The sequence below is a fragment of the Anastrepha ludens genome, chromosome 5 (assembly GCF_028408465.1).
Source record: "Anastrepha ludens isolate Willacy chromosome 5, idAnaLude1.1, whole genome shotgun sequence".
NCBI classification, from domain to species: domain Eukaryota; kingdom Metazoa; phylum Arthropoda; class Insecta; order Diptera; family Tephritidae; genus Anastrepha; species Anastrepha ludens.
In genome coordinates, this window is record NC_071501.1 from 62,468,825 (window position 1) to 62,540,304 (window position 71,480).

Consider the following 71,480-nt stretch of genomic DNA (forward strand, 5'->3'; position numbering starts at 1 on the left):
TCTAAAACTGGAGGATATTTACAAATTTGTCAAAGAATCTGGAAAATTCTCACAGGACTAACTATCTCTATCTCTGTCTCTATTCTTTCCTATCTCTTTCTATGATACTTTTCTCCCTCCCTCCTTGACTATCTACCCCCTTTCCAGAGCTTTAAATACAATGGGCTTTTTTAGCCTGAGTGTTTTAGGAGCCACCAAATCTCCTGGTGCTCCTTGGCTCGACCTTTTCAAATTCAATTCAATTCAATTCAACCATTGTGGCTTTCCACCATACGACAGAGGCGTATGCAATAATGGGTCTAATAAGGGTGATGTACAACCAGTGTACTATCACCGGTCGTAGAGCCCATGCCTTGCCAAAGGTTCTCTTATACTACCAGAAAACTTTTAGTGCTCGAGAGACCTTCTGCTCGACGTGCTTCTTCCAGGTAAGTTTACTATCTAGAATTACTCCTAAGTATTTAACCTGGGAAGACAGTTGCAGTGTTACCCCTTTCAGTGTGGGTAGTAACAGGCTTTCCATATTGCGTTTCCTAATGAAAAGCACTAAGGTACTTTTTGTAGGATTCACCTAAAGACCATGCAATTCGCACCAATACTCAATCTTATTTAGAGCTACCTGCATTTTATTGCATATAACTTCAAGTGATCGTCCTGAGATTAGTACGCAAATATCGTCTGCGTAGGCTTGGATGTGTCTAGTTTTCGATCATTAAGAAGAGAGTCCTCCACGAAGCACCAAGTTAGAAGAGAGAGTACACCGCTTTGTGGGCAACCCTTCTTAACCTCAAACCTGACTCCTTTATCGCTTTGTCTATTTGTGGTAAGCATTTTTTTGGATAGCATAGAGTGGATCCATCTGACATTTATTTCTTCCACTCCATGGCTTCTGATAGAAGAGCACACAGAGTCAAAGGTAGCATTGTCGAAAGTTCTTTCAATGCCGAGCAGAGCCGATTCGCAAGATTTCCCACTTTGATAAGCATATTGTCTGACGTTGAGAAGGTTTCGACTTAGAACCCTCGTCCTAATGTGCTTCTCCACCATACGTTCCAGACCCTTAAGCATAAACGATGTCAGGCTTATAGGTCTGAAACTTTTTGGTAAAGCGTAGCGGGACAAATACAAACTTCACCAAACGCCACTATTGTGGAACATAAGCGTGCGCAAGACATGCCGTAAAGATTCTTTTCAAAGCCTTTATTAGTTGTTCTCCGCCTCGCTTGAGCATGATTGGGTAAATGCCATCGGGTCCTGGGGACTTAAAGTTTTGGAATGACGAGAAGGTGAACCTTATCGTTTCCTCTTTAACTATCCTGGATGAAATAAACCAATCACGTCTGTGGTAATTATATTGACATGATCAGATTGATTGATAGAGCTTTGACCAACAACATTCCTGGAGCCAGAGAAATGTATTAAAAAGAGAACATCGTACACTTCTGATTTTGAGTCCGTATAAGTACCATCTGGTGTGAGCAGTGAGTCTAGCCTAGCCGTCCAGTCTCTTTGGTGGGTTTTGCATAACCTCGCTGAATTCCTCCGTTCCTCCAGTTCACTGCAGAAATTGCCTCCCGCATCAGACGCATTCTTTGTAGCCGTTAGTGCAATGGTACTTTTCGGATGTACCGTCCAATAGGTGTCCATCCTCAACCAGTAGCTTGCTTCCTCCAGGGCCTTGATTTTCAGCCCTGGTCGTCTTGGTGGTGAATGAGTTTTGGACCTGCACATCCGACGCCCAAGCCGCTGGAGAACCAGCGGGAGGATTGCCACAAGGGTGGGTACCCCGTGCAGAGTTGTCCTGGTTTGAACTCATTTCCGTTTGGTGGCCCTATTAATACTCTTCAAGGAAGCCACTGTTGAAGTGGAACCCGTTATCGACAGTTCAAGTCTAGATCCGTAGTGTTTTGTTTTAACTCAGTAATCACTCTATTTCAACCGACAGCAACCGACTCTTACTGAGTTAAGTAGCAGGGTTACCTCGCGCACGATGTGATTCTTCATCACGCACTAACGGTCTTGGCTTAGTAGAGGCTATGGGGTTGGAGTAACCCTCTGTATTGCGCATATCTACGCCCTGTGCCGTCCTCATTGTAGTCATTGTCAGTCCTAAGAAAGACTCATACAGTGAGAACAAACACTTAACCCTTCGAGATACCCAACAAAAATATTGATATTTGTGAAAAAATGTTATAAAAGTGATAAATATCATTCTAAAAATAAATTACCTACTATGAACTTTTACACTCGACTGTTTTATTTCAAATACAATTCATTGGCCTGTTTCAAATTGGTTTACGACAAAATTTGCGAATAACCCTAAATTCGTAACAGTAGATCTACCCTTAACAAAGTCGTGTGCACTATTTATTATTTACATACGCTTTAAGTTTGTTTCTACACACATATGTACTATTGTTTATGGCTTTATAATACTTTTCTCCGAGAGTCGAAGATACGTTCAAATATTTTCGCGGATTAACTTTTCGAACGTACCGAACTGTATTCGGGTATTTTGTTTTGGTACCATGTTACTTTTTCATTTGGGTATTGCAAGTGTAATCCGAATAAGTCATAAGTCATTTTGAAGCAGTTATCTTTGCATCTTTCTTTACAAGCCCTATAATACATACTGCGCTTTTCTTTTTCTGTTAATTTATAAGTACGCCTTGCTCTTGGCCTTGAAGCTAAAGTTCCGATATTTTCGTAGTTTTGAATTACTACACCGTCTGTTGTTCTTCCTATTTTTGGCTTTCTTTCCACAATTTTTTCTATGATTTTCCTCTCGGCAATGTCATTTTGCTTCCATTGTAAGGCTCCGCACAATATTTTAGTGAAAACCGATACTCTACTAAAGGGTGGGCCGTATAGCGTTTGCTTTTTGAACCACCTATTTTTTTGAGATTGGTAACACAAATGACATGTCAAAAGTGTTCATAATTTACTTAAAGAATTGACATTTACGAAATGGGACGCTATATGCTTGAACAAAATTGGGAAATATTGAAAACCTATAGATGAGCATTTTTACCGAAAAATCATCTTTTCTAATTAAGCTCATTTTCACAACGGTGGCTACGTCAATAAACAAAATTGTCGGATTTGGGGCTCAGAAAATCCACACGTTACTGTAGAGAAGCAAATGCATCCACAACGAATCACTGTTTGGTGCGGTTTTTGGTCTGGCGGAGCCCAACAATCGAAAAAAATTTAAAATTGGGTTGATCGAATGGCCTACTGTAAAGTCAGTCGTGGCAGTCATTTGAACGATATTATTTTTCATTCATAAATCACAATGTTCAATTTTCAAAATAAAACAAAAAGTTTGAAAAAATATTGATAAGTTTTTTTTTTATAGCTTTTTTAAGCAAAAAGCAAATTTTACATGGCCCACCCTATAGTAATAGTAAATAATGAAGATGATGAATTTGTAGGCAGAGTTAGAGTTTAATTGACAGATAGATTTAGAAATAAGTGGAGCGTAGAATTGTTTGAGTTTTATTTATATCTTGCAGATACAAATACAGGAATTTATGAGAGGCACAGCAATGATAAATAATTCAAACATTATAATTTTCACGTTGTGAAATTTGTAAGGTAAATCCTGATACATATATGGTATTGTTGGCAGACAAGAATGATAAAAGAAGATTGCGCCCATCAGAGAGTGCATGACGTCACGTTTTTCCGAGTTGTGCAGTATTGCCAACCATTTGCTCTTCGCAATAAATGTAGTGCTTTTTTATACCGAAAATGCGAAAATTTTGAAGTTTGTCTCTTTTTCTTAATTTAAAGCTACCGAAACTTTAAGTTAAAAAAAAACTGTATTATTATACAAAAGAAGGTTAAAAAAGGCCACTCTGAGAAGATTTTAGTGCTAATGAAAATTAGTTGGTTCTTATAAAATTTGATATTTTGGAAGTATGAATTTAATTTTTTGCTCCTTTTAAGGTTATGCAAGAATATTAATTGTCCCTCTCTCAACTCTTCTTAAGATTGAAAACCTTTTTACACATTTTAAAAGGCGTTTGAATTTCCTGATTGCGGATTAAAAACATAGAGGTGTAATCGTTTCTTCCGGCCGTCAATTCTTAGTGTGACATAGGGCATCATCATAAGCAACAAAATACCAGAAAGTACTGAAAAAACCATAACGACATTTTTACAAAAAGAGTACCTTATTTTGTTATTTACATAACCTGAAATATAGCAAATAAATCGTTCCCTTAACAAAAGAGTTTCGCTTAACAAAAAAAAAACTCATAAATTAAATTGTACATAAGCATAACACATTTATTAAAAAAAAAACACACATTCTAAAGACAATTTGTCACGCATACAAAGTTCTTTAAGTGATTCAATAAAAATTTGGTGTTTTATTTTCCTTAAATGGGCATTTTAGTGCGTTTTTATATCCGAAGCTAGGCAACACTGCAGTAGCGAGAGAGAGATTTGACTGCCGAAAGCAGAAGACCACCAACAACACGTGCAATCGCGGGCAATGCCACCAGATGTTAAAAAAAAGTAAAGCTAAATAAAACTGAGTGAATTATTTAACTAATAATTAAAAAATTTATATTTTACAAAATTATAAACATTACATTTCAATTAGAACAGGCTAGAAAAATGTCATGAAGAAAAAACTAAAACTCCGAGACTAAATAACAAAAAAAAAAAGGTAAATCAAGTTACGAAAATGGTAATCAGACCATACTGGAGCTAAAATCACGTAACTCGTTCTCAAATTCGTTGAGACCAACGTAACGGGACCACGATAGGCGCCATTTCATTATTCTTTCCATCATGGTTGGCAGAAATGTGTAGTATATGTATATGTATATATATAATATATTATAAAATTGGCGCTTACACCTTTTTGTGGGTGTTTGGCCGAGCTCCTCCTATTATTTGTGGTGCGCGTCTTGATGTTGTTCTACAAATGGAGGGATCTATAAGTTTAAGCCGACTTCAAATGGCAGATATTTTTATGAGGAGCTTTTTCCTGGCAGAAATACACTCGGAGGGGCGCCCCACCTGTCAAGGGGCGAGCGCTATTAGAAAAACTTGTTCTATCATTTTGGTGTTTCATGCATGGAGATTCGAACCTACGCACTTCCGAATGGCAGTCATCCACCCACCATTCGGCTACGGCGGAATTAGTATATGTACAGGGTACGTCATCTTTTATGTCGGTATGAAAACATTGAATAACTTTGATAAAAAACAACTGATTTGAATAAGTGAGGTATTTTTATTTGGTTTGGTTATTTACAATTTATTAAAACTATTTTTTGAATACAATATCAATCAAGTGGCCACCTTTATTAGCAATCACAAACTGCGATCTTTTTTCTGCGTTTGTCTACCTTGTCAAGCATTTCGGGTTTTATTTCGGTTGTTTCGGTGTAAAGCGATCCATGGTTGAAATTGTACTGAATTGACGTATCGAAAACATGTATGTTGAAGTCGATCGGTTGGTAAATGACAAAGTCATTCAGCGTTTACACACCGACATAAAATATTGCGCACCCAGTATATGTAGTAAAAGTAGGTGCGTTGGTATAAAAGTGTTAAAGGACGGGACACCGGCATTGTTGATACCAGGCGTGATAGTGTAAGTGAACACTTTTGTTAGTTTATATTTGGTCGCCACGGTATAAAGGGTTGTTCAAATGGAAATATTAAATATAATATTGAAGTATATAAAGCAAAGAATAAAAATTAAATAGATTTTAATTTGCACATTTAATTTCAAAGCAGTGAAATTATTAATTTTTTTACTATACGAGTATACTTATATGCATATACTATACAATATATAGATATAATTGTATAGAGCATCCAAAAACATGAATGCAGTAAATAAGAGAATTAAGAGAGTGCCCGTATATGTAAATATATTAAATAATTAATATTTATGGAACAACATCAAGATGCACGCTACAAATAAGAGGAGCTTGGCCAAAGACCCAAAAAGGGTGTACTAGCAGTGTTCTAGCACTGATTTTTGTCAAAAGAGTTAGTGAATTTCCTTGGTTATGATATCACATATGGCGTTTGCACCCTTTATTGAGTATTAGTCCGAGCTCCCCCTTCTATTGTGGTGTGCGCCTTGATGTTCTTCCACAAATGGAGGGACCTACAGTTGTATACCACCTCCGAATGGCAGATGGATTTTTATTATGAATTTTTTCATTGTAGAAATATGTACACTCGGAGGTTTGCTAATGCCCACCAAGGGGTGGACGCTATTAGAAAGCCCCTTCTCCATCATTTGATGTTTTATACACCCAGTGGATTTCAATATCGGGATCTAACGTATGGCATTCACGCACCACCCATTCGGTTCCGGCGGTTGTCGATATAATCCGTCCTACAATTATTTATCTGGCTCAGGTTAGACTAATTAATAAGCAATTAAATTTCCTTTATTTATTGATAGTTAACTTAATGAATAGATCTATAATCGACAGAAAATTATAAGTCTGAGAAATAAATATTGCAATCGATTTTTTGCTTTAAATACCATATAGAATAGCCAGAATTATGAATGTTAAGCTATAACAAAGGAAAGCTATACGGTCGATAGCTGTCGCCATCAGAATCCATTCAAATTGAACAAATCGGTTAGAAGATGAGGAAGTAGCCGCATTTATTCCTGCAGCATCAGTTACACTGTCAGGATTTTCATACTGATGTTCCACCAACTCTTTTGTTCCATTATTCATAGTTACACGCGGATCTGCCTCCAAAGTGAAGTTTTCTAAGAAAAGTACTTTACTTAATGGTCCATTGAGCATGGCCCTCAGTAAGTCAGGTAAATGGCGTTTATGCTTTGCTGTAGATAAGTACAGCACGCACACAGCAATTATCGTTGAAATACTAAGCAGTAACAAGCTACAGCTGTAGAAAAGAACTGAAAAATAAAAAGTATATATCAATGTGTGTATGTGTATGTAAGTAAAAATCGCATTGCACATGTAAGCAAAAATCGTAATAAGTGTACTAATTTTTCCAGCATTGTATGTGAGTGTATAGGTATGTGCTTATAGTTTTATAGTAATGGTACAAGGAGCTGCTAGGGCGGTATGAACTTTTTTCTGAATAAAAGTATTTATTGTGTAAATTTATTATGCTTTGTATATGGCACTATTTTTATTCGGGTATCACGTGTACACACGGTCGCACGGAAAGATGTGGCGAAATCCATTTATGTTGCCATTCTGAACTTTTTGTGACATACATAATTTTCAAATATGTATGCATTCCCTTTCTGGAGGAGTTCATCGTCTTCGGTGCCCCTTAATTAAAACCCTACCATTTACCATTTAGGGCTTGACATGTAAAAGTGTTAAATATATTTAATTTGTTTTACGAAAAACCAAACCTATGCAGCATAATTTACTTGTACTTTTACCACTTGTTAAGTTCAAAGCAAAAGTTAAGCCCGTTGCTACGTTGAAAACGTAGCATACATACATAAGTGTGCGTGCATTTGATGAATAAATTACATTATGTATTTTTATTTACATGCGAAAAATCACGTCGACCGATAATTGAGGTACAACTTATATACAAACCTACGAGCGGTGTGTTGTCAGCCAATATTGGTAATAGTTGCGCGAAATACATAAGAAAAGCGGCTATCAATATAATCACCACACCATTCAACATTACTTTTTCGCCCATTTGCGGTGGTAACCAAAACGAGGAAAGTGCCAATAGTATTATACAGGAAGCTGGTGTGAAAATAACCGCTGCATACATTGACGAACGACGCTGTAGTTTAAAAGTAAATTCAATGTAATTGTAATAATCCTGTTTTCTATAAGCCGTATCGCCCCCGATTATTTCCCATTCAGTCGATTGTACGAGTTCATTGTAGTCTAAACTCTCTTTCAAGTGCAGATATCGCGAATCGATGTAGGTCAACGCTAAGGAACCTACCTTCACTTTACATGTTTGGGTATCATAAGGCCAAGTGCGAAAATTCAAACTGCAATATGCTGTATATACGACTGGCGGCACCCATAAAAAGCTGCCGTCATGTGCCAGTAGAATTTGAGTATCACCCAAGTAGTCACTCTTTTCACCGGCGCTATTAAAAAGTTTTATATCTGGTTTCCATACTTCTTTTGGTTTCATATGGATTTGAGTTATGTTGTCATAATCTCCTGCGTTCCATGAACGATTTTCATCCATCCAATTCTGAAAAGAAAATTATGAATAAATTTGGTAGCTTTATAGTTGTATAAGTACAATCGATAGTAACAATCACTAAATTGATGTTTGATTAGTAGAAATATTGAGGGTACCAGTTGCACTTCGTCTTTTAAGTACTTAGTTATGGTGGGTTTATGAAGATAAGAGGTAGATAAATTAGAAGCTATTTTTGCTCTCAATGCGAGAAAAAGTCAGTACTATATCAATTATGGTTTCTTTTTGGGGTAAGGTACTAAATTGTATGGAATATAATACAATTTAGGTTTTGTTTAAAGTTATTTTATTACTCTTATACTTCAGCATTAACCAAATAAGACCACAAATATTGAAAACAGTGATTAAAAAATTGGTTCATTGAATTCAGTGTTTTCACATGAGAAAATATAAACCATCCATCTAAACTTACGGAGTAAATAAAAATTGACCCTCTACAAATCAAAGCCTCTGTTGGGAGAGCAAAAGAAACAATTGAAGTGAAAAGATGGTTTGGAGGAGAAAAACGTTTCTTCGTGTGCTACATACCTTAAAAATTATTTACTTCGTGTATAGATCAGGTGTAAATGTAAAAATTTATGTATTTATATATATGCACATATGTATCTCCTCAAAAAACCAAATATTGAATATTTATTTACTTACTATCCTTAGCCATGCGTGCAAAACCATTTTCCCATTTATCTCATCAATATCGATGTAGTTCACTGACATGCCCAACGTGATATTAGTTGGCACACCATGATAGGTGGGATGCGAGTTCTTGTCGTAGTTTATAGTTAATTGTAAACGCAAACGATCCAAATTGGTAATGTTCCAAGCTTTAGTGCCATTGATGTATGCTTCTTGTGCTGAACCAAGAATAAAACAAATGAAAGGGATTTACAAGTGCTTTTTATAATATACTATAATATGATCCAGATCGATTTTTTTGGCCATGCCGGTTTGGATGATAATTTTCAATTAGTATTTGACAATTGTGGGATAAAGTGGGTGGTTGATAACAATTTACGGTATATGTAGCAGCACAATGTCTTGCTACGTGTTATAAAAATATTTGGTATAAATAATTTCTTAAGTGTAAGTATGCAGAGAAAATTAAGTGCCTTTTTGCGCTAATTATTACGTAAATTGATAAAATATTCCATCTAAAGTTATGAAAACAGCACTGACCTGGAACATAACACTCTCCTTGTGTTTATATGTGCATACAGAAAATATTTTTTGAATAGGCGTAACTCATTTTGCTTAAATTTTTTGTTCAAATGCTATATTTATTTATCCAATTTTAAAATTAAAAAAATATATATACTCACTAACCTTATCCTCCCTGGTGGAGCAATGAGCTCCGGAAATTAAAGGAAGAAGCCAGATCAAATTTTAATCTCAGCTACTCAACGGGTAATTGGCAACTGTACAGAGAAAATCGGAGACAGCACAAAAAAATGGCAACTAGGGCCGCCAAGAAGGAGAGCTGGAAAGAATTTTGTTCTTCGATCGAATCTACCAGAAATTCTGCAAGGCTCAGCCATATCTTGCCCAAAGATCATTCAATGGCTTCTTGGGTCATTCATTTCAGTCATTTTCCAGGATGTAGCGCTCACGATAGCGATGTTGGGAGAATCCGGTGGAGCCGCTATGACCCGCAGCATCTTGCCAATGTAATAGTCATAAAAGAGAAGATTGCATGGGCAATCAAGTCATTTTCACCTTTCAAATCTGCAGGCCCTGACGGGATTTTTCGCAAGATGTTACAGAAAACTCTTGATAATATTCTACCATGGCTAATGGAATATTCCAAATAGCTAGAAACCTGTTAGAGTCATCTTCATACCAAAGGCAGAAGGGGACATGAATCAGCGAAGGACTTTAGGCCAATTAGTCTGTAGTCCAGTACGCGGAAGCGTGCAAGGCTTTCCAATATCTCTAATTTAATATATCAAACATAACGGCCACTTTAAGGCCCATTCCGAAGGTATTCACAACAACTATTAGACCTCTATTTGATATTTTCAGAAACAAACGCATTATAAAATAAAGTCGCCATAAAGCATCGCATCTCCAATCTAAATGGTCTGGATATCGAAATATAGTATATAAGCCTCGTCTAAAATGCACGAGTTTCAATGTTTATAATCTGGAAATGCTGATATCAAAATCCCGCTTATAGGCACTAACTGTGCATATATTCAAATCCACGGTTGGTGGCATTACCGGTAAGCGAAACGAACGACTACTACTTCTGTTAAATTAAAAAAATTCCATTTGAAACAAGAACAAATTAAAATTTCAACAAATTTCAAAAAACAGTTATACTGGGTTCTTTAAGAACATATTTACACTTGTAGTTAGCGTTTTAAAAAGGACTGTCATTTTTAGTTGCATATATTTAATATTTAGGTACTATTTTTATATAGGGTTTTTTAATAATAGGTGTTATTGGTGAATAGATTGCGCTATCGAGAGATGATTAACGATTTTGTATGGCCGGAATTGGATGGCATTGATCTGCACAACGTTTATTTTCAACAAGACGGCGCTACGTGCCACACAAGCAACGAAACCATTGATCTTTTATGGGAAAAGTTTCGGGACCGTGTTATCTCTCGAAGAGGTGTCACAATTGGCCACCGAGACCTTGTGATTTAACACATTGTGACTTTTTTCTTTGAGGCCACGTGAAAGAGAAGGTCTACGCCGACAGCCCAGGATCGATTAAAGACCTGAAAGATGGAATTCGTGAGGCTATCGAGGACGTGCAATTTGCTTACAGTTTTTTAGTCCTTATAAACAGGTTGTATCGGTTGAAACTCATTTTGCCACACACGTGTGGATTTCTTGTCGACTTTAGGTATTTATCTGTGCTTGAAAAGAAGTGGGAGGGGAAGATTTTTTTCACACTTTCTATATCTGTGTATAGTTATAGCTACATACATATATTAGATTACGAAAGGCACTAGTAGATAAGACTATAAGACAATAAATGCGTTGCCTAATGCTTTCATTTGACCGCGCATGTGCACACTTCAAAATTTCAAAAGTAATGATAAAAATCGCCACACATACGCAACCGATTGGAAAACCCGAAGAGAAAATCGTTAACTTCGCCACACACGCAACCAAGGCATATACGCCTTGCACGCAAGCGATTGCAAGTTGGCAATATTTTTTGTCAACTTTCGATCGGTTTGCCAACTGCGCCACACACACATCAATCTGTTGAAATTTCAACCGATTGTTTGGATTTGTTGTCCATTTGTGCCCAGTTTAACACATTTGAACAGCTCTTACGCGTATTAATTAGAAGGAAAGATTTTGCTAATATAGTAGATCTCCAATATTCACCGATGCGATTCACCAAAATTATTGCAATACAAATACATATTACATATAGAAAATGGGAGTCAATTTCTAAGCTCCTCCTCCTATTTCCGAGCTCCTCCTCCTATTTGAGATATGGTCAATAAATATTTATTTAAAAAATTTAATCAAAAATAAATTATAAACAAAACACGGAAATAATTAAAATTAAATCCTATCCTTCTATCTTTTTTGAAACTTGCTTCTTAACCAAAATGGAATGGCTGTAGTATACTACGAGTATGGAATTAATTTGATAGATGATTTTAAACAGTTCTTTTTTAATATATTGTAATATTAGCGTTACACAGGCATTCCCCGACTTATTTAAAAAACAATGAAAGCTAGTATTGTATCATATCTGTAGAAATTTAATTTTTTTAACCCATTACTGCTTGAATTTCGAATTAGTCTCTCTGAGGATGTACTGCTAAACTTTAGTTCTCTTTTTTAGAAGAAAATGGATAGTTAAAAATCTTGTGGTGCATTATTTGTTGGATATCACAAAGCCATTTGATATGCTCGATAGACTGATTCTTGCAGATACGTTATACTACTTGTGGTTTAGGTGAAGAAATAACCACCAAATGCAGATATTATTTTTGATTCTTCGGATTGTGGAAGACACTGCCTCCATGCATACAATTTTCCTTTAAACATCTCCAACGCTACTTACAATCTCATAGTGAATAAATTTAGGTACCTGAGTATTGTAATTGACAGCAATTTTAGCAGATCTGAGCACATTTGCTCTTTTAAATGTTATTTTCTTTCAATTGTACACTATTTGTATCATCTTCCAAACAAATGATTCGTTACAAATGGTTTACTACGCTCTTTTACAATCCACTCTACAATGTGGTATTAACTGCTGATGCCTTATATACTTATACATATTAGCACAACTTTTGAGATTACAGAAGAATGTAATTAGGAAAATATTCAAGGCAAGTTCTAGAGAGTATTCCATTGAGTTTTTTCGAGTTTCGTAAAATAACCGCTTAAGCGATATTGGCCTAGTTTAACAAAGCGTGCCAGTCGTTTCTTTCTCCTGCTAGCCGGCGCCAGTTAACACACCAAGTGAAACCAAATACTTATCCACCTGATCTTTCCTCTTCCTCTGCTGCCACCAGCTGGCCGTATACTTTTAGAGCGTTTGTATCCATTCGGACGACATGACCTAGCCAACAGAGCCGCTAGATATTTATTCGTTGCACTATACCTATGCCGTTCCATCGCCTGTGATACTTATTCTACTGCTTTTAAAAATATTTTTTACTAGCAAACCCGGCCCCCTTCGCTGGGCACACTAAAATAGAATAGATATGGTTTAGAACAGAAAATATATGATTTTCATATTATTTATTCAAGCGCTTTGGCATAAACAATATTTTTTGTTTTTATATTTGTTTTTGAGTAAATATAAAATATTAATTGAAAATCAGGAAAAAAGAAGATTGTTTTTAAATTTCAAATCAACGCATATGAATAAACAATCGTCTTTTTTCCTGATCATCCATGAATTTTTCGTTTCAATTTATATGTTTTATTAAGCATTGGAGCTTTTTTAACCATTATCCATTTATATTTTTCAAAAAAAAAACGAAAAAAAAATTTTTTTCCACGAACACATAATTTCATTCGGATTTCACATTAAATTCTCAAATCTCGTAAGAAATTATTCACTGTTCCAAAATCCACTCCAAAACAATTCACAAACAATTTTTACATGTTGCACTTAAGTTTTTTCCTTATGGCATCCAAATCAGAAAGAAATATTGACACATTGTAACTCACACTGTCAATTTGACAGTTCAGTTCCGCCCCAAGCGTTAAAAAAGTAAGCGACATTATGGCTGGTTCAAAAGAACACTGTACCCGTTGCCAGTGCTCCGAATTACAACCAAACTTTACGAAACCCATTTTCAATACTTACTTAACAATGTGCGTAAGTTTGGTTTAATTCGGTGCAAAGACACGGCGGGTCCACGTTTTGGCATATATTTCGAGACCCTAGTCATCAATAGGTATGAAAATTACCCCGTATTAAAGCACTTATCAACAGCTTTCATTTGATACCCATATTGTACATACACAACCAAAGATTACCCGGGTCCCCGTTTTGACCTATATCTCGAGACCCCAGTCTCGGAGCGGCATGAAAAATACTCTGTAATAAAGCATTCACCAACAGCTTTCATTTGATACCCATATTGTACATACACGTCCGAAGGTTACCCGGGTCCACGTTTTGACCTATATCTCGAGACCCTATCTACCAATAGGTATTCAAACTATACGGAAATCATCTTCAATACCTACTTAACAATGTGCGTAAGTTTGGTTTAATTCGGTGCAAAGACACGGCGGGTCCACGTTTTGGCATATATTTCGAGACCCTAGTCATCAATAGGTATGAAAATTACCCCGTATTAAAGCACTTATCAACAGCTTTCATTTGATATCCATATTGTACAAACACATTCTAGGGTCCACGTTTTGGTCTCTATCTCGAGACCCTAGTCACGGAGCGGATGGAAATACTCTGAACTAAAGCATTCACCAACAGCTTCCATTTGATACCCATATTGTACATACACATCCGAAGGTTACCCGGGTCCACGTTTTGACCTATATCTCGAGACCCTATCTACCAATAGGTATCCAAACTATACGGAAACCATCTTCAATACCTCCTTAACAATGTATGTAAGTTTGGTTTAATTCGGTGCAAAGACACGGCTGGTCCACGTTTTGGCATATATTTCCAGACCCTAGTCATCAATAGGTATGAAAATTACCCCGTATTAAAGCACTTATCAACAGCTTTCATTTGATACCCATATTGTACATACACAACCAAAGGTTACCCGGGTCCCCGTTTTGACCTATATCTCGAGACCCCAGTCTCGGAGCGGCATGAAAAATACTCTGTGCTAAAGCATTCACCAACAGCTTCAATTTGATATCCATATTGTACAAACACATTCTAGGGTCCACGTTTTGGTCTCTATCTCGAGACCCTAGTCACGGAGCGGCATGAAAAATACTCTAGACTAAAGCATTCACCAACAGCTTCCATTTGATACCCATATTGTACATACACATCCGAAGGTTACCCGGGTCCACGTTTTGACCTATATCTCGAGCCCTATTCCCAAAATAAAATATAATCCATGTTACTCGTGGATGATGTAGCTTTCGAATGGTGAAAGAATTTTTAAAATCGGTCTAGTAGTTTTTGAGCCTATTCATTACAACCAAACAAACAAACAAACAAACAAAGTTTTCCTCTTTATAATATTAGTATAGATAAGATCTGGCTACATACAAAGTTCTATTAAATACTACTTGAGAATCAATCTACAAACTTTAGCTTCCGTTTCTACTGTTAAGACAACATATTGTATTAAATCCTACAATTTTGTATCATTTAAGTTATTTAACATTCTTCTTCCTAATATTTAAACCATAAACTATGAGAATTTTTCCAGAAAGAGAGAGCGTTTTTACTGGTTCTTAATTTCTGTAAAGTAGACATTTTTTCTGTCTTTGGCATTTAAAACTAATGATTTATTAATCAAATGTCACCAACCCTTTTTTTGATATACTTGTGTATTATAAAATATTGAAATATATTATATTATCCATTGTACATATAGTATACCTATATTTTGTTTCAAGTGCAATGAATTTAAATTAAAAAAATATATATCCGCTATCATAATCTTATTACTAGAGTTAAAATTCGTCGACAGGTCTTTCTTTAAGTTCTTGCACGACTACAAACATGTTTCATTCTAATAAATGCTAAAGACCAAATGATCCATGAACTTAAGTAACGTTATTTTTTATGTTTTCACGACCCAAAGAGCAATTAAAGTAAAATATATATGTTTAAACCTAAAGCAATAATAGAATACAATTCTAAGTTTTCGGCTCAAAATCATTTTCCTCAAAAAAATACTAAACAGGGGCTAATATTCGCTGTGTGGATAAACCCAGGATCTACATGCATGTTTATTGGACACAAACACATTACTAACACTCCTGCAACTCTATGATACGTACATATATGCATGTACTTTTGTGAAGGGCACCAACATTGGATCAAATAATTTACTCACTGTATACATGTATGTATATATTTTGTATAAGTACATATTGGAATGCTTACAATTGGCCGAGTGCAACAAAAATAAGGAAATTCCAAGCAATAACGACCAAGACATAGTGAACGGTGGATAAGCAAACTGCAGCCTCTTGCCGGAAGTAAGTATTTTTATTATCACGAAATTCATTCGTTTTATTATGTGTGTATGTGTATGATGATTGTCTTTTTTTTTTAAATATATTTAGTTGATACTCGTCTCGCTTATATTGTTTAACGCAGTTTCACAAGTAACCAAACCCCAAGCCGTATTATTATCGGTATTTTTCCGTTCGTCGGATATTTAGTTTAAGTAAAGGTTCTTTCTCAGGAACTATAAATTTGTCACCGAATACCAAAAGAGTTGTGCACGCGCCCAAATTGCTCACTAAACTGAATTAAACTGAGATTTACAAGCAGGTCCATAGTCATCGTTCTCGGACCGCGTACAATTGTAGCCGAGTAGAGAATGCATTGCAAATAAACATTGATTAAAAGTGAGCATACGGCGGCCGCCTTAGCCGAATGGTTTGAACATGACTACTATGCGGTAGGGCCACGGTTCGAAATCAATGAAGCCGTGATATACTTAGTCCTGCCATAAGTTATGTTACAAGTTAAGTCTGTTATAGTTATGAAATTATAATACTTTTTTTAACGAGATTAGTTTATTTAGTCATGTAAATATTAAAAATAAAAATTGTATATATGTACATTCGAAATGGTCACCATTTACATTTACGCAAGCCTTCAAACGATTAGGCGGCGATTCAGCCATTGCGGCACGCAGGTTTCCATGGATATTAACGTCGCTGCTCGAACCAAAGATTGTTTGAGACTCTCCAAATTTCTGTGAGGTCTTCGACAAGCCATTCTCTCCAATGGACTCAGATCTCGACTTTCAGACAGCCAATCTTCTGCGGCTATGAACCCAGGAATATTGTTTTTTAGCCACCACTCTCCATTGAACAGATTACGTACTGATCTTAACCCCTTTTTCGCAGAAATAAACACATGTAACGCCTTTACAAGACACTCCCCACCAAACCATTGATTGGTGGCCACAATGAACCCTTTTAATAACATTTTTTGCGTCTTTAGAAGTTTTAGCATAGATTTTATCGTGTTGCTTATTAAAAACTTATTCAAAAGTGAAAATTTTCTAATTTGTGAAAAAAATATTTTCATGGCCGTTGACCGCGTGCCACCGAAAAAGCTGCTTGCATTTATCGAGTCTAATTTGGAAGACTTTCATGTGGAGATCATCTGTAATTAGTCTTGACATGGATCTGGTCGATGCATTCATTTCTCTGAACATGATTTTCCGATTTCCAATTTCTAGGAATTCTTTCTCGAACGGCTTTTATGGCTGCACAAGTTTTTTCAGCAATTCGTAAATCTCGCTTGCACTTTCACCCTACTCATGTAATGCAATCACTGCAATGCTTAGTTCCCTACTCCATTGTTAACAAGCAAAATCAAAAATAACGGAACTTTTTTCTGCGAATTAGTTCTCGCCGTATGCATTGTCAAATCTATCACACCCTTTTTGGCAAAATAATTGGAAAGGTTTTTTCTAAAGCGGCCGCTTCTCGGCAAGCAACGCAAACCTCCGAGAGTATTTTCGTCATGAAAAAGCTTCTCATAAAAAACCATCTGCAGTTCGGAGGCGGCAGAAAACTGTTGGACCCTCTATTTATGGAACAGCACTAAAAATCAGAGAAGGAGATTGGCCAAGCACTCAACAAAGAATTTACGCGCCAATTATATATATAGAATAGGGTTTTCCAATCACAGGTGTTAGGTGTCAAACAGGAGAGATGATTAACAATTTTTTATGGCCGGAATTGGATGGTATTGATCTGGACAACGTTTATTTTCAACAAGACGGCGCTACGTGCCACACAAGCAACGAAACCATTGATCTTTTACGGGAAAAGTTTCGGGACCGTGTTATCTCTCGAAGAGGTGTCACAATTGGCCACCGAGATCTTGTGATTTAACACCGTATGCCTTTTTTCTTTGAGGCCACGTGAAGAAGGTCTACGCCAACAGCCCAGGGTCGATTAAAGACCTGAAAGATGGTATTCGAGAGGCTATCGAGGACATAGGGCAGCCACTTTGCAATTCGGTTATGGAAAATTTCATGAAAAGGATATTGTCCTATAAGCGTGGTCGTGGTGGTCATTTGCCTGATGTTATTTCCCACTATTAGCGGCATACCTTCCTCTTTATAATGAAATAAACATCCGATCATTTATATTAAAAATAGAATTTTTCTTTGAATATCAAAATAACACCTCTTATTGGAAAACCCTTTAGATAAAATACAAGACATAATGAAATGTTTACCTATACGAAATCTTACTCAAATTTGTTTTTAATCCTAGTACTTTTAATTTTTTATGGTGATGATCAGCCACGTTGAAGTCTTTCAAGTAGTATCAAAAATGAGCCAATATGTCAACAAAAGTTAATGTTGTAACTTTAGAAGAATTGAATAGCAATAACCCATGCCGGTATTTTTGTGGGGTGTTATAAGCATTTTTATATATTTTTAGGAGAAAATGTTATTTGTTTTTCATCGACCCTTGGATTTTCTCTGCTAAACATATAAAGTCGCATCTCTAACCAGACTGGAACGGTACCTTATTAACTTACCAAGCCTTTCAATACATACACCTTCACGGGCAGCTCCAAAATGAGCTATGATGTCGGTGCTGGAATTTGTTTAACAGAATTTCAATTAAGCGAGCCTTGTAAAGCAAAGCAAGTAGTATGCATTGAAATTTGCTCGTGAAATAATCCCAAACGACTCAATTCTGGATATTTCATATTTCGAAAGGAATTATTGTATTATGGGGAATTATCAAAAACCAGATCTCTCAACACTGGAAAAGCTTAGCAAATCGACGATCAGACTAGAACTGGAGCACAACATTTCACATTTACAACTCGCTATGTGAAAAAGAAACAGTAGGTCATCACCACTACAACTACTCAGCCTGGTCTAGGACTACGAGTAGAATGGAGCAGACTTAACATAGATTTCCAAACATTACTAGTTGGATTAAAATATGGCCACGCAAATTAAGTTGCGAATTGTGATAACGAAACTGTACATTCTAGCAACTAAACTTTCTCTAAATCAATAGAAAATACAATAAACGAATTCCTCTTCTTGTTTAGGTATTACCCTCCTTAACCGCTTAAATAGGCTACATGCAGCGGAGCGCGAGCATGTTCGTCGTCTTTGGGCATGTTGGTGAGCATGTTCGCCAAAAATAAAAAATAAAATTACATTGAAAACAAAAACAACTTTCTCATTTTGTGTTGATGCTTGGAGTGTGTCCATCGGCGGAAAAAATGAGCTTGAGCCAGAAATTAATAGTGCAGCTAATTGCGTGCCAAAAAACTAGTTAGAATTATGGCAAATAAAAATTAAAAATATAAACTAAATCGAAGCAGCTGGAGCTTGCGATAGGATTAAATGCCTTTAGTGCAGAAATAATTCCGGAACATGTTTGTACTACTATTAAGCCGAGAGGCCGGCGTGATACATTTGACAGGGATTGCAAGTCCTCGTAGCTTTGTTCTGAGGCAGGGCATATTAACGTAGGAAATATTCTCTCGTTTGGCGTAATCGCTTCTCGCATTAATGCTTTTTTAACGATTGCAGGCGTTGTCAATTCGAGAATGCAGCTTAAGTCTCCATGACCATATGTAAAATTTTTTTATAGTTTCTAGAATCCGAAAATTCAAGAAATTTAATAGCTTTACATGGTATCTTTCTTCTTCTTAATTACCCAATCATGTACCCATAATTTTCTGCGTTTTACTTTTTTCTTTTGAAACAGGCATAAATAACAAACAATGCAATCGCACCATCCAAGTTTTTGTTATCCATCTTTACCCTGTCTGTGACAACTAACAGCGAGCATGAACGTCTACCTACTTTACATACGGCATATGAACGAATCGGGCTTGCCAGTCGCTATTTGTCGTTTGTGCCGTCTTCTGCATATAGTTTCTTTTCTTGTATTTTATAAAGTCAAAATTGTCAAGTTGGCTAATGTTGGAGCCATGTTTTTATATTATATGTATATACCATGCAAAATAAACTTACAATTTTTATTAGTTATTTTATTTATATGTAATATTGAAATAAAACAATTTTTTGTTCTAATTTTAATAATTTTTATTTTTAAACAATATGAACTTTTTAAATACAAAACAAAAAAACTGACGTTTTCGGTTTCATTTTTGTGAAAAAATCCGAGCGTCAAGAGGTTAAAGATTTTTTTCATAATGAGGGACTTACAATGGCAATGATAACTTGTATCAACGATTTTTTGTTCCCAAAAGTGTGTGAACATGCTCTGAAAAGCCTTTCATTTCAGCAACCCGGTGCCATATACCATGCTATTCGCGAAGTCATAAATTTATTCAATGAGATGTTTCATGACAGGATTATTTCCATTTATGTACCTCGAAATGAACCTCCAAGAAAGTGGGATTTTACGCTTCGAGAATATTTTTGAAGAGATTTTAGAACACACCAGTTTGCACCGTTTAGAGTACTCCTTGGAGCTCCACCACATACGTTTTAAAATGTCGAGAATTGGTGCTCAACAGCCATGAAATTCTCTATCACTAAAACAAAACTTTTTTCTTAACAACAATGTTTGCCTTTATAATTTGCTTATAATTTTACGACTCTTAAAATCAGGCTTTACAGAACGAGAGTAGATAACAATGCTGGGTGCATTCACACTGGGCAACATCACTTCCTTCAAAGATTATAAACTTTTCAGTGGTGTAATCTCATCTCCGTGAAACAACAAAATGAAGAAAGAGTTTTTTTCTAATAGCGGCCGACGCTCGGCAGGTAATGGCAAACCTTCGGGTGTATTTCTGCCATGAAAAAGCTGCTCATCAAAAATATCTGCCGGTCCCTTCATTTGTGGAGCAAAATCAAAGCGTACGCCATAAATAGGAGCAGGAGCTCAGCCAAACACCCAAAAAGGGTGTACGCGCCAATTATATACATATATGTATATAATCCCGTTATGAGTCAGATTTTCCAGCAAGTTTCGCACATACTATAGATATGTACATAAGGGTGTCTAAATTTTCGAAGACCTGCGATTTTTCATTCCCAGGAATTTTTCGGTTCCTTTACTATGCACCCAAACCTTAGAGTATACAATTTTAGTCTGATCGGTTCAGGGTTATTTCAAATTTATAATATTAAATTTAAAATATATTATTTTGTAGATAGTTTTTTTATATTGGTAGTGGGGTCGAGTGAGTTTCAGCGTGACTACCATTCGGCCGGTCCCGAATTTTAATTAAAATAAGATATTTATAAACGACGAAGAGAAGAAAGAACTATTGCCGCCAAAAGCTGAACATAAACCGATGAAGCTTAAATTTTATAATCTAAGTATTTGGAGAACCAAAAAATTATTAAAAATTGAAGAATTTGAAAATTTATATATAAATTTGGACAAATTAAATATACAAACTTGTTTTTGATTCTGCGTGATTCCTTACAGTCAACAAGCAGTTTGTTTAAGGGTACCCGGTGGTCTAGAGCACGAAAATTTCACCAATTTTCACGATTTATTTTTGCCATTAAATTGCCATTTATTGAGCATACAAAAAATTTTTTTTTACTTTTGAAACAATATTTATTATTATAAAAATGCCACTGAAGATGAAAAATCGAACCCGGACGGCGTAGATGATTTCGAGACTTCTACTCATCTGAAACACAAAATTCAAGGAGATTCTTAATCAGAAAGAGTGCAGTTATGGTCAGAATTAGAACAAATCGAAAAAATGAAAAATTGACAAAATGACGCACTTTTGAAAAAAAAGTTCGTAAAATCCGGTTTTTTCACTAGTTTTTTAGTTTAAAAAATAGGAAATTATTTAAATAAAATTATGATTCTAGTTCCGGCGATACATGTTGTGAACAACATATCCAGATTTCAAGTGATTCGGTTGAATAGTTTTTTTGTTTTCATCCCCGCCGTGCCGAAAAAAGTCGTTTCGAGATAAATGAGTTTAAAGTTTGAGGTACAGGAGCGCGCGGACCGCTCTCTACCTAGTTAATGGGATGTAGAAGCTATAATATAAGGAATTTCCGCATGAAAATTTCACAGTATATTCCTAAGATACTATACTTTAGAAATATCGAAAAAACAAAAAATCGATTTTTGGAAATTTCTAGACCACCGGGTCCCCTTAAAATCTGCCGTTCGGCATAAAACGGTAGAGTCATTCCATTTGCGGAAAAACATCAAGACGCACACCACAAATTGGAGGATCAGCTCGGCCAAACCACCAACAAAAAATGTAAGTGTCGAAGCATGCATATACTTATATATATGTAAGTATATACACTTTTTTTCATTCATACATATGTACATTCATTAGCTCATATATGTATGTGCATTTCCACAAGACCAACTGTCAACAAAGTTATTGGGCATTTTAAATTTAGCATCAATTTAGTCTTACTTGAGTAAATTAAATCACAGACAAATTATCCAACATATACAACTTACGATTGAAAGATGACTTCTGGATGAAGGTTTTTAAAATCTTCATAATTTTCCTCGTATCAGTTGAAAGCGAGGTGTAGACGAGTAACTTACATATTAAAGCGGTTGAAAACCAAGATGGGTACCTCAAGCATTAGATTCTGGTCTTCATTAAATTTTTTTTGCTTAGTGATCTTTTCAACGCCACTAATAACTGATTCGAAATGTGAGTACATTGATGCATAGATCTTTTTTGTTGTGTTTTATACTATAGATGTGTACATAAAATTTATATACGTGTGTGTGTTTTTTTACTTAAAAATTAATCTTGTCAGTTTACTCTGCATCTATTGCACGTCAGTCGCTAATCACTGATTTATTCGTGAATTACGATCCAGCCGTTAAGCCTGCACCAAAAGGCGAACGGATTGAGTTGCATGCGAATTTAGTGTTGCAACATTATGATTTTCGGGAATCGGATGGATCCTTTCACTTCGTGGGCCTTTTGGAGGTGGTAAGCGTACATTTAAATATCATAATTGCATACATATTTGACGTAGATTAAGCTATAATATACATATATAATATATACTTGCATATGGTATGTACGTATGTATACGTATATACATGCGTATGTATGTATGTACATATACCATTTTTTTCTTTATGGCAGCAAATACGAAAACGGAGTATAAATTTAAAAAGAGAGAAAATAACGAGAATAATTCAACCCTTTCACAAATCTATATATGGATGTATGTATGTATATAAAAATGAATTCATTATTTCCCTATGTTACGCCAAAATTTGAGAACGACTTTTTCGATTTGATTCATCTTTTTTATCCTTTTCTTCTATCTGACTGTGTTCTTAAAGAGATCTTAAAGAAAAAACTTGGAAATAGGTGTTGACAAAAGGTTTGTTGAAATATCAAAAAAACAAAAAATAGTTAAAACGGCCGTATTAAAAAATTTAACATTTGGGTAGAGTTGTCACCTATAAAAAATTGCCAAAAGCGTATTTAAATATACTTCCAATACTACTTTAAAAACAATTACTTATTGTTTAAATTTAACATATTGAAATTTAGAAATGGAAATAAAAAAAATAAAAATAAAAACATAGGTATACCATACTAACGTATATAATATAGCAACAGTGCCATTAAACGAAATGTGTGCCAAAAATATAAACATATATCATACCTCTATGCCTATCAATAAAACTAATGACAATTAAGTAAATCGCCTCCTGTAACTGAATTCAATTAAAATTTACTTATTTTTCGGGGAAAATTTCCAGTCTGCATATAATCATCCTTATATCTTGTATATACCGATGGTTCTAAACTCAAGGATCACGTAGGAGGCGGTATCTATTCGAACACTATAGGAATCAGTATAGCTTTCCGCTTACCTGGTCATCATAGTGTATTCCAAGCTGCAGTTTTGGCGATTAAAGAAGGCCTTTTAGCGCTTTAAAAATCTCTACGCATTTACAGTCAGCAATTTCTACTTATAAGTAAATTCCGATACAGAGGTAGCTCGCTCTGAAATCGCTTCAATTGTGGAAACACTCTTTGAAAATAGGAATAGAGTGTTATGAACAATTAAGAACGCAAGCACAGTTTTTCTCTATAACTCTGCTCTGGGTGCCGGGCCACAGTAGTATTGAGGGTAACTGTAAGGCGAATGGGTTAGCTAAACTGGGCACTATGCTCCAAATTACTCAAGACAAAATTAACATACCTATGTCCTTGGCAGCATGTAATCTGCAAATACATCTTAAGTAGTGCCAACAATCGCTGGAGACAGTTACATACCTGTAGCATTAGTAGGCAGACATGGGCAGAATGAATTATAGGTCGTACTAACGGTCTTCTTAAGTTTTAGTAAGAGTCCTATTTGGGCACTGTCTTATAGGAAGGCATGCCAGCAGAAATAGGGCACCAAATTTTGACTTTTGGCTGTCACGATGTAGAAGAGGCAGATACAGTGAACACCTGCATGGTTCTGTGAACCAATGTTCCCCTTATAAATTAGCAACAAAAATATGCCTACGATACCCTCGTGAAAGTAATAAACGATGGAACTGACAGAATTTTTTCTTAGATGCTCCCGGTGGAACTAGAAAAACGTTTTTTAATATCATTGATTTTGGGAGCGATTCGATCGCACTCAAGTTACCGTGCAACATGCAAACTAATGAAGCTTCAATTGCAACCTTTCGACGAATTTTGCGATGGCCAAAGAGTTACAGAAATCAAATTGATTATTTGGGATGAACTAACGATGACATATAAAAAATCTTTGATAGCATTAGATCGCACAATGCAAGAAACAACCGAAACTGGTTTGGTGGTGGAATGGTTGTATTTGCAGGTGATTTTGGCAAACATTGCCAGTGATTTCATGATCAACGCCAGCCGACAGATTTAATACATGTTTGAAGTCGGACATTTTATTGATATTAAATCAATTAAATATGACCATGCGAGTTGAATTGAAAGCAACATTTCTCGTTCCCTACGTACCGCCGCCGAAGAAGAAATCGGATTCCGGCGAGCCCGAAAAAACAATTGGTACGACGAGGAATGTCATGCTGCCGCCGAAAGAAAAGATGCCGCCTATAGAGCCACGCTGCGATCGGGCGCAACGCGAGCCATGTGGGATCGCTACAGAGAGCTGAAAAAGGAAGAGAGACGTATTATCCGACAGAAGAAACGTGAGGCCGAAATACGTGAGTGCGAGGAGCTTGAGATGCTGGCCAATAGGAACAACGCCCGAAAATTCTACCAGAAAGTTCGGCGGCTTACAGAAGGTTTTAAGACCGGGGCGTTTTCCTGTAAGAACAAAGACGGTGATCTGGTGACTGACGTACAGAGCAATCTTAAATTATGGAGGGAACACTTCTCGAACCTGTTAAACAGTGACAGCTGCGCATGTCATAGAGAAAGTGAAGATCCGGATACCCCAATCGTTGACGACGGAATTATCGTTCCGTTACCCGACCATGACGAGGTGAGAATAGCAATATCACGGCTAAAGAACAACAAAGCCGCGGGCGCCGACGGACTGCCGGCTGAGCTATTCAAACATGGCGGCGAGGAGCTGGTAAGGTGCATGCATCAGCTCCTATGCAAAATATGGTCGGATGAAAGCATGCCTGCCGATTGGAATTTAAGTGTGCTCTGCCCAATCCATAAGAAGGGCGATCCTGCAATTTGTGCCAATTACCGCGGGATTAGTCTTCTAAATATCGCCTATAAGGTTCTAGCGAGCGTATTGTGTGAAAGGCTGAAGCCCACCGTCAACCAACTGATTGGACCTTATCAGTGTGGCTTCAGACCTGGAAAGTCTACCATCGACCAAAAATTCACAATACGCCAAATCTTGGAAAAGACCCATGAAAGGAGAATCGACACACACCATCTTTTCGTCGACTTCAAAGCTGCATTCGACAGTACGGAAAGGAGTTACCTGTATGCCGCTATGTCTGAATTTGGTATCCCCGCAAAACTAATACGGCTTTACCAGATGACGTTGCTCAACACCAGCAGCGCCGTCAGAATTGGGAAGGACCTCTCCGAGCCGTTTGATATCAAACGAGGTTTCAGACAGGGTGACTCGCTGTCGTGTGACTTCTTTAACCTGATGTTGGAGAGCATCGTGCGAGCCGCAGAACTTAATCGCTCAGGCACAATATTTTATAAGAGCGTACAATTGTTGGCGTATGCCGATGATATTGATATCATCGGCCTTAACAACCGCGCTGTTAGTTCTGCCTTCTCCAAACTGGATAAAGAGGCAAAGCGAATGGGTTTGGTGGTGAACGAGGACAAAACGAAGTACCTCCTGTCTTCAAACAAACAGTCGGCGCACTCGCGTATCGGCACTCACGTCACTGTAGACAGTTATAATTTCGAGGTTGTAAAAGACTTCGTCTATTTAGGAACCAGCATTAACACCGATAACAATGTCAGCCTTGAAATCCAACGTAGAATCTCTCTTGCCAACAAGTGCTACTTTGGACTAAGTAGGCAATTGAGTAGTAAAGTCCTCTCTCGACGAACAAAACTAACACTCTACAAGACTCTCATCATGCCCGTCCTAACGTATGGCGCAGAAGCTTGGACGATGACAACATCCGATGAAGCGACGCTTGGAGTGTTCGAGAGAAAGATTCTGCGTAAGATTTTTGGACCTTTGCACGTTGGCAACAGCGAATATCGCAGACGATGGAACGATGAGCTGTATGAGCTTTACGACGACATAGACATAGCGCAGCGAATAAAGATCCAGCGGCTACGTTGGCTGGGTCATGTCGTCCGAATGGATACAAACGCTCCGGCTTTGAAAGTATTCGATGCGGTACCAGCTGGTGGTAGCAGAGGAAGAGGGCGGCCTCCTCTGCGTTGGAAAGATCAGGTGGAGAAGGACTTGGCTTCACTTGGTGTGTCCAACTGGCGCCGGTTAGCACGAGAAAGAAACGACTGGCGCGCTTTGTTAAACTCGGCCAAAATCGCGTAAGCGGTTATAGCGCCAATTAAGAAGAAGAAAAGACTTCGTTTATTTAGGAACCAGCATTAACACCGATAACAATGTCAGCCTTGAAATCCAACGTAGAATCTCTCTTGCCAACAAGAGCTACTTTGGACTAAGTAGGCAACTGAGCAGTAAAGTCCTCTCCCGACGAACAAAACTAACACTCTACAAGACTCTCATCATGCCCGTCCTAACGTATGGCGCAGAAGCGTGGACGATGACAACATCCGATGAAGCGACGCTTGGAGTGTTCGAGAGAAAGATTCTGCGTAAGATTTTTGGACCTTTGCACGTTGGCAACGGCGAATATCGCAGGCGATGGAACGATGAGCTGTATGAGCTTTACGGCGACATAGACATAGCGCAGCGAATAAAGATCCAGCGGCTTCGTTGGCTGGGTCATGTCGTCCGAATGGATACAAACGCTCCGGCTTTGAAAGTATTCGATGCGGTACCAGCTAGTGGTAGCAGAGGAAGAGGAAGGCCTCCTCTGCGTTGGAAAGATCAGGTGGAGAAGGACTTGGCTTCACTTGGTGTGTCCAACTGGCGCCGGTTAGCACGAGAAAGAAACGACTGGCGCGCTTTGTTAAGCTCGGCCAAAATCGCGTAAGCGGTTATCGCGCCAATTAAGAAGAAGAAGAGTTGAATTTCAGAACGACCAATCCTGAAAAAGTCGTGTTGACTCATCGTTTGGATACATTACTTTGCCTGCCTATTTCTGTCACTTTGCTGAAACAAAGACCTAACTCATCAAGATGGTGTTCCCAAACATTGCTCAAAATTTCAGAAATCGAGATAACAACCTCATAATATGCAATTAAAATTCGCATTAATATCATTATGTTGAGGAATATAACCAATGATTTAGAAGCCACAATTTTACAAAGGCGAAGACATTTTGATTTCACGCACCCTATGATTCTGAGTGACCTAAACTTTAACGACTTTAAACAGTTACAATTTCCAATGTGACTTGCATTTTCACATAAATAAATCGCAAGGGCAATTGAAAATCCATGTTTTTCACATGAGCAATTGTATGTCGCCTGTTCTCGTGTCGGAAAGTAATCAAAGGTAGGTATTTATTTACACGCCAGAAAAAAATAAAAAATGTTATGCATCAAAAAGCATTACAATAAACGCTGTTTTTTAAACAATTTTTTATTATTTATCCCAGATCGAATTGAACATTTATATCTATCCCAGGACAACGACTGTCGAATCATCTAGTCATATAATAAAATTGATCGATACACCTTAATTGTTTTGTAATAATTAAAGTTTTCTCACAACCATTTTTATGAACTTGTGAACACAGTTAAATTAAAATCAGCTTGAAACGCGGACCCCCACTTTGTGTATAGGAAAATAGCAAATAAGTATAAGAAAATAACAAATAAGCAATAAGAAAAGGAAAGAACATCCAAATTGTATAGCACTGGCGCAGAGCAGAATAAATTCGGCATTATTACAAAAATAAAAAACACCATAAGAGTTTTGATTGGCAACACTCTCTCTTCTTTAACTATGCGTCTTCGATTCGCCACTTCATTATACTTAGCATGTGAAAGCAACAAGAAAATTATCAAGCCAGATTCGTGCCGCCGATTTTCAGAATGAAGCTTGCCAAATATCAGAAAGAGAGTGAGTTATAGCAGTCTTGCTCGATAGCTTTGTTGTTGCGTTCACACGTAAATCTTTCGTCAAGCAAACAGAGCTCAAACAAAGCGAGCACAGGTATGGCGAATCGAAGGTGCCTTTTCCATATACAGGCAGAATGAGGAAAAAAGAAAGCAAACAAACAAGTGCCAAATTAAACTAGGACTTTCTTAAATACTCTAATATGAACGCTTGTCAGTTATTCATAAACACAAAACCTTAAACTAGAGTTAATGATGTAATATGAATCATAAGTTACAAAAAAGCCTTTGAGAAATTCCGCCAATTACACACCATATGCTCTCAAAATAATAAAAGTTATTTGTTCGTCACATAAAGGCTTATTTCTCATTCTACAATTCTGTGTAAAAATTCCATACATTTTGGTCCCCTCGTTAATTCGTCTTTTTCACAACTCATAGAATATTAAACCTCTTATAAATTGAAATTTTGTTTTCGTAACCTCTTATAATTCGTATTGCAATTTGAAACTTTTTGTCGATAAATTACCGTTGCATTTTGCAAACAGCTGTGACGCCTTAATGTCGCTGTGCATGTTGAATTTTGCGCTTCTCGCACTGTTTTCGTTTAGTTTGTCGAATTTTATTCTAAGCACAACATCATTTCTTAGAAATGGCAAATAGACGTACGTATAAGACCTTATCAATCGCGCAAAAGCAAGACATTATTTCAGCCATTGATAACGGAACAAAAAATATTGACGTGACAAAACAATTTAATATCGCTCCATCAACAACCACGTCAATTTTACATAAAAGAGAGTTTATTCTGCAAACATCATCTCATAGTAAACTGAAACGTCAGAAACATCCTGAACATCCAAATGTACTCTTGTGGTTTACGCAATGCCGTGAGAGTAAGGTTCCCATTGGCGGAGAGCTATTAAAAGAAAAATCTTTGTTTTTTGCCAGAGCTATGAACATAACAGATTTTAAGGCAAGCAGTGGTTGGCTAGATCGTTTTAAACAACGAAACAATATCTCCTTTAAAAAAATGTGCGGCGAAAGTGCGTTTGATAATGAAGGCGTTTGTTTGTTCTGACTGGAAGGAAAAGTTGAATGACCTGATTAAAAACTACGAGGCTAAGGATGTATTTAATGCAGATGAAACTGGGTTGTTTTATAAGTGTTTACCAGATCGAACCTACTGCTTTAAAAATGAAAAATGTCATGGGGGCAAGCAAAGTAAGGAAAGAGTGACTTTGTTATTTTGCGTAAACATGGATGGCACGGAAAAACTTAAGCCCTTGCTTATTGGGAAGTCAGCAAAACCAAGGTGCTTTAAAAACATTTCTTACTTTCCAGTGTATTATCGGCACAACAAGAAGGCCTGGATGATATCAATAATTTTTAACGAATGGCTTCAAATATTAAATGACACCATGGCAGCTAAGAATCGAATGATATTGTTATTTATAGGCAACTGTACGGCGCATCGCGTAAATTCTCATCTGAGCCACGTAAAATTGAGTTTTTGCCACCTAACACCACATTCAAGCTGCAGCCCCTTGACATGGACATTATAAAAGATTTTAAATCCTTATACCGCAAGGAAATGGATATTAATCTAGTTAACAGCCTTGATCAAAAGAAAAAGTTTAGTTGCACAATGTTAACAGCTACACAAATTGCTTACAAAGCTTGGAAAAATGTAAGCATTTCGTGCATTCAAAACTGCTTCCGTGCTTGTGGTTTCAATAAAACATAAAACGATGATTATTTACAACATAGTCAATTAAACATAGATTATCTGTGGGAAGCTATATCTGAATACTCTGAAAATGCCGGATCTTTCGAGGAATATGTTAACGTTGACAATGGCATTGCTGTAACTGGTATGGTAACAGATAACGACATTTTGGAAGAAGTTGTGCATGTCAGTAATGAAAGTGACGAGGATGATGATGACGCCGAAGGCGATGAAACTTTAACAACAACACAAGCCATAGCGTTAGTTCATCGATTGAAACATTTTCTTTCAACAAATGATATTCAAGACAGTGTCTTTGATAGCCTTATTAGTTTTGAAAATGAAATAGAAAAGCTTAAAGAAAAAAGAGTCAAACAATCGAAAATAACAGACTTTTTTAAAAACCAATTTTATGTTATAAAAAAATTATGAATTTTGTTATTATAATTTTCTTTAATATTCAATTATGATTTAATATGAAAAACGTACAATTGAATGTACTTAAATATTTTTTTTAATTTAATTTATTAAGTATACATGATGAAATATAAAAGCCTCGTTTATTTGAATTTTTCTTTTTTGAGCCTCGTTTAATGGAAATTTTGAATTTCTGTGTAAATCGAAAAAAAACTGATCCCCTCGCCATTTCGAATTATCGGGACTCGACTGTACTTTAAAGAAAGTGTGGCGTGTGGCCCCTTTGACACATTTCTGAACTATATCGTAGCCGATAAATGACAATCAAATAAAAACAGGAACGACAAATAAAATTCGGAACTAATTATTAGCGATTTACTGAAGGGAAAAATCGGTGAATGCAATAATGAGGAAGAGATATTACATCATAAAGTAAGTCATGATGTACATTTACAAAATGCTGAATGAGCTAGGAACTGTGTTGCAGAGGACCAAGAAATATTACAGATTCCCATTTTATTTGCAAAAGCACTTCCGTATCCTAAACTTTCTATTTCGTTAGCTTATTATAAGCAAAAAATGTAAGTATACAACTTTGGTTTCCATAATTTCTATGCAAGAATGATAGAAAAAGAGATTGCGCCTTCCGAGTTCGCCGTGTCGTAAGAGTCCATCAATAAACAAAGAAAAGGAAGGGGAATTACTTGTTAGTGAAGAAGAAGAGTAGGCGGAAGCAATGGAAAGAACCAAACACAAGAAAACTGCATTTGGAGGGCTTATATTCATTTCTGATTTAACTTCGGCACTTCGTTTGCATTAGTTTGTTTTGTCTTAATGAACTGAATTTTCACAAGCATGTAATTTCTCCTACTTTTGTTTGTTTTGTTCGCTTGTTTTGTATTGCGAAGGGAGCTGACATCAGAGTAAAGTAACTGTTTTTTAATAGCGCTACCTTCAGTACTCAATTCGCCTTGATTTCTATGATGACAATGTCAAGCCGTATGTACTCGTAAGGACTGAAACTACAGCTTCAAGAGGTGCACGGGAAGCAGCATTATTCATTTTAGTGCATATGGAAGATATAACTTATCGAAAACACGTAATAACAGTGATGCTTGTTCAGGCCAAAATCGTAATATTAAAATAGCATTGACATGGGCAGTCATCAAATAATAATAATGAAAAAATAGACCAAAAATTTTTGGTATCGGCTCATTCCTTTCTACCTATCCTTTCTTAGGTTGGCAGAAATGAAAATAAAAATAAAAAAGCAAATTACTATGCAATATTATGAATCGATAGAAAAGTGTAGGGGAAGAAATACATTTTGTAAAACGAATGTTGCAACGAAATCACTAGAAGAGTCAACAACAAGAAGAGTAAAAAATACCGCGGGCGCATGCGTCTGTGCAAATACAATGGATGGATTGGATGGAAAATTTGATAATTGCTTAAGAGAATTCCAATTTTAAAAACAACATTTTCGCATGAAATTTACATAAAATTTCATATTCATAATATTACATATTTCGGTTAATCAAGACTAGTAAAATTCTAAATAAAAAGGTCGCATAATATAAACAAATTTTTATCCAAATTATCCAAATGCAATTAATTAAATATGTATATAGAAAAAGAAATTGTCACTTAAACCATTTTCATAATTATGTGCACATATACAGTTAATATCGATCTTACTGCAAAGATAACATCTTCTCTTCAATAAATATACATAAATTATTGTCATCAATTTATTTTTATTTGTCAATTTGGTAAGTTTATGTTTTTTCATTCAATTTCTTCTTTTCATTGATTAGGGTTGGCACGATCCGAAGTTGGGTTGGAACCCCATTGACTACAACAATCTCACACGCATACCAGTACGGCAAAAATTAGTTTGGGTGCCCGACTTAGAGGTCTGTTTGTAGAAGCATTACCATTTGTTTGTTGCATGACTGCCGTAATTTAAGAAACCATAACAAAAAAAAAGAATAATTTTGTAGTTATGAAAGAAAAGTAAACCATATACATATGTACATATCTGGTTTTTAGCCTTGGCAGTCTCTCAGCAAGCGAGTAATAAGTCAATGCATACTACTCATAACTACATATTTATATGTACAATATCAAAATATAATAAATTTTAAGTGGCTTGCTCGACATTATTAGGTGTACAACAATGCTCCTGATAAATTTCTTCGGATGCATCACCATGGCATCGTCATTTTGGAAAACACTGGTATGGTCCTCTGGAATGATAACATTGAACGAAATATTTTTTGCACCACGATGATGAACAATTGGCCTCACGATAGACATGAATGCAAATTAAGTCTCGGCTCGTGGACTTATGATGGCTTCGAGGTGGATTTTATGAATTATACTAATCCGAATGGAACTATAAATTTTGGAGATATCGATATGGCAAATATGGAATATAAAGTGGTTGAATTCGGAGTAGAACGTATTTCGACTGTGTACTCCTGCTGTGCCGAACCATATATAACAATGGATTATCACCTTAAGTTTGAACGACGTTGTGCATTTGTGACGGTGTTTCGTGCGCAGATTTTGACGGTTATTGTACTCTCACTTCTGGCATTATGCCTTGAAACTGGTCACCGTTTGAAAATTTGTATTAACGGCTTAAATCTAATTATTATAACTTTCGTCTTAATATATTTTACTCATTTAATTGGTAAAATTTCACGAAATACGCCCTCAATTGGTAAGTTAAATGCAAGTGTTATTCATTTTGGAAAAAAATTACTATTTACAATTTTTTTAGTGAAATTCTTCAGTTGCAGTTTTGTATTGGTTACAGTTCAGCAAATACTCGCTGTGTTTTCAATATTCGCTACCCATGCTTCCTACCGCGGCAAACTCCATCCATTTATATCTAACTTACTACGAAACTCCTTTGTTTCTTATATGATACCAAGAAGAAATACATTAATTGCACAACGTGAAACCGGCGACTTAAATACTCAGTTTGAAGACGTGGCACTACAAGAATTCAGTAATTTAATATTCACAGATTCCACGCCTTACGAATGGATGCAATTGGCTAGCTTTTTTGAGAATTTTGCATTAATACTTTTTAGTGTAATTTATTCCATATTAGCTACTGTATGTTTTGTTTAAATAATTTCGTTTTATCGTAATCTTTGTACCAGGGCGGACTCCCGCTTACCTGAAAGTTTGATTTATTTCTTGTAACATTTATAGGAGCATAGTTAATCAAAAATCAGTGGTTTGGATTATGTTAGGATTTTTTTTATTTCTCATCTCGAGTCTACGCCTGCAAAGCAAAATAATAATGTAATAACTTTAGCGGAATTTGAGTGCATAGCAAAAATTTAAAAAATTAATAACAAATTTAAAAAAATTAATTAAAAAATGTTTTGGAAAACACAATTCATGGAGAGAATAATTTTATTAGTTTTGATGGTATTTTTAGCTAAACTAAATATTACGCTTTCACTTACAAGCTTCATTTGATCTTTTTTAGTGAGTTGAAAAATTCGTCTCTCCCAAGAGATGGAATTAACTTGTGAATATGTTCGTGAGATGACTTATTACGATTTTCGACGTAGATTATCGAGACAGGAGTGCATTGATCAACTTACTCGATTTTTGGTGTTAAAGCACCATATTTAGCAACTGTGAAACGCTAATAGACCGACTTCCAACGTGGCAATCGATCCTTACCAAACGACTGTTGTGCTGAAACAATCAATGTTCTGCGTACAAGAACGTTATGTGACATATCGCGAGATAAAAGCATTGGTGGGACCAAAATACATTCAATATGGTATAAACATTTGGGTGAATAGAATTGGTCCTTTATGGATGCCGTTCTGAGACCTCCAAAATTAATATAGAAAGCAGTTCCGGAAAGGGTGTCTCCAAGAAGGAGAGGAGGATCGTTTTAGTGGCCACACCACACGACGCAGAAGACGACGCTCGCTGTAAGTGCGAAAGCATTTTGAACCCTACCTCACCCACCAAAAAAAAAAAATGGCTTCGTATCCATGATCTATGCATATGAACCGGAAACAAAACAACAATCGACAGTATGGAAGTTCCAAGACGAACTTAATCCGACAAAAGTTGTTCGCAGAAGAAGCTACAAAGAGATTACAATTCTTATTCAAGCTAGCCATTATGGCTCTACATTTAAAAAAAAGAATTGTTAAGATTGGTCCATGCGTTTTTTTTGCGCTTACCAACACATTTTGCGATTCATTTTTATATTATATGTAGATAACTTACATTAACATGACCTTCCTTTCGCCTTGATTTTTTTATTTAGTTTCTCGGTTTATGTATTTACTTGTGCGGTTTTTTGGCCTTCAGTTTTTCGTAACTTTCACTGTCATTTCACTGTCGTTTCCTTTTCTCACTTTGTGGTTCTGCGAGAATTTCCTATATTTTCTTTTAAGTTTTCTGTGGCGTTCAGTAAAATCTTTGTCTGACTTCTTTTCTGGCTTCTGCTGTATTACTTGACTGCTACCACAAATTTGATGGCAAAAACGGCTGATTCGGCATATTTTCTTCGTCTTAGTACTTGTTACGTTTGCTTTAAAAATTTTTTTTTTCTTTGTTATCTTTTAATTTTCGCACAATTCGTGGGGTACTTTATATTTCTTCTCGAACAATGTGTTGTTTTCTTTCACAACTGGAGGAGCTTATAATTCAATTTTTACTTATCCTGGTTTTAACATTTTTTTATCTTATACATACCTATGTATATCCTATTTCATCATCATACAACCTATGCTTATGCAAGCTTTAATACTTATTGATCTTACATACATATTTGCCATCAACCAGCTTACCAAAGTAAAGTATTGTTTACTGGGACTTTTGTATATATTTGCCGTTATGCGACTTACCATGTATGTATGTACACAATGTATGTATGTACACAATATGAATTAGAAAGTAGAAGGCGAAAAGGAAATAATAAACACTGTGAAAATTGGAAAAACAAACATTAATTAAAACTTAATTTTAATTTATTTGGTTTTAACCGAATTTATTTTAAAGCAAATAATGATACATATATAAATCTCGTCACTTTTCTATTAACGTAAAAACGAACTGTCCTCATTAGTTATTTATATATACATATATAATTGGCGCGTACACCCTTTTTGGGTGTTTGGCCGAGCTCCTCCTCCTATTTGTGGTGTGCGTCTTGATGTTGTACTACAAATGGAGGGACCTACAGTTTCAAGCCGACTCCGAACGGCAGATATTTTTATGAGGAGCTTTTTCATGGAAGAAATACACTGGGAGGTTTGCCATTGGCTGCCGAGGGGCGACCGCTAATAGAAAAATGTTTTTCTTAATTTTGGAGTTTCACCGAGATTCGAACCTACGTTCTCTTTGTGAATTCCGAACGGTAGTCACGTACCAACCCTATTTTTTGCAGTCCGCTATTTCTTCTATCAACTGTTCAGCTGTCCAAGGATTGGCAATGCTGCCAAGTTCTCAAACTAGTTCCTGAGCGCGCTCTCACATAAAATGAGAGAGTTTCACATCTAGTCATATATGTTTCAGAGGACAATAAAGGGACTTGAACAATGGATGTGACGATGTTTTCTCATATCACAAATACAATCTCAATTTTATCGTAAACAAGCCGACGTCACATCGCCTTTTACGTCAGCAAATCAAATATTTCCTTCAAAATCCCACAACTTCTGAATTCTTTTCACCATGATTTATATTAGCTGTGTAATAGACACATGCTACCAAGGATGATAGATTACCAGGCTTGCCCAATAACTATGGAGAAAACAAAATGAGTGAGACAACTTCGTCAGCCGAATTCTACACGATCATTTCACATGTATTCTCACACTCGTCCAACCAGTCGTTGTTCAATAGCAACGAAGCAACATGTGTGAAAACGATGTTGACTTTTTTTATATATCACTAACACAATCTACACGATAATTTCACACATATTCAGACACTCCTCCATCAATCGTTGTTCAGACAGTAACGAAGTGACATTGTGTTAATTTTTTTGTATATCACTACCGCATGCTTAGTTTTTTCCTAAACATTACCCCTGCTACGTCAAAATTTTAAATTGGCAGTTTCAAACCTTATAATTCACCGGGACCAGGTGGAATCATCCCCGCTGACCTGCAACACACAATTAGTATGATTACACATAGACTGGCCTCAATTTTTGAGGCAGCAGTACGACTTAATTATATCCCCAAGAAATGGGCTGAAGTAAAAGTGGTCTTCATTCCCAAAACAGGAAAAACCACACATAAGAATCCGAAGGACTACAGGCTGGTTAGCCTATCATCCTTCCTGTTAAAAACGTTAGAGCGATTGCTAGATGGGCACATCAAAGGAAAGATTAGCTATCACCCTCTCAACATGCATACAGCAAAGGCAAATCAGTAGAGACAGCACTCCACTCGCTAGTAGACACGATTGAGAAATCACTTCACTATAAGGTTAACACTCGTGCTGTCTTTCTGGACATCGAGGGTGCTTTCAATAACATACACCCGGAAGCAATTACCAAATCGCTAACGGAAATGGGAGTAAACAGAGCGCTCGTCTCGCTCATAGAACGAATGCTAGTCGGGCGGACGATACGCGCAGATTTGGGTGAAACATCCATTAGGAAGTTCCCGATCAGGGGTACACCTCAGGGTGGGATGATTTTCCCATTTCTGTGGAACCTGACCGTCAATAATCTCCTTCAGGAATTGGAAAAAATGGGATGCAAGATAATTTCATATGCCGATGATATTGTAATAGCAATCACCTTCCAACCATGTGTGATCTTCAACAAAAAGCTCTCAACAGACTATCACTATGGTGCAAAAGTCGAGGACTAGGGGTAAATCCGAAAAAAACGGAAGTGATACTGTTCAGCAGAAAACATAAAATACCTGCTCTTCAACAAATACTTTTAGGAGGAAAACCCCTTAGGGTAAAAGAAAACGCTAAATATCTAGGACTTGTACTAGATAGGAAGCTAAATTGGGGGCTCACAGTCGCAGATAGAGTACGCAATAGACCAATTCTCTACTACGGTATTTCAATATGGTGGAATGTCCTGGAGAAGGGGGTGAATATCAAAAATTTGACAGGGTCCAAAGACTTGCATCTGTTCTTATAAGCGGCGCAAAGTCAACCACACCATCGAAAGCAGTATATGTGATATTAAACTTCCTTCCGGTAGACTTGCAGGCAAAGTACATTGCGCGCAGTGCAGTAATAAAGCTGAGCACTTTAAGTCAGTGGGCAAACACAGGCTATGGCCACGGCAAAATCCTGGATGGCACATTGGGGCTTCCCAGACAGGTGGACTATACAGTTCCGCCTATACTTGCCACTACAACGTTCGTGACCCTCCTACCCTCGAGGGAAGAGTGGGAACGGGACGTGGCAAGACAGGGCGAGTCCATCCATGTATACACAGATGGCTCAAAGCTCGATGGCAGAATGGGCGGAGGTGTATATTCCGAACATCTGAGGATCTCCTTCACTTTTCGGCTCCCCGACTACTGTAGTGTCTTTCAGGCTGAACTGATGGCAATAATGAAAGCCGTGACACTGGTACAGTGTGATACGATACCTGGAGATGATATATACATTTTCACTTTCACATATAAATAGATGATCTACCTTTTTCGCGCTTAACTCAAAAGCGCGATTTCCCATACAAAATTGCTCTCCCAAAATCTGAGATTATAAAATAATCCCAGATAATAACTATACTTTTTGACATACAACCCTCTGTTTTCTGTGTTATCGATAATTATTATTACGAATGTAAGGAGAAACATCAAAATAAAAACTAAATGAAATGGATGCCGACAAAGAAAACAAGTCTGTAAACATAATTCTAATAAAATGTTTGTTAAATATTATTAATTATGGATTCATTTTACAGAAAAAAGCGTATGTCCATAAACGTTTAGTCCTCTTATTACTTATTATAAAATGTAATATAGAATTTCCTATGCGTATTCCTGCCATAATTTTTTGCAACCTCAGTAAACGTCGTATACGGATTTCCTCCAAATGTTTATTATTAACAGCCAATTGCGCAATTAAATTAGCTATTCCTTCTCCTTGTATTTTCTTCATATCGTTAATAATCATTAAAGAAACCAAAAACACCGAAATATTCCACCAAAATAGTTTCTATGAAGAAAAACCTCTCAAAGCAGCTGAAAGTCAATTTTGCAGCTAATCTGCCATATGTGAACGGGTAGATTAATTTGGTGGATTTACAGGTGATTAATGCATACGTGCACCACGTACGGCACGCCTTCCACTCAAACACACATAATTTATTTTGTTGTCAGTGAAATTCGTTGCCGGAACGGCCCCACTGTGACGGGCCTATAACACATAAAAATTGTCATATAAGCATGTTGTTAATGGCTGACTTACTGTGGCTGGATTATAGCAAATCGCAGCCCTGTATACACTGCGCTTACTCCGAGTATAGTAGCCATGATATATATATGTATATATAATTGGCACGTACACCCTTTTTGGATGTTTTGCCGAGCTCCTCCTCCTATTTGTGGCGTGCGTCTTTATGTTGTCCAACAAATGGAGGGACCTACAGTTTCAAGCCGACCCCGAACGGCAGATATTTTTATGAGCAGCTTGTTCATGGCAGAATACACTCGGAGGTTTGCCATTGCCTGCCGAGGGGCGACCGCTATTAGAAAAATATTTTTCTTAATTTTGGTGTTCCACCGAGATTCGAACCTACGTTCTCTTTGTGAATTCCGAATGATAGTCACGCACCAACACATTCGGCTACGGCGGCCGCCATGATACGGTCTATAATTTCTGACCAATTCCTGTAAAACCTGCATGCATGTGATTCGTTAGCTTCTTTTATTTACTTCACAGCTGTACAAATTTCCAAGCTTTCCAAATAGCTCAAATATTTAAGGTAATGTGGCAGCACAAGCTAAATAATACTATTCCCATCAGCTGTTCTACGTCATCAACTGTTCCTACAGATATGTGCACATTCATATAAAGGACGGTAAAGTAAATTGATGTCAAGATGAATCTGCAAACGGGGGTAAAAAATGTATTTGATCCGAAGAACCCTCACGATTTAGGTAAGTATTTCAAAACATTCGTCAAGCTGTTTAAAATCTATTTGCACCTACTTCCAGGGGACCCAGACGATAAGTCGTTACGGAAAGTGGAAATCGAAGTTTTAATACCGAAAATCATGCGGGAACGTGCAAAAGAAACTCTCTGCAGTAAGGAAGTGAAGGAATTTGAAGCGTGCTGTAAAGCAAACAGTATACTGATGGTTTTCACTTGCCGGAATGAAAATTCTTCACTGAAATCATGTTTGACGAAATGGTACCAGAATGAAGATTTTAAAGCAGAATGCAAAAAAATCTATCTGGAGGAACGTTCAGAATACCGGCGTACTGGAGTCCCAAAAAAACACCGCATACAAAAAATGTAAATTATATTTATTTTAACTTATAGCTTTGTACATATGAAGTGCTGTTGAACCGACGAATTATGGTTTCTGAAACTCTGAATTGTCTTATATCAAAAATTGTGCTGAGGGTTACGACATTTGGTTTTGAGATTTCTAACAGCAATATATCTTTATCCGACGTTTCAGCGATGCGTTGAATTCCTTTAAGATCTATTGTTGTAATGTTAGTTTCAGGTGTAGGTCGGACAAATATAATGAAGCTTGCGTGGTTAAAGCGCGGACCTTTTTTATAAATCACTGCAAAGAAACTAATAAATTGGCGGTAGAAACGGCTATCGAAAACTTACAGAAATGTCCACCAAATTTTATTCCACTTTTTATTACCCATCCCTTAGCTTTTAGATACAGGTAGGCAGCGAGGCATTCCAAGAAATTCGGATTGATTTCCTTTGCTAAAGTAATGAACTGTCGCCACTGAACTTCACTGCCTTTCCAATCATGAATAAATAAAACTCTAACGTAATACGATAAAAAACACGACTCTTCCAATTCCAGTGTGAGGCATTCGTTACCGTCGATGTTGTCTTTGCTGACTACATTTGGCGCTCCTTTAGATTTGCTGCCTTTTCCATAATAACCATTCTCGTACAATAGTTTAATGCCTGTGGAGCTGTATACTTCAACAGAAATGCCGGTAAACATTCCTTTTACTACACATCCATCAGGAAAAGGTTGGCCATTTTTTTTGTTAATATCTTTCTTTCGTTTTATAATTGGTGTGAAAAGCATGATCACTTCAATTGATATATGCACTTGCAGCAAAACGACACCATACAATGCACGCTTATCATAACTGAATGAATTATCTAAATAGGAATAGTAATTAAATTTGTCGAGTTATTTTATGCGAAGTCCGAAATTCTATAATTAAATCCAAACAACATACCATTAGTAATACATTTGAACAACAAAAACATTTACATGCATCAAAATCAGCTGATAACATCCCGAGGCAAGCCACGGTATACAGGATACAGAAGGTGGCGTCTTCCGAAAAGAGCTACTTTAAATTCCGCGATTTTGACAATCGATAACTTAATATCTTCAAATATATATTCAGTGGATGGCTTGGTAACATTTTATTTGGCAAAACTTTCCTTTACTACCACGATATATTTGAATGGGGGGCGGAGGGGGAGGGGGCGTGGGTCCACCCACCATGCCCATTAGAAAGAGCAAGGTAACACTATTATAACTGTGAAAGTCCCAACCTCCTAGTGTCCCTATAGAACCCCCTAGAGAAGTTTAAAAATTAGGCTTTTTCCGACCGCGTTTGCAGTTTGTACTGAAATACAGTTGAAGAGAAGAGTATGCAGCAGTAATCAACCCAGCAAGCATTGAACTTAGGTTTTATAATTCATAGCACTTATGAAAAAGTTGTTTATCGTAAAAGTTATGAGTGTCGATGAAGAAAATTTAGGCCAAAAATTGTCCGATTTTTCATTATTTCACTATTTATAAATTTTTTTTTTTTCTGTAAAAATATTTATTTTTGTAATATATATATATGAATATTTGGAATTAAAAAAGCGCCGCAGTCGAAAATTTGGACTGAAAATCGCTCGATTTTTAGTCCAAATTTTCATTACTTGTGAAAATATTCGTTTTTGTAATACATATGTATATTTGAAAAAAAAGCGCCGCAGGCTAAAATTTGGACTAAAAATCGCGCGATTTTTATTCCAAATTTTCAGTATTTGTAAAAATATTTGTTTTTGTAATATATATGTATATTTGAAATCAAAAAAGCGCCGCAGGCGAAAATATGGACTAAAAATCACGCGATTTTTATTCCAAATTTTCAGTATTTGTAAAAATATTTGTTTTTGTAATATATATGTATATTTGAAATCAAAAAAGCGCCGCAGGCGAAAATATGGACTAAAAATCACGCGATTTTTATTCCAAATTTTCAGTATTTGTAAAAATATTTGTTTTTGTAATATATATGTATATTTGAAATCAAAAAAGCGCCACTATAAATAATAAAAATAATGATAAAAGAATTGTTCCCTTTTGGTTGACTGGGTTTTTCTTATTTCGCTTTGTTCTTCTCCCTCTCATCGTTCGTTTGACAGTTCGCTCCTCAAATTTATTCTGCACGGTATTACAAACTGTTTCAAGACCATTTGTAATAATAGAATTTTAGAATTTGGAGTATTATTCCATAAAAATAGCTTTAAATCGAATCTGAATGTAATAAAGAATGTTTATAAGTGATTTTGTTTCTTTTCTGTGTTTGTATTTAAGTGAACTGTAATTGTAATAGGGCATTTTTTCAAGCTTATGCAAAAAAGATACATATTTAACGTTAAATATTGCTATTAATTCTTAATTTTAATTTATAAAAAGCAATATAAATCAAAAGGCTGATATAGTGACTACATTTGCGTGTTATAATTTTTAAATTCGGTCCACGCACTTAGACATTATAAGCAAATATATCGTGGTAGAAGTGGAAAGCACAGCCTATTTGAATTCTGATATCACCAATTTAACTTTTTTTTCGCAGAGCCTCCAAATACAGTTTTTATGCGGATGGCACCGTGGTAAAAACGTGTGTGTGTAAAATTTCTTGTGTTTGGCAGTATTGTATATGTATGTGCTAGTGCTACCAGCTATTCAATATTTTATTTTTCAATTTAAGCGCAGACTCATATGATTATATTTCAAGTAATAGTTCTCCTTTTAGAGGTGTAATTGAACTTGTATAGATTTCACCTTCCTTCCATGTTTTATAACTTTGGGGACAATAATAAAAAATTATGTGTACACGAACACGGCTTCCGTTAATATCAAAATTCCTCAATTTCGCTTGGTTCGGAGAAGTACGAAACCCATTAGAATATAAATGTCATCTTTTCGAATAGTACTATTACACAGCAACCCTTATTCTGTGTCTTGTGACTTTTGTCAGCTGAATTCTTGGTCATAGCAGCACCTAAATAAGTGAAAATTTGTGCGGAAAGTTCTTTAAAATTGATCATTTTGATTCACTGCGCTTAATTAATTTCTTAAGTGAACAAAAATAAGCAAAATGGCAGATGTTAAGGACTTAATAAATTTGCCCGATGAGAACATCGGTAAGGCAATACTAATTAAAACATTAAATTCAATACATACGTTTTTGCGTTTCAATTATATAGGTATTGAGCTCCATTTAAAAACAAATTAAATTTTCAGATATGATTGCTGCCACTTCGGTGCTTCAGCAACAAGCAGCTGACATACGTACCAAAACCATTAATTGGGCCTCTTATATGCAGTCACAGATGATATCACAAGAGGACTACAATGCAATCAGCGCCCTGGACACTGCCAAGGCAGCCTATCTACAAAGGAATTCCTCACAAGCAGTGAAAACTTTGTTAAATCTGCTCTCCCATGTTTCGAAAGATCAGACAATACAATACATACTCGTAATGATCGATGATATGCTGCAAGAAGAGCGTTCACGTGTCGATTTTTTTCACGACTATGCCAAGCAAAACAAAGAATGTGTTTGGGGGCCTTTCCTTAACTTATTAAATCGTCAAGATGGTTTCATTGTAAATATGTCATCGCGTATTCTAGCAAAACTTGCTTGCTGGGGTCATGAACTCATGCCAAAGTCGGATTTGAACTTCTACTTGCAGTTCTTGAAGGATCAGCTGACCGTGAATGTAAGTTGGGTGTGCATATTTGTATGATGGTGGAAAAGTAATTGGTTCTTTGGTTTATTGGTAGAGTTATGCATAGGGAGTACATGAATAGTTTTAGATCTATCATTTATAAATACATATTTCGTTTTTATAGCCATTGGTTGCAGTAAGCATGTTTTTATGATATATGTATATGGCACGAAAATTGAAATGTTTTCTGGAATTAATGTTTTGCCTAAGTCTATTCTGATGAATGCACATATCAGTTAATTGCTTTTATAGAAATCCTTCAATATTATTTAGTATTAATATCTAAATGACCAAAAATAACTGTATTTACTAAACTTACAAATATACAAACCAAATGTTAGGAAATAAGTGTTCTTTTAGCCCGTAAATATTATATTACATTGAAAAGAGTTAGTACCCGTCGGAAGAGTTTCGTGGCATTCCTAATAATTAATTAACTCATCAATCAGTCTTCGAAGGTTTGAAGGAAAATTTAGGGGTTATTGTTATAGCAGTACATCAAGCCCTGCCAGTATGGGTAATCATCGGTCATCATCATCTATCTCGTGTTTCGATGCGTTGAGTCAAAATGGAGAGATGTATTAGGCGAGTGGGTTTAAGTGAGTACATGAATAGATAGTTAGTGTCGAGGTACCTTCACATGCTGGATATATGTTGATAATGTCGAGGTCAATTCTGAATAGGTAGGCTTTGTGCATATTTAATTTTTGTGCATAAGTACATTTAAAGTAATAACGAAAAAAAACATTACATTTCAGTCAAGATCGGCTTTGGCTTTCCATCTTTTTAACAAAGCAGTAAATTCATCGCTGCAAAATCGCTTTAAGTTTGAAACGGCGTTTAGGAAAATTTCATTAGATTCTTCGGTAGTTCGAAATCTACGTTTTCGGTCCAAGTATTACTCGTATTATCTACTGTTATAAATTTATCAGAATATGAATTAGATTCCCCATGGGTTTTTGAAAATTCAAATAACGAAGCCAGCGTTGCTAGCGGCAAGTCATCTTCGGCTTCGAATTCAGTTCTCATATTCTTGTCAAACCGTGCATTTTCGTTTTTTATGGTTTCCGTTTGAACCTTTGGCTTCTTTACTATATTATTTATATTATATTTAATGATTCTAAGACATTTATATTTTTTTTAGGGGAGCCAGTCTCTAAGCTTACCAAGATATGCTTAACTTGAGGGTTTCGATAATAAATTTCAAAATTTCGTATCACTCCTTGATCTAAAGACTGGGAAACTGGGTAGAAAAAGTATTTTTATATTCTTTAAATGTATATACCAAAAGTGAGATGCTGCGTCGTCTAGAAATAATACTATTTTTCTGTTTCGCAATTCTATTTTTCGGTCGAATTCCATTAGCCACTGTGTCATCCATGCCCTCTTATTTGATTGCTAATTTTTAGGAAGTTTTTTATATCAACTGACGCAAACGCTCTTGGACGAGTAGCTTTCCAAATAAAAAGTGGATTTGTCTTGTTGGCATTATACAGTGATTATATTGTACCAAATGTACTGAATTAATTATTTTTTATCTGAAAAAATTATGTTTGCAAGATTTGATGAATAAAACTTACATAGTCTCAATTTTCTCTTTGACTCTAAGGTTTGACCTCTCCATCGTGTTACGTACATACTATATTCGCTATAACTGAACACAAATCACTGCACAAACCAAACTAAATGTGTGCATAAGAAAATACCACACTTTATCCCTTTTTCCATCTTGTATATTGTCCGCCTATGAGGAGTTCACGTCCTCGTTTGATTTGTTATGAAAAGAAATCTTAATGTGTTTTGATAAGAGGTTCGTGTTCGCTCAATAGAAGGTTTTGTGCCAATTTAATCGAAAATGACTGTCCGCGCCTGGCCAAAAGAGTGCCCATTTAAGAGAGAGTAATTTGTTTAGAAATTTATATGTCATAAAATGTATAACAAGTGCAAGTTCGAAGCTGCTAGCCAGTTCACTGCTGCTAGCCAAAATTCACAAAATTTGGTGAATGATCTTGTGCGTTACTATGCATGTGCGATCGGTTATCCTGAGTTGGAAACCTACAGTGGGTATAAAACATATGTAAGAATGACAGAACAAGATTTTGTAATAGGGGTTGTTGTCGTTGCTGTTTTTGTGGCAGCATAAACATTCCCCATACATGTTTGGGTAACGTAGAACCCACTGTCGTGGCCGCGACGTCTGAGTGTATTCCTGCCATGAAAACCCCTCTCATTAAAACCATCTGCCGTTCGAAATCGCTCCCTTTGTAGAACAAATAAGATGTACATCTAAAATAAACAATTTCAAATTTGAAATGCAAATGAAGAGCAACCATACGATCCTTATTTTTTTATTTTTATTTTTTTGAGGAGGTTTAAATCAAAATGTCAGAAAAGGTGCGATCACACCAATTGTATGTGGGGCATGCTCCCACTAATACTATAAAAATCCTCCCACCTCGGCCAATTCTACCCTGTGACCACCAAAGTATAACATATGGCTAGAACCGCGTTTATAACCGAAGACACAACAGGTACCTGCGTCCAGGTTCGTCTCCTGCAGGCATATGAAGGCTACACGCCGTCGATTGTCCCAATTACTCTCACTGTACTTATAGGTGGTTCTAAAGTAAAGCAGACATCGGAAAAGTTGCAGAAGTGTTATATTAACCTACTACCGTCTTGCAGCTTTTAAAATTAGTAACAGTTGAAATTTCAACTAAGCGTATTTCAAAGGACACGCTTAAAAATGTTATTTTAAAATAAAACATGAAAAAATCTAGATTCTTTCCGGTTTCACTATTTTTATTCAAAATATTGCTCTTAACTATTATATGTGAAAAATTACATCATTTAAATGTCCAATGTCATACGAGAATTAAAATGTATAAGTCCTCGCCCCCACATTATCGCATTGAGTTCAGCAATCTCGATCTGAATGTTGTTGTTGTAGCAGTATACTTTGCCTGTCAGTGTAATATAATATAAATCACCGGTCGCCTTCGTTTAGCTCATCTAACGAAACCTTGTTTGCTTATTCACATAGACTTTTAGTATTATTTATAGTTTGCTCAAGCGCCGATTATGTGACGCATACTGCCAAAGTTAATAATTTCTTATTTCTATAGTTACGTTTTGTCTCAATTGAGTCCAGATAAGATCGTTGCTAGTAATTTCGCCATGCAGGTTGTGCCGCCAGGATCCTCTTGGGCTACATTGCGTCTATACCCTTGTAGGTGCCACTCGAAAACCATCGTTGGTATTTCTTGGGCTGATTTTCTGAGGGTTTTCCATGCCCACTTCCTCTTACGGATTTCGATGTCAATTGTAACTTTATAGTACCTTCTGTTCATTTCAGCGTTCGCTATCTAGTTTTCAGTTTAAACACAATCTCCAGTTATGTTGGCCAGGATTCACGACCATACAATAAGACCGATACATATCCCACAACAGTCGGTTCTACGTTACCGGAACGACCCGGATTTATATCCAGCCAAGGACTGTCACTCCAGCAGCATTCCTCATATATATATGGGGAATGTTTATGCTGCTACAACAACAACAACAACCGATACATATACGGCCCTATGTGTAGGGAATTTTTACGCTGCTACAACACACAACCGTTCCCACGACAGTCGATTCTACGTCACTGCCGCTTCAGCAACATTCCCCGTATATGTATGGGGAATTTTTATGCTGCTACAACACACACACCGATTTGGATATTCCCATGGCGGCTGGTTCTACGTTACCGGAATGACTCTAGTTTTTCCCGACCAAGGGCTGGCGCCCCAGGAAATTAGCCCTCTCTGGTGTACCGTATCCCACCCCCAATCAATCGCCACAGGAGTAATCTTCAGATAAGCCTAATATTTAAATTTTCAAACGTGTATGCAATTTCCTTAATTGTGCTCTAGTTTACCAGTCTCTAATAAAGTCCTAACATTCCAGGTTCCATTTCGTGTCCTAAGTTTCGTGCCAAATGTTGTTGCCGTAGTTTTCAAATTGTTTCGTACCATTTCTTTTAGTTTCAGTAACAAGTGAGTTTCAGAGGTTCTACCCTTCAGACCAGCCGCCGTCTTTGACAACGCTTTGAGAGAGGTAAAGAGATTTGAATGTCATCCGCTTGCTTGTAGTCAGACGGTATTTTTAGCCGCCAAATATTGGACAGACGCTTAGCGCAGGTGCAGTACCCGCCATATCTAACGGACATTCCCCTATCCATCACCTAGGGAGGCGACAGTAAAGAGACTCTGTGACGGAAAGAGAATCAAAAAAATTACTTTTCAGGTGGTAAACTTCCCTCTTTCAATTTGCTTTGAGATTTCTTAGCCCAGCTTCTCTATCAAGGTTAAGTGTGTTTATCAAAGTATGCGGCACACAAGCAAAGTTCTGTTATCCACTCCGGGGTAGTAAAGTTAACAAAATATGTACCTCTTTTGAATCGTGACTCTTTCTTTTTCGTTTTACAATAACTCTTTATTTACTTTACCAACTTGAATATCAGCAAAAGAGTCACAGCTAAATATTATTCAATAAGAAATGGTTGAAAATTTTATCAAAACAGTAATTAAAAAGTTCAGTTTTACCTATGCTTTTTGTTTCAAATATGCAATTCTAACTGAAATATGCATTATTGTAATTTTTTTTCTAATGTACACATGCCTTATGTTGTGCTGCTGAGCAGTTTAATCAAAAGTCTAAATTTTTCTCTTTTGTCTTTATTTACCTATGCATGCTTAAGCATGAAAATTTACTTAATCTTTTTTGTATTTCATAAAAAAAAACAATAATTTTTAATAGCAAAAACTGTGTATGATATATACTTATGCAGTTGCTGAAAATTCGAAACACATCTACATCCAAGTATTTACATATATATAATAGCTAATCGATTTGTGATACTGTATTCTTACGAATTTGTTACGCTTTTACTCAAATAAAATCCCTTACGATAATTCCTATGAGTTCGATCACTGGATTGCTAAATAAAAGTCACAAATTAATGGCAACACAGCTTGCTGATTTGAGTGAATAACTTTTTTACTTTTCATTTACTCGCTTACACATTTAACTTACGACTGAATACCATATGCGCATGCAGCTCTGCTTATATGCATGTGCTTCATAACCAAGCTTCATAATCAAATATATACCTTGGTTTATTGGAAAAATTCAAGCCATTCCCTAGATCTTAGTGACAGTTTCTGGCTCTATCTCATGAATGGTTCGCTCGGCACTGTTTGGGCTACGCAATATTTAGTTTGGAAATAAGTTTGCAATATTTCTCAACATTTTTTCAAGCGAAAAGCGATTCATTTTGTGGGGATATGATACTAACTTAATGCCAAGATTTCTAGTGGGAAAGAGTTCTCACTGTCACAAGACATGATAAAAAAGCAAAACACTGCATGTAGCATCCAGTATATTTATTAGATGCTAAAATGTTTGCGTTGTTCTGCTTTAATTTAATAACAATAAAAATAATTTGATTTGGAAACAATAGTGGACAAATCCGAAAAAAATCCCGAAATGAAATCTGAGTTAAGCTAGACTTCGTATCAAAAGTTGCAGGCGCTACGGTTTTCACCGCTTTATTCAGCTATAAGATTTTTTAACTGAATAAAACGCTGAACGCCTGGAAAGCTTGGTATACAGTTCTAGCTTCAATGTTAAAAAACAAAAAAAAAAAACGTTTGTAGGCATTAGCGCAAAAACAAATAGTGTTCGGAAGGATTTCTCAGAAGAAGCTTATGATTTTAGACTGAAATAGCTAAATACGGGCACTTCTCTGGGGCACTATGTCATGTCATGGAACTGGGATCATCACACAAATTGCGGATCATATGCACCATTATATTCAATGCAATAATAACATGCCAGTTATATGGTTTGCTCCACCGGATAACCGTAGCTAACCGAAAATATCGTGACATCACGAGAATAGTCTTCATGCAGTCCTCCAGGATTCAGAAACTATTCGGAAGGACGTCTTTAAAAAAAACCTTATATTAAGCAGTGATTAAAAATAAGTGGTTTGCAAAAAATAGGCCTCGTTTAATTGTATGAATTGTAAGAAGGTGTTAACTCTTTGATTTATCAATATGTAAGAACGAAAAATACTACATTTCTTGTTCATATATTAATATCGGCTATTTTGATTGTTGTTATTAGGAATTTATAAGTATACAGGGTCCGGCACTCGAAGTGTAATCAACTTCAGGCCGTTCGTACATCAGCTGTCTGTTAGTTGGCTAAATGACAGTCCAGAGTATTGTTTACAAGAGCGCGGAAGCATTTTGCCGAGAGTAAACGCGAAAAAGGAAATGTTGTTGTTGTTGTTGTAGCAGCATAAACATTCCCCATACTTACATATGGGGAATGCTGCTGGAGTGATACTCCTTGGCCGGATATAAATCCGGGATGTTTCGGTAACGTAGAACCGACTGTCGTGGAAACGCGAAAAAGGAAATCACAACCAACGATTGTTCGTGAGCTCGAGCACGTTAAAGTAAATACAATTTTGTTTATCGCACCATTACTCATTACAATGATATTCGTAGCATAGCGAAACGTCATGGAGGTGGTCATCAAAAGACTGTAACGTCACGTGAAATGGTTCAAAAAGTGAAGAAGTGACTTGAACGAAATCCCCAACGAAGTGCCAATCAAATGGCGAAAGAACTAACCGTAGCATCCGCCGCATACTGAAAAATGATCTCAAAGTCAAGCCTTACAAGACCCAAAGGGCGCATGATCTCACACCAAGTCAGACTTGAGAGAGCGAAGGAGTTGCTTCGCTTTTGTGTTTTCTGACGACAAAATTTTTCAAATTGAGCAATCCGTAAACTCCCAAAACGATAGGGTTTATTTGATCTACCGTTCATGCAAGAATTTTAGTCATCGATTGACCACCAATTACTTTCAAACTCACCAGACGCGAATCCGATGGATTATTTTCTTTGGGCCATTTTGACGTGTAGAGTAAAAACAAAAAAATTGAGTTTAAATGCCTGATTACTCTTCATAATTCTTTGACGCCAACCCTATTGCAAATGTTTGTGCAATGGTTAAGTAAATAATCGAAAGGAAAACAAAAATTAACGGTTACACAGTTATCAAGGCAAATTCGGCTGATTACCTCCACAAATTGCGCAAAGTATGACTTGAAGATATGAAGCTATTAAAACTAATGGTGGTGACTGCAATACCAGTATATTGAATATATAAGTATTGCGCATAATAAATATTGTAAGCAGTTTATTATAATCGAATTGGTCAAATGGTTTCTAAGTTATGGCGTTCACGTTTCAACTAGACAGACTGTACATATGAACAAATATAATAATATAACAATCCAATTATTGAGGTCGCAATATTTTTTTAATATATATATACAAAAAAACGTAGTGTTTTAAAATTAACTAACCCGAACAATCCATAAGCATAAATATACTTATATTACATGGGTTATGCAAATAATTTGCATGTTTATTTGGGATATAAATATGAATGTATATCACTGGAAACATTTGTGATTTTTGCAAGATAACTAATTATGGATTATGTCTTCATGAAAAATATCTTCATTTACTAACAATATTCTTGTCGAGTGCTACCATGAAGAAACAGAATCGTAAAAATAAACGACAAATTACTAAAGACCATTTAAACATTGTCGAAGATCATTCAAAATTAGCACTATTTCAGAATTCGCATCACTAATACATACACTGAGCTTAGCCTTGAGACTTTGAAATGGTCTTTTCTATAGCACCTTTTCAACTATCCACGACTACACTGCTGTCATGGAGGTCACTTCGTTGTTAATAACATTTTGTTTTAAATAAGTAATATCAAACAAAATTTTTAATTTAACTTTTTTTCAAACTACATACAAATGTGTACCGAATACACCTTTATGTCATATTTACCGTCATTGATACTTCCAAACTACAAATGACTAATTATCTTCAAATATACCAAAAAAAATCGGCACTGTCCTACGCTTTGCTCAACAACTAGGCCAAGGTGTACATAAAAGAGAAGGCCACGATGGCTAAACGGGTGCAGACAATTGTGGTTCATCAACATGGACATGGTAAAGACCAGCAATCGTCCAAGAACAGCAGTCAATATAGCCCGAATATGGCGCAACAACAGCAATCCCAGCAACAAATGGCAGGCGAGAGGTACCGTGAGATGTCAGTAGATCAACAAAATGTGCTTGCCGAAAACAGGGTTCCTATTCCGGTAGAGTGAATTCTCTCTTTTAATCTTTTTGTCGCAAAATAAAAACAGCATTTCCTACCTTATATTTATATTAGCAATTTATCAAGTGTCGCGATAATTGGTAGGGAGTATACATACCCGAAGAGAGTGTCCCTGTTAAAAGAAAAGGTTGCCCGTTTTTTCTGGCGAGCTTGAATATCACTTTTTTCCCTAAAACGAAAATATGTAGATTTGTTAAATATTAAATATAAATTTGTTTGTCACATATCTAACGCTAGCTACTTGTAATCAAATTATTACTTTAACCTTTGTATTTTTGTATAACACTAAATTCTATGTAATATTAGAAATAAGTATTAAGAAAATTCCAAAAAATCTCGCTCACCTTTTATTTGATTATACAATACAATTGATTCTATGCTAACAATACTAACCTTTACTTTCCGGAAAATTTAAATATAGGTAGCTAAAGTAAATATCACGTACATATGGACATACATACATATGAAGTTATTTAAAAGTCGAAATCAATTGTTCTTGGAGACTAAAAAGCTAAACTAGACTCAAAACTATGAGTTCTAAAACTACAATGAATTCAACAATATAGCAAACTCTACGAAATTGAAAATTCAAGCTTAATAGATTTCGAAATCTGATTACGTCCGCGAAATGAACTATTGGAGCATTCCGACCATAAATCGTATTGAGGCCTTTAACATATGTACTTTAAAACGAAGAATTCTAGAAATGATAAGAAAATTAATTTTAAGTTGTAAAGAAGATCAAACATTAATCAAGAGAAAGAATTGTCTTACTTTCAAAAGATTTTAGGTTAATTAAGAAGACTGGAATGGTAGGAAGCAATTAAGTGCAAATTCAAAAAGCACATCTTGTATTCGTTTAATCTGTCTATAGCAAATGTATGATTGTCTATAGATAAATGTTGCGTATTCCTACTTGGAATATTGAACTGAATTTGGAGCTATTTCGTCTAACGAAAACTCAACACTAATTTAGGAATGATGAAGTTAAAGTGACTATTAATAGAAAGCGACAAAAGGTAATCAAATAGAACACCTTAATATTTTATCGAAGAACCCTCTTAGAAATTGTGTATGACGTTTGTAACGGTACAATTAATTTAGAAAATGTAAAATGATTGCATTTATTAATATTTAACAAAATTATTAAATTTATTAATATTTCGCAAAACAAAAATAATTTATTGACATCTTGTAGACCGGATGCATTATCAGACTTGTTAATAACGAAAATATTTTGAAGTCCCCCACATAGGGTAAACATTTAGAAAAAGAAAACAAAGTATTCATATCATTAAAAAAAGTTGCGAAAACTAAGATGCTACCTTGGGAAATACCCGAAGTGGCTACGGAGGGTTTAGAGTGAACCTCTATCGAAACCACTTTTATATAAAGTAATCAATCATTTTAGAGAAAAAAAAATGCATAGAACGAATTACGATATCGCCTACGATATACTTACTTGTACATACATATATATGTACACGTATGTAAACACATAAATATTATGAACCGAGTTTCACGTCTTTTCTAAATTAAGTTCAAAACATGAATTATATCTATTTGTAATTTATCGAAGATGTACTTAAAGTTAAATAAAATATTTGCATTATCCTGGCAACGTTAAAATTGGGTCCTGTCTAGTATACTTCGAAAACGCACTGCCATACTAAACTGTTTTTGCAATATTTTTAATTCTCTATACATACCTATACCTGATATGGACATTTGTAAGTTTTAATGTTGTCTAGAGTATAATTCACTTTTTTATGTGGTGATCAGCGTTATTTAGCACTCTTGGTATAATGCGCCCAGAAAATTTAGATTTAGATTTTTGCTAATGTGTATGTAGTCCTTTAGAAATACTTTTTTCAGTAAACTCAGACCAACACTATTCAAAACTAATTTAACTATTTTATTGCTATTGATTATCGTCATTTAATAAATAATTGTTATTTTCTTAATATCAACATAAATCTTAATCTAGACCAATGAGTATATTCAATCAGTCGCCCGCTGTCTTCAAATGATGCTTCGTATTGACGAATATCGTTTTGCTTTTGTGTCGGTGGACGGCATTAGCACACTGATTAGTATTCTTTCGTCTCGTGTTAATTTCCAGGTAAGCTTTTAATACAATCACACAGCAATATAAATTAAATACGATTCTTTCAATTTAAGGTGCAATACCAATTAGTGTTTTGTTTATGGGTGCTTACTTTCAATCCACTTTTGGCCACCAAAATGAATAAGTTCAGTGTTATACCAATTTTGGCAGATATCCTGAATGATTGCGCCAAGGAAAAGGTATACTTAGATTTATGTATATTGAAGAGCATAACTTACGTCTCTTTTATATTATCCTGTTTTAGGTCACTCGCATAATTTTGGCCGTTTTTCGTAATCTAATCGAGAAACCTACTGATCCACAAGTAGCCAAGGAGCATTGCATTGCAATGGTTCAGTGCAAAGTTCTGAAACAGTTGTCCATTTTGGAGCAACGTCGCTTCGATGATGAGGATATCTCCGCCGATGTTGAATTCCTCACCGAGAAACTGCAGAACTCTGTACAAGATTTGAGTTCCTTCGACGAATATGCGACTGAGTTACGAAGCGCTCGCCTTGAATGGTCACCAGTGCATAAGTCGGCTAAATTCTGGCGTGAAAATGCTCATCGTTTGAACGAGAAAAATTACGAACTATTGCGTATTCTTGTACATTTGTTGGAGACCTCAAAAGATCACATTATACTCTCAGTGGCTTGTTTTGACATTGGGGAATATGTGCGTCATTATCCAAGAGGCAAACAGTAAGTTTAAGCTCTGCAAGGCATCAGTCAAATGCTAAATAATTGTTCGAAATAATTTTTTGCTAAAGCGTTTTGGAGCAGTTGGGTGGTAAACAAATTGTAATGCAGCTTCTGGCTCACGACGATCCAAATGTGCGTTATGAGGCTCTCTTAGCGGTACAAAAATTGATGGTACACAATTGGTAAGATTGCTAAATGAATTTCATTTCCTAAATTTTTCATTTTGAGTCATTCATTAATTTCAAAGAAATCACATTAGAGCGCATTAACAATCAAATTAATTCAACAATGAAACATTCAAGTCCATTTAATAATTGTATCTGTAAAATTAAGTTTGTTAGTCTTTCCAACCATTGAAAAAAATATAAATTCTCTTAGGGAATACTTGGGCAAACACCTGGAAAAGGAAAGTGAAAATCAACCTCAAAAAGGAGGTTCAGCGCCAATCAGTGGTAAAGCCTAAGTAACTTAAAAAATATGCGTTCGCTTGTCAAAAACAATCGGCTATAATGTACGCCGAATAGGTGTCGATGAAATAAATGTTGATTGTACTAAAATTCTCCTAAAATAATAAATACCATAATAATTTATAGTTACTCTGAATAAATATAGCTCCATCTTAAAAAACTGAAGTATAACAGCAGCAGCAGAAGTGTACATGAAAATTCTGGCAGTTTAATCCAAAAAATTGTATTTTATATTTAATTGTTTCATCATTCCATTTTATTTTGCGTACTATTATTTCAAAAATTATTATTGTTGTTGTTGAAATATTTTGATCGCTATGTTTGTTTTTATTATTATTCTACAAAGTTTGTGCATCATTTAAAAAAAATTGAGTCAGTATTTTTGGGATGTATACTGCTGAAATATTATGCAAATATAGTTAATCGAAGAAATTCAATGAATATTTTAATGAATGTATTATATAATAAATATAGACAAATGAAGATTTAAAGTGTAAAAATTTATTCAGATACGTTTTCTTAATGACACAGGGTAAGTACTTATCTTAAACGAAGATTGGGTAATGAATTTTTTTTATTAGATCATAAACATTTGTGTTTTTCGTGGGCTCAACTTTTCAAAGTAGCCAACAAGAGACATTGTAGAATCACTAGTTTTCAGAATAAAAATATCCGTCAGGCATGTAGTTGAGCTGTAAAGGAGTGAAATCACAAATTATGTTTTATTAAAATTTCACTTTGCCGCCGTAGCCGAATGGCTTGTGCGCGTCTACCAGTCGTAAGCGAGGGTTTTATGCATAGATGACTAGATGCGAAACTCTTTCTCGTGAGAGCGCTGAAAAATGTGCATTTTTTATAACTTTCGTCAGTGATGCCACACCGGAAGAAACTTTCAATGGGTATTTTTTAAACAAAAATTGGGAGGTTTGAGTTTCCACACGGCCATTGAGGTTAGTATATAGTGCGCGGTTGTCCAGTAGCCTTATATCACTAAAAACAAGTGCTATCCGTATGAAATATGTATATAAATAAGCAAAAAATTGTTATAGTGGAATATAGTGAACAGAGTGGTTCCAACTCTCATTCAGGCTATCTTTATACCATCGTCCCTTGCAAAGTTTATATTATAATTAGGCCTCTTTATTTGCGGGTTGTGTGACCGAATAAATAAATTTGAAGTTCTCCATTTTTCTTATACCTTCTCTTCTTGGGATTTATAACAGTAATTTGTTATTATACTGCTATAGCAAGGGGCTTCTACACTTAATTGTAGCTGGAATGCTTCTTTGGCTTCAAGATCGGCTTGTTCGTTTCCTTTAATTCCTACGTGGCCTGGAATCCAAATAATTTTGATTATTTTTGATTACTTTTGATTCGGCTGCGTTAATAACTGCTTGTTCTACAGCTGCAAGTTCTGCATTAAAGATTCCTGCATGTGACGGTAATAGAGCTTGCTTCAGAGTTTTAAAGGAGTCACGTGAAGTTTCTTCTATTAAAGCGTAAGTTGAGGTGTCATTATGGTTGGATCGGTCAGTGAGCAATACATGTTCTGGGTTAAATTCATCTTTTGTACTTCCATAGGCAGTTTTGAAGATTTCAGCATTTGTGTTTTGTTTTTTGAATTGACAGAGTATCATATCCGTATGAAACTTAACATTAGATGGGACCCAATTTTTTGGTGGTTGTGCCGGTATAGGTGTCTTTATATTGTTAATATAGCGTGTTATGTTTCCAACCGGTGTTGCCATGAGCAGTCCTGCTGCCGTTCTAAAACATCTATACATTGTCGTGTTAATTTTGTTTTTGTTTTTTTCGGATGTCCATCAGTATATCGTAACTCCGTGTTGAATTATTGCTTTCGATATAGTTCGACATATTGAAATGGCAACATCTATACGTGGTCCTTTTTTTTTTCTGGTGCAGAAGATTCTTAGTAGGTTATTAACCTTCCCCAATTTTTCGCAAATTGTGTTGAGATGCTCATTCCAAGTGCATTTCTGGAAAAGGTGTTTAGGGTTTTAGTCGAATTTCCTGGTTGCTTAATTTTAGCAAGGTCATGTTCCATTTTTGTTTTTTGCAGATGTGCATAGCATCCGCCTTATTCATGGGTACCACTGCTCCTGCTGCTTTTGCCCACTGTTGTACTTTGGTGTTGACTTAACTCAAAGTGCTGTTTATTTGTTCTGTTGTGCCTGAGGATACCACATAAATGTTGTCAGCATACACACCAATAAAGTCCACGTCATTTATGTTTCTACTACTTTTAAAAAAGGTGTTACAGTATACTGCAAATAGTATGACTGACAGCGGCCATTGTGCTAGGCCATTGTCTAGGGTACGAATTTTCGAAAGAAACCCATCTACCTGGACTGTTATTCTACGAAGCGACATAAAAGAATGAACAGTTTTTAATACTTATGCAGGCACGCCCCATCTGGAAAGTTCTTTTGATACAACAAATGAAGTAACCCTATTATGTGCTATTTCTATATCTTCTGATAACATTATGTTTGTGTGCTTTAATGTTGGCTTTAGTTTTTACCTCTTAAGTATGACATAATGTACACATGCCCTACAAAGTCTGCGTTCACCCGAATAGCCTTCTTAAATTTATTAAAAACAAAATAGAATATTATGATTAAATTGAAATCTTTACAATTCACTACATTCCCCGCTTTTAAGGTAAAAAAAAACAAGGTTCCTCACTTCACTTTTTAGATAACGGGAAAATAATTTCAGCCGCGTGTAAATGTGGCAACAAAAAGTATGCGTTCAGCCTGTTTATTTTAATGATGCCGTTAATTTTAAGATATTTTACTTTGTTTATATTAATTTTTGATTGCGCATTACTTCGACTGAATGTTAACAAAGCTTAGTTGAACATTTTATTTATAACTGGAGATAATTAAAGGACATTGAAGAAAAGGGAAAATAAATAAGGGTTTCTGAGAGGAAAATAATTATAAAAATGTGGAAAGATGGAAAAAGTTTCCGAAATATTGGAAAATCTATTGGGAGGACGTATTCCTCTATTCAGCGAGTTGTAACAAATTTTCGGCAAACTGGAATTTTTACATCTAAGCCCAGATCAGGGCGTCCGAAAAAATTATCGACCCGGGAAGAGCGTTCTATAATCAACTTGGCAGAGGTTAACCCCCGGATTACATCCCCAAAATTAGTTGAAAACATAAATCAAACATTTAAAGAAAGTATTTGCGCTCAAACTGCCAGAAAAGTTCTACGTCAAGCTGGATACCATGGTATAGTCGCCCGAAGAAAGCCTTTCATTTCTCTTATGAGCGGACGTAAACGCATTCAGTTTGCTAATGAGTACATAAATAAGCCTCCAGAGTTCTGGAAAAAAGTAATATATTCAGACGAAAGTAAATTTTGTATATTCGGAATAAAAGGCCGTCAAATTGTTTGGCGAAAACCTAGAAGTGCTCTTGAAAATCAAAATCTTCTTGGCACGGTTAAGCACGGAGGTGGCGGGGTTATGGTTTGGGGCTGCATGGTGGCAAATGGGGTGGGTCAGTTAGAATTAATCGATTCGACGACGGATAATTGGGGATACTTGAACATACTAAAATGGAATTTAAAGCAAAGTGCAGAAAATCTTGGCTTATCAAGAACATTTTGGTTTCAACAAGATAACGACCCGAAGCACACTGCCGATATCGTTAAGCTTTGGCTCATGTACAACGCCCCAAAACAGCTTAAAACACCGCCACAGTCCCCAGATCTTAACCCCATCGAGCATCTGTGGGATCTATTGGAAAAAAGAATTCGTCAGCAAGTGATTACTAGTAAAGAGGTTTTGCGGAGTGTCATGCAGGCAGAAGTGAGGAAGATAACAGCAGAGGAAACAGAGAAACTAGTAAGTTCAATGCCAAATTGGCTGAGTGAAGTCCTGAAGCAACGTGGATATCCAACTAAATATTAGATTTAATATTTGTGTATAGCATATCATGTTTTTGTATTAGACTTTAAGAATGAACGCAGACTTTATGGTCGCTTTATTTACTTGTTGCAGCCATTATTCACCGTTATCTAAAAACTTATGTGAGGAATCTTGAAATTTATTTTTGTTTTTGAAACTTAAACATATAAATATATAGAAATTTATAAAAATTATAAAATCAGGTTGTGCCTTCATTCACTAAAAAGTTATTGTAGGGTGAACGCAGACTTTGTGGGGCATGTGTATGTACTCCATGATGTGGCAAGAAAGCATGTTGCTCTGGTAGAAAATGAGATTTGCAGTTTTCTTTAATTTTACGTGCCGAAATTGTATCAAATACCTTGGCCAAGACTAAGATAAGCGATATATATCGGTACCCTTCCACCAGGTTCGCACTTTTATTTGGTTTGGATATTGGTGCTAGGATTGCCAACTTCCAGTAATGCGGATAAGTTCCAGTTTCAACGATTCTGGTGTATAATTGACATATCCGGATCTTTAAGGAGATATGTGAGTGTTGGATCAAGGAGTATGTTATTTTATCAATACCTGGCTTTGTACCTTTTGAATTTCTTATAGCTATGTTGAGGTCTTCAATTGTTACTTTATTAAACGTATAGTGCGGATTGTGTACTTCCCCGGGAAGGGAGTCAATCTTATAATTAGCGTATCAAGAGATTTGTCCGAGCCAATTGAACTCCATGTGTCGGCTAATTTATCAGCTATCGTTTGTGAGTGAGTTAAGCATTGATTTTCTGAAAATATAGTGGGGAAGCTTACGTATTGAGGCGATTTGATTTTTTTGATTTTGTACCATATTGTCTTTGTGTTCATAGTAGGGTTAAGAGAGTTAACGAAATTTTCCCATGTATCCCTCTTGGCCTGTATACATGCTCGCCTAACCTGCGCGCACAGTTTTTTATACCATATTTTATAACATTTGCCAAATTTTGTTTTGATTTATAGGCTTTCCACGCAGTGTTCTTTAGATCAATTAACTTGGCTATCTCAACATTGAATCATACGGGGTTTTTTCGTAAGATGGTATTTTTTTTTGTAGGCATGGGTTCATTTGCAGACTTTCTGATTATTTTCTTTATATTTGCTGCTCTTAGTTAACGCTCTTCGTTACTACAAATTCTTCACCTATCTGTTCGGTTTTTTTTCGAAAGAAAGTTCCCAATATGCTTGCTACCAAACCTGGTTTAAATTTTTTAAAACCGTGTGTGATGTTGTTAAATATTAAAATCGGGAAGTGATCGCTTCCTTGTGGGAGTGAAAGTGATCCTTCCTTCCTTCCATCATTTAAGAACACCAAGTTTCTATTATTTGTGAATTCCTCACATATTTTCCCGTTACGGTTCGTGGTTTGTGATTCCCATAATATATTATGTGAGTTAAGATCACCTAGCAATAGATGATGCCCAGTGCTGTAGGCTGGAATATTATCTAGCAGTTGCGTTGTGAGATATGCATCTACTCCATGCACGGTAATGGATTGATGAAGAAGGTTATTGGTGGATACCACATGATTTGATACGTTAAGTGTACTTTTTATAAGGAAGACAATGCCAGATTTGCAGTACTGAAGATCTTTGTTGTGGTGAAAGAGTTTATAATTAGGTAAATGCAGTAGATGTACATAGATTTTTTTGCACTGTGTGTTTCTTGTAATATAATAATATCGGGGTTTTGTTTTGAAACTAATAATTCAAGGGCGTATTTGTTGTTAACATAACCTTGTATATTCCATTGAAGGAGTGACAGATTAAGCCCGATGTCCATATTTTCAGTTGTTTAGAGTAATATTGTTTTTATTTATTTATTAAAAGTCTGTCTTACTGTCAAATTAATTTGTTAGGATGAAGTAGTTGTTTCTTTCTAATAAGTTTTGTACTAAATTTGTTATAGGTGATTGGAGTATTTGCGTTTGAGTGCATTCTCTAGAGTTTTGATTTGTGTTAAAAATGGATATTGGAGATTTGAATGGAAAAGTGGCAACTTCAGGAGCTTTGTTGCGGGGAGGAATAATTTTCAACAGAAATAGTGCGAGCGGCGTTAGAGTCGCTACTAGAGGTGGGTAATACGGTAAGATTGGTGGAGTTTTGTTTTTCTTTAGGGTTAGTTTGTGTTGATGATGTAGAAGAATCTGTCAAAATTTTATTTTCAGTGTTTTTTTATTATTTGTAGTTCCGGAAGGGATATTATCTGCGAATAAGACATTTTTTGTGACACTAGCATATGAGCTAAGCCGTTCGGAAAGTGGTAAACTCTTTTTATATTTGCGGCGCGCTTCGTCGGTACTGCATTTCTCTAGGGTTTTTATCTTGAGGATTTCCCTGGTCTGGATATATTTGGTGCAGTTCCTGTCCGAAGATGGGTGCTCTTCGGCGCAGTTGGCGCATTGAGTATGGATGCACTTGTCAAGATTATGAGGTGGAGGATTGCAATTATTACATGTTGGATTACTATTGCACCGTTTTTGGGTATGTCCAAACTTTTGGCAGTTTCTGCAACGCATCGGGCTTGGGATATAAGGTTGAACCTTGACTTTGTACCATGCTACTTCTACGGCGTCAGGAAGTTGGAAAAGATCATCCTCGATTTGGCGGGTAAATTTATAGTCACCCGTAACATGTTGATCCTTCATTTCTCCGATTATTTCGTCTTCCGTAAAGTGCTTTAGACAAGGCGAGTAGGTTACATCTTTGACCGAATTAAATGTCTCATGTAAATTAACATTAATGAGACATAGGTTAGGAAACGATTTAGCTTTTAGGAACTTATCTGCGATTCGCGAGCGTTGCGTGTCAAGACGAGTAAGTTGCCGTCGCGGAGTTGTAAGATTGAGATTATCTCCGTCGAAATAGCTTCCATCGATTTTTTAATGGCAAATGGGCTCAGCTGAGGAAGAGGCTTAGTATTGTCGGCAGAGGATATCTATAAATTTAGGGTTATGTGCTGTGGGGCACTTTTTAGGGAGTTCGAGAAAAATGCCTTGATTTGGGTTAGGTTGTGGGATTATCCAGGAAGTCTGCTAATGCTGAAAAGCGATTTGGTTACTTATCTGGAGGTCCGGCACCATTATTGAGCTTGTTTCTGATTTTTTTTTGTTATACAAACGTTATAACTCGTGTGTCTAATGTCAAAATGAAAAACACAAAAAAAGTAAATGGAGTGATTAGCGGAAAGTTAACAAATGTATGTATGTCACGAAATAGTCATTGAGTAAAGAAACGCTTTGATAGCGATAGTCGGCGACTGAAGTAAACGGTTATAAATGGTGGCGCAAAATTAACCATTCAACTTTTTACTAAAAAAAAATTATTTTGAATGACGGAAATCTTTATTTTGACCCTTACGTGCTCCATTGCTTATCTGTTTGTATGCTGCAGCTGTCTAGCTCACAAGTGTCAAATATGATTGCCGTAGAACGATATTTGCAAATATTATAAATCTTTCCATAATTGATTAATTTTGCGCCACCTGTTATTAACGGATTTTTTATAAATATTTTCGTAGACAATTTTAGAGTTCCAATTCCCAACTCTAAAGAGAAGCAAATGGGTTCATGTGTATAAAAAAAAGAGTGATTTATAACACATTTTACTCTTAATATAAGGATGCTTACGATTTTTGGCCTACTGTCAAAAAAGGTAGGTATGCGGAACTATAAGAGTGCTTACATCCCCCGACAGTCGGTTCTACGGTACCGGAACGACCCGGATTTACTATACATATATCCGACCAAGGACTGTCACTCTAGCAGCACCCTCCGTACATGTATGGGAAATGTTTTTGCTGCTACAACAACATAAGAGCGCTTACAGGATTATATGGTCAATTTTCTGTTTTAAGCAAAACAATTTATTTTTGTTATACTGTACAATTTCTACGGATCCATTAATCAATAAAATATTTAAGTTTTGCAGTTTTTATTGTTTCTTTTCCGTTAAGTTTTGTTGATGTTAAATAATTTTTCCTTCAATGCCTTGAAGTTAGGTACCAGCTTTAAGTTTGCTTGAATTTCTTTTACAGAATTAAATTATATAATTAAATTCCCCTATATAGAGTAGTTACATTTAAAACTAATAAGTGTATCTTTGCTCTTAAAAATATGCGGTTCCCTTTGCCTTTAAGGCATTTGCTACCATTATCCTTTGATGAGCCAAATGTCCGGGACGCACTCCAAATTGTTTTTTAATTGTCGATTGAATTTATTTACTGTGCTTAAAACCTTAATAATAAAGGGTTAAACATCAATGAGGTGGTTTACTTTTTGATAGCTTCTTTTACATTTGATGGTTTTTCGTGGATTAAATTTACTTGGTGGCTGATTTCAGGTAGGCAATAAGATCACCACGCTCATTGGGTTTTTTCAGACCGGCGAAGATCATCTTTGTTCCTGGGATGTATTTCTTGGGATTCTCCAAGTACTCGAAGAGGGTATCCTCATTCCAGGTAATACCTTTCGCTTTGTTGGCATCTGTGTAAGCGAAACCCGCAGCTTGACCAGTTTTACGGCCAATCAGACCATGCAGGTTAGGGCCGACCTTGTGCTTGCCACCAGCCTCGACAGTATGACATTGAGCACAACGTTGCACGAAGAGTTTCTTACCCTTTTCAACATCACCAGCTGGTACGCCCATGTTTGAATTTTTTAGTGGATGTTAATAGGTACTCGCTCTGAAAAGAATTCAATAAATAAATGCTGTTTGTTAAAATACGTGTAAATGTGATATAAAATGTGAAAAATAAAATTTCAATTTTAATTATATATTTTTGCAAATACTGAGACTTTGGAATAAAAATCGCGCGACTGCTTTATACATACATATCTCTTCAACGATACTTCAGTCTAAGATGCAATTACGGTCGTGAAAAATCTAATTTTTAAGCTTTTCCTGGGGGTTCTACGGGGGCCCTAAGAGGATTGACTCTCATAATTGTGTTACCTTGCCATTTCTATTGGACGCGGTGGGTGGTGCCACGCGCCCCCCATAAATATCGTAGTAGTAATGGAAAATTTAGAAAAAATATTTATAATAAACAAAAAAATGTCTTGTTAATTAAAACTTCCGACCTTCAACTTAAATAATGCCAAAACATTTGGTGCATTAAATTTCCAGGAAAAGCGTAAACGTAAATTTTCGGAAAATCGTGCGATCTTGTATTCTAAAATTTCACAATTAATGAAAATATTGCATTACCGAAGACTAAAGGTCAGTGTCACTCCTTTTAAAAACCACAAATAATCTATCGAACCTAATATTTTGGTTTTATTCTAGCGAAACAGCGCGTAAACGAAAGCCAAACCAATTAAAGTTATTATGAAACAGATATTACATAAACAAGCTAAATTAAGTTCGCCATAATTCACCACGGAGTATAATGAAATCTGTGAATATAAATATAAGCGCACGGCAACATGACTTAAACTTCTCACATGTGAAAGCAATTAGCATGCATAGATCTTTGTGCCTCAAGTGTCTTCGTAACTGCTGCCACTCTTAAGTTGACTCATTACCCATTGACTATCTTTACGTCACCACACATCATTAAACTTGCTTTGTAATGAACCATAAGTTTAAGATCGAGAATATCATGCCAGAGAACCAAAATTTAGAGCTTTCATACATTTCAATATAAAATTGAGCAAATATGTATGTACAAATGGATGCACCACGTACATTATGACATGCTTCAGACTTAAGATCAAAAATCGAATATATAATTGGCTATCCAATCTGTCTATGTCACATAAAAGAGTAGTTCGCTTTGAACGCATAACCTTGTAATAAAAAGTGAGAATAAAATTTTCATGCCTCCGTACATGTTTTCATACAAAGTTGTACGAACTAATAATTCTGCTTTGAAGGCAACACAATGTGGGAAAATCTGATAAAGACTACCTACACAAAGTAAAGTAAGATGCAAATTCACCCACATTTAGCATTCACGTGAATGCGAATTATGTAAAACCATTAAACTAGTGCAAAAAAAATCGAGCAGTACGTTGATACTAAAGACTTGATAAAAATATGTTAGCCACGAGGTGAATCAAGCCAATAATTCGAATTACTTAAAAACTCAGAACGAAAGCAACGCATTTTCACCATTTTTCCCGTATGTCAATTGTAAACAACTTTTTAGTTGATGACAATGATTCTGTACGCATTTTTTATGTAACTCGAAACAATTTTCAACCCCTGTCTATCTCTATGCACCACCGCATGTACATACATACATAGAAGCTACTTTTGCACTTTTTCAGCGAGGGAAATGGTTATGCAATCAATATGTATAAAATTATAATATAAGTTTAATCCAAATAATTTATAATGTAAGTTTTGCAATTTCTTAAAAAAAATCATTTCGCGTTATAGAACCATTGATTTCATGGGCACACACACCCTTCTATATAATATAAATGTAATTAACGAAAAATCCAAGAACTATTTTAACACTAATATCACCAAATGTACTTACATTGAACACAAATACAACTCGACTGAATTTAGTAGGCTATGTGGATTCTTCGCGCCTGTCAGCTACACACTCTTTAAGCAACCTTGCATATTTGGGAAATAAATACGTAGGTAACACTTTTTCTTCTTATATGATGTCTGCGCCCGACATTGTTTATTTCTGAATAATCATACGTTTACATATGCATTAATTACCACTAAATCCAAAAATCTACCCGTTCATTACCTGCAAAATTGACAATCAGCTGTCAATACTGTTGTAAAAGGTTTTTCATCATAGAAATTATTTTGGTGGAATATTTCGGTCTTTTTGGTTTGTTTAATTATTATTAACGATATGAAGAAAAGACAAGGAGAATGAATAGCTAATTTAATTTCGCCATTGGCTCCTAATAATTTTCAAAATATATACGCCAGGAAGGCATGAGACATAGATAATGCATGTGATGAGCATTTCATAAGCATTACAGGTGTATTCCTTAAAGATAATAATACGTTCGCATATAAGTAGATGATCTACTTTTTCGCGCTTAACTCAAAATCCGTAATGAAAAAGCGCGATTTCCCATACAAATTTCCTCTCCCAAAATCTGAGATTATAAAATAATCCTAGATAATAACGATACTTTTCGACATTCAACCCTGTGTTATCGATAATTATTATTACAAATGTAAGGAGAAACATCAAAATAAAAACTAAATGAAATGGATGACGGCAAAGAAAAAAGGTCTGTAAACATAATTCTAATAAAATTTTTGTTAAATGCTATTAATTATGGATTCATTTTACAGAAAAAAGCGTGTGTCTATAAACGTTTTGTCCTCTTATTACTTATTATAAAATGTAATATTAAATATCCCACGCGCATTGCTGCCATAATATTTTGCAACCTCAGTTAACGTCGCATACGTCCAACTGTTTATTATTAGCAGCCAATTAATTGTGCAATTAAATTAGGTATTCCTTCTCCTTGTATTTTCTTCATATCGTTAATAATAATTAAATAAAAAAAAAAACACCGAAATACTCCACAATCCCAAAATTTTGGGTGTACCTTCGACAGTTTGCTCTCCTTCTCTGCGCAGACAACCGCAATTGCCACTAAAGTCCGAAATCGCAACAAGGTCCTCAAATCGCTTGCTGGCAGCACTTCGGGCAAAGACAAAGAGTTGTTGCTATCGACATTTAAATCAATTGTCCGGTCGGTTCTAAACTATGCTGCGCCTGTCTGGTTGCCTGGAACTAGTGACACACAGTGGATAAAGGTTCAGACATGCCAAAACACTACCATTCGGACAGCGACGGGCTGCCTCCTGATGCCCCCATTACAACACCTTCATAACGAGGCCAATATGCTATCTGTCAAGGAGCATAACAAACTGCTCAGCAAGCAGTTCCTGTTAGGGTGCTACCGCATGTTCCACCCTTGCAGACACCTGCTTGAGCCAGAACCGCCTCCCACTCACTTCAGAAGACACCTACTACACTACGCCGACGAAATCCAGGACAAAACAAACGTAGACCTACTGGACCGGACAGTGTTAAGACAGACATTAAACGACATTCACCGGGAGACTGTTACCACCTTTACAAGCTCCCATCCAGTGAATGCCGTAATCGGAGTCCAACCACCCATTGCAGATGAAGAGCTCCAGCTTCCCCGTGAGACCCGCGTAACACTGGCACAATTACGTTCTGGATATTGTAGCAGATTAAACTCTTACTTATCCAGAATTGACACCGACATACCTAACTTATGTCTGGCATGTGAAGGCACCCCGCACGACACTAACCACCTTTTCACATTCCCTTTAAAACACACTCATCTAACACCCCTGTTCCTCTGAACGCAACCTGTCGATGAGCCTGACGAAAACGACCGCTGATATACTCTACACTGACGGGGCTTCACTTACTGCTACAACAACAACAAAAACAACACATTAGTGATTCTTTTTTGCTATCATATACTTTTGGTTTTGCGAAAATGTTTGATTTTGTGCCAAAGTTTTGTTTTATTTTTGTTTTAAAATTTCTTTATTAAATTATTCGTCATTCGAAAAAAATATGTATTTCAGTTCCTCTACGTATTTCATCCCATACCTGCCAAGGGAAAATAAAAATGTATTTCTATAAACATCACAAAAAAATAACCATTATTAACCTTAATCCATTTTGCTGCCGTTCTAACTGGTGATCCCAAGCAATTCAGCTCCGTTGTAAATTCCTTCCATTTTTTTGCTGCTTGAACTTTGGTGCAGATCGAAAATTTCGACAGGGTTGCACCGCTCATAATACCAAATTGACATTCGATTTTCGATCTTCGACAACCAACGAATATCGAAGATCGAATCCAACTCATAATAGGGGCCATTGAGTGACGTCGTATTAGCACCAGTATGGCCAGATTACCATTTCGTAACTTGATTTAGCATTTTTTTGTTATTTAGTCTCGGAGTTTTAGTTTTTTCTTCATGACATTTTTCTAGCCTGTTCTAAATTGGATCTTTATAATTTTGTAAAACATGCATTTTTTTAATTAGTTCAATAATTCACTCAGTTTTATTTAGCTTTATTTGTTTTAACATCTGGTCGCATTGACCGCGATTCCGGTTATTGTTGGTGTTCTTCACCTTTCAGCAGTCAAATCTCTCTCTCGCTACTGCAGTGCTGCATAGCTTTGGATATTAAAAAGCACTAAAATGCCCATTTAAAGAATATAAAACACCAAATTTTTATTGAATTACTTAAAGAACTTTGTATGCGTGACACATGGCCTTTAAAATGTGCATTGTTTTAAAAAAATGTGTTATGGTTATGTACAATTTAATTTATGAAATTTTTGTTAAGATAAACTCTTTTTGTTAAGAGAATGACTCTTTTGCTATATTTGAGGTTATGTAACAAGAAGAAGAAGAAACGATTACACCTCTATGGTTTTAATTCGCATTGAGTAAACTCAAACTCTTTTTAAAATGTGTAAAAAGGCTTTCAATGTTAAGAAGAGTTGAGAGATGAAGATTTAATATTCTAACATAACCTTAAAAGAAACAAAAAATTAAATTTCATTTTCAAAATATCAAATTTTGTAAGAACCAACAGATTTTCATTAATTCTAAAATCTTCTCAGAGTGACCTTTTTTAACATCTTTTGTTTAATAATACAGTTTTGTTTTTTAACTTACAGTTTCGGTAGATTTAAATAAAAAATAAAAAACAAACACCAAACTTAAAAATTTTCGCATTTTGATATATGAAAAAGCACAAAGTACTTTTCTTTCGTATCGTTGTTGATCGTTGCACGGATGTAATGATTGGACCCCTGGTTTTTATTTGAAGCGTACCTATACTGGGAGGTTTGCTATAAACAACGACACAGTAGACATCGACATAGAGTTCTAATTAATGACAGTTACTGATTAATTGGTTATCGTTGTAATATTAAACATTTAATTTATTCAGGTTTCATTACATTAGTATATGTTGTTATAAGTTTAATGAAAAGAATAGAGTTTTACTTGGCACTCTTTAAATACGCAATTATATCTGAGCGTTCCTCTGCTTTTTTAAGTCCGGCAAATACCATTTTTGTTCCTGGTATGAATTTTTTTGGATTTTCCAAATATTCAAAGAGGACGTCATCGGTCCAAGTCGCACCTTTTTTTTTATTTGCATCTGAATATTTATAATCGCTTAAAGAACCACTCTTTCGTCCAACTACACCAAACAGATTTGGCCCAACTTTGTGTCGTGCGCCCTTCTCAACCGGATGACATTGAGCACATTTTTGCACAAAAATCTTTTTTCCATTTTCGGCATTACCGGCCGGAATACCCATAGTGTAAAATCGTGCACGTCAACCAAAGTGAATTAAAAAAATTTCGAAAAAAGAAAAACGGTGTGGGAGAAATAACGTAATTATTACAGTATAAGAATCAAATGAAAATTATTTCAAATTGCTTATTCAAAAACACATTTGTAATAGGATTGCCATATGGAGTTAATATACACAAATTATTCTGATGTTATGATGCTGTAGACAGCGCGCAATTTGTATTATGAAATTGGGTTATGCACAGGTTCGAGTCCCCGTGCACGATCATCAAATACTAGAAAAAGTTTTTTCTAATAGCGGTTGCCCCTCGGCAGGCATTTGCAAATCTCTGAAATGTTGGCAAACTTTTCTCGAACCACGAATATTTTTTTGTATTAGGATTACATAAATATTCATATCATTTAAATAAAATGCACTAAAAAATGTTCAAGTTAATTGATTTATTCTTATAACGCGCCTTAACTATTACTTAGAAGTACCTAACCGCGGTCAGGTTCGCCTGCACTGAAACATGCAATGAATCGTAAATGAAGTCCGTTTGCTTGGAAAATCCTGATTATTGGGTTTCTAAATAATATTCATAAACTAAGAACAATCACTTTGTACGATTACACGCTCGTGCGGTAATGGAAATTTATATTTTCTGGCCACTTCTGTCTCGTCGTCTGTTTGTTTTAGGGCCTCCGTACACGGGTCATATCGTCATCGTAACTTATGCGTTAAAATGTACGCGAGGTATACGCTTCGTTGTGGCACACTTGAGTTCAAATGGCGAACCGCACACGGGTCGTCAGCTACTCGTACTCGTTACAGCAAGCATCAGCATGACGCTTATCGTACATCAGAGTCGTCAAATATCATGTCCGCTTGTAGTTTGTTTTTGAATAGTCGGGTTCAAATCGCTACAAGCTCCTTAAAAGCATTTTTAGACATTCTGTAAAGTGTCTGAAATTTATAATCATTGTAATCATTTGTGAAAGCAAAAGTCTGAAATTTGTAATCATCGTCCTGTAACTCCCTTGTAGCAACGAATAATGCTGTTTGAGTTATTCCTAATGCACAAGGTCCGGCACACGAAGTGTAACTAATTAAAAAGGCCACAAATTTAGTTTGGAAAACTATTTTTATTCAATTCGATTCAATTTGCTTAGTTACTTTTGCTCGATATGAAAAGCTTTTGCCTTGACTATAGCCTTGAGACGGTCCAGAAACGAATTTCAAGCTGCCCGAATGTGACTTGCAGGCATTTTGGCCCACTCGCGGACAATGGCTTTTTTGAGCGCCTCGAGACTTGTGAATGTTTTAGTTCGAACTTTGCTCTTTAAAATGACCCAAAGAGAATAATCCATCGGATTCGCGTCTGGTGAATTGGAGAGTCTTCGAAGCATCTCATGATTTCGGAAAGTGTGCTATCCATACTTTCTACTTGTCTAAAGGTGCAGGCCCATTGCAGGTTGGTTTTGCTTGTTTGATTCGATAAATGTCAAAAATGAATAGAATAACACTGAAATGTATAAAATGAAACCAAATAGCAGCTTTGCTTGAAGCGTTTGAAGTACGGCGAAGTTTCAAATAGCTCAATGTTTCGTCGTTGGCGTGATTGGCGTCTTATCATGTACATTTTTACTATTACAAAAAATTCTAATATTTTTTCACAGCTTCTAGTTAACATCATAATTGAAAAATGTATTATGTATTATTATTGAATATCTCTGTTTCCCGGAGGACCCGGAACAGAATTGCAGCGGGAAAGTAGGTAACGGGTTGACGGATCGTGATCAGCTGATCCACTTCCGTCAGTCAAACAGAATTACGACGAATTACTTTTC

General features: G+C 35.9%; 7 protein-coding genes across 10 annotated transcripts; 3 read left to right on the forward strand and 4 right to left on the reverse strand.

The window, feature by feature from the left end:
* Positions 1–5,841: 5,841 nt before the first annotated feature.
* Positions 5,842–35,279, reverse strand: LOC128862962 (neuronal acetylcholine receptor subunit alpha-7). Of its 2 annotated transcripts, none has more exons than XM_054101816.1 (4): positions 34,884–35,279; positions 8,863–9,068; positions 7,581–8,208; positions 5,842–6,916 (listed from the first exon to the last, which is right to left on the reverse strand). In XM_054101816.1, the coding sequence occupies exons 2-4, from the start codon at positions 8,929–8,931 to the stop codon at positions 6,519–6,521; spliced, it is 1,095 nt and encodes a 364-aa protein (XP_053957791.1). In that variant the 5' UTR covers positions 8,932–9,068; positions 34,884–35,279; the 3' UTR covers positions 5,842–6,518. The 2 variants fall into 2 exon arrangements, with proteins under 2 accessions (XP_053957791.1, XP_053957790.1); XM_054101815.1 differs by lacking the exon at positions 34,884–35,279 and adding an exon at positions 15,755–16,107.
* LOC128862963 (neuronal acetylcholine receptor subunit alpha-2-like) lies at positions 22,343–33,966 on the forward strand. The gene is made up of 5 exons (XM_054101817.1): positions 22,343–22,504; positions 22,614–22,792; positions 32,426–32,524; positions 32,778–33,336; positions 33,397–33,966. Exons 1-5 carry the CDS (start codon positions 22,417–22,419, stop codon positions 33,750–33,752), a joined length of 1,281 nt encoding a protein of 426 aa, XP_053957792.1. The 5' UTR covers positions 22,343–22,416; the 3' UTR covers positions 33,753–33,966.
* A 4,355-nt stretch (positions 35,280–39,634) lies between the features above and the next one.
* On the forward strand, positions 39,635–40,438 carry LOC128865254 (COX assembly mitochondrial protein homolog). Its single transcript, XM_054105398.1, has 2 exons — positions 39,635–39,745; positions 39,803–40,438. The coding sequence occupies exons 1-2, from the start codon at positions 39,688–39,690 to the stop codon at positions 40,105–40,107; spliced, it is 363 nt and encodes a 120-aa protein (XP_053961373.1). The 5' UTR covers positions 39,635–39,687; the 3' UTR covers positions 40,108–40,438.
* On the reverse strand, positions 40,098–41,108 carry LOC128865253 (tRNA-splicing endonuclease subunit Sen2). Its single transcript, XM_054105397.1, has 3 exons — positions 41,033–41,108; positions 40,434–40,952; positions 40,098–40,383 (listed from the first exon to the last, which is right to left on the reverse strand). The coding sequence occupies exons 1-3, from the start codon at positions 41,061–41,063 to the stop codon at positions 40,115–40,117; spliced, it is 819 nt and encodes a 272-aa protein (XP_053961372.1). The 5' UTR covers positions 41,064–41,108; the 3' UTR covers positions 40,098–40,114.
* A 1,920-nt stretch (positions 41,109–43,028) lies between these two features.
* LOC128865255 (V-type proton ATPase subunit H) lies at positions 43,029–55,870 on the forward strand. Of its 2 annotated transcripts, XM_054105399.1 has the most exons (8): positions 43,029–43,229; positions 43,330–43,808; positions 51,843–52,070; positions 54,078–54,212; positions 54,272–54,397; positions 54,463–54,899; positions 54,968–55,081; positions 55,278–55,870. In XM_054105399.1, the coding sequence occupies exons 1-8, from the start codon at positions 43,184–43,186 to the stop codon at positions 55,360–55,362; spliced, it is 1,650 nt and encodes a 549-aa protein (XP_053961374.1). In that variant the 5' UTR covers positions 43,029–43,183; the 3' UTR covers positions 55,363–55,870. The 2 variants fall into 2 exon arrangements, with proteins under 2 accessions (XP_053961374.1, XP_053961375.1); XM_054105400.1 differs by lacking the exon at positions 51,843–52,070 and having other exon boundaries at positions 43,032–43,229.
* A 7,375-nt stretch (positions 55,871–63,245) lies between these two features.
* LOC128863930 (cytochrome c-2) lies at positions 63,246–65,918 on the reverse strand. 2 transcript variants are annotated; one of them, XM_054103355.1, is made up of 2 exons: positions 65,817–65,918; positions 63,246–64,013 (listed from the first exon to the last, which is right to left on the reverse strand). In XM_054103355.1, exon 2 carries the CDS (start codon positions 63,974–63,976, stop codon positions 63,650–63,652), a length of 327 nt encoding a protein of 108 aa, XP_053959330.1. In that variant the 5' UTR covers positions 63,977–64,013; positions 65,817–65,918; the 3' UTR covers positions 63,246–63,649. The 2 variants fall into 2 exon arrangements, with proteins under 2 accessions (XP_053959330.1, XP_053959331.1); XM_054103356.1 differs by lacking the exon at positions 65,817–65,918 and adding an exon at positions 65,741–65,759.
* A 3,317-nt stretch (positions 65,919–69,235) lies between these two features.
* LOC128863591 (cytochrome c-like) lies at positions 69,236–69,795 on the reverse strand. The gene has a single exon (XM_054102824.1). The coding sequence runs from the start codon at positions 69,652–69,654 to the stop codon at positions 69,331–69,333; it is 324 nt and encodes a 107-aa protein (XP_053958799.1). The 5' UTR covers positions 69,655–69,795; the 3' UTR covers positions 69,236–69,330.
* Between the last annotated feature and the right edge of the window lie 1,685 nt (positions 69,796–71,480).

Excerpts from the sequence above, each read along its gene's own strand:
- LOC128863930 (XM_054103355.1), bottom strand. The coding sequence starts at position 63,976 with ATGGGCGTACCAGCTGGTGATGTTGAAAAGGGTAAGAAACTCTTCGTG.
- LOC128863591 (XM_054102824.1), bottom strand. The coding sequence starts at position 69,654 with ATGGGTATTCCGGCCGGTAATGCCGAAAATGGAAAAAAGATTTTTGTG.
- LOC128865253 (XM_054105397.1), bottom strand. The coding sequence starts at position 41,063 with ATGTTTTTGTTGTTCAAATGTATTACTAATG. Across the intron at positions 40,953-41,032 it reads GTTCAAATGTATTACTAATG|ATAATTCATTCAGTTATGAT; the intron begins GTATGTTGTTTG and ends ATTCCTATTTAG. Across the intron at positions 40,384-40,433 it reads AAAATTTGGTGGACATTTCT|TGATTTATAAAAAAGGTCCG; the intron begins GTAAGTTTTCGA and ends GTTTCTTTGCAG.
- LOC128865254 (XM_054105398.1), top strand. The coding sequence starts at position 39,688 with ATGAATCTGCAAACGGGGGTAAAAAATGTATTTGATCCGAAGAACCCT. Across the intron at positions 39,746-39,802 it reads GAAGAACCCTCACGATTTAG|GGGACCCAGACGATAAGTCG; the intron begins GTAAGTATTTCA and ends ACCTACTTCCAG.
- LOC128862962 (XM_054101815.1), bottom strand. The coding sequence starts at position 15,878 with ATGAATTTCGTGATAATAAAAATACTTACTTCCGGCAAGAGGCTGCAG. Across the intron at positions 8,209-8,862 it reads TGCACGCATGGCTAAGGATA|AATTGGATGGATGAAAATCG; the intron begins GTAAGTAAATAA and ends TTTTCTTTTCAG. Across the intron at positions 6,917-7,580 it reads TGACAACACACCGCTCGTAG|TTCTTTTCTACAGCTGTAGC; the intron begins GTTTGTATATAA and ends TTTATTTTTCAG.
- LOC128862963 (XM_054101817.1), top strand. The coding sequence starts at position 22,417 with ATGGGTACCTCAAGCATTAGATTCTGGTCTTCATTAAATTTTTTTTGC. Across the intron at positions 22,505-22,613 it reads ACTAATAACTGATTCGAAAT|TTTACTCTGCATCTATTGCA; the intron begins GTGAGTACATTG and ends TAATCTTGTCAG. Across the intron at positions 33,337-33,396 it reads ACGAAATACGCCCTCAATTG|TGAAATTCTTCAGTTGCAGT; the intron begins GTAAGTTAAATG and ends CAATTTTTTTAG.
- LOC128865255 (XM_054105399.1), top strand. The coding sequence starts at position 43,184 with ATGGCAGATGTTAAGGACTTAATAAATTTGCCCGATGAGAACATCG. Across the intron at positions 43,230-43,329 it reads TTTGCCCGATGAGAACATCG|ATATGATTGCTGCCACTTCG; the intron begins GTAAGGCAATAC and ends TTAAATTTTCAG. Across the intron at positions 55,082-55,277 it reads AAATTGATGGTACACAATTG|GGAATACTTGGGCAAACACC; the intron begins GTAAGATTGCTA and ends AAATTCTCTTAG.